The sequence below is a fragment of the Puma concolor genome, chromosome A2, assembly GCF_028749965.1.
Source record: "Puma concolor isolate L17-30 chromosome A2, mPumCon1.1.hap2, whole genome shotgun sequence".
Classification (NCBI taxonomy): Eukaryota; Metazoa; Chordata; class Mammalia; order Carnivora; family Felidae; genus Puma; species Puma concolor.
Genome location: NC_141668.1, coordinates 125,090,084 through 125,162,172, shown reverse-complemented (window position 1 = coordinate 125,162,172; position 72,089 = coordinate 125,090,084). Strand labels below are relative to the sequence as shown.

Here is a 72,089-nt window from a genome sequence, read left to right as displayed (position 1 = left end):
GAGATGAATAGACCAACCACAGAGCATTTTTAAGGCAGTGAAAATACTCTGTAAGATACTATAATGATGTATACATGTCATTATACATTTGTTAAAACCTGTAAAATACACAATATCAAGAGTTCATTTTAATGTAAGCTATGGACTTTAGGTAATTATGAAATGTTAATGTAGGTTCATCAGTTGTAACAAATGTATCACCCTAGTTGGCAATATTGATAAGGGGGGGAGGCTATACATGTGTGGCAGCAGAGGGTATATGGGAAATATGTGTACCTCCCTCTACGTTTTGCTGTGAACCTTAAACCGCTCTAAAAAGAAAAAAAAAAAGCAAACCCTGAAAACAATACTTAAGAGTATAATCTTATCAATACCACTTACTGATGGGAGACAAATATCTTAAACTATCTAAGCTTCCTCACCTTATAGAAAGGGTAGTAATAAAACTCAGTGAATGGAATTGTCTCAAAAACTAAATAAGAAATGGAAAGTGTTCAACACAGTAGCACTATGATTATATCCACCATCATTATCATTTCCACCTTCATCATCACCATTCTCATCCTGATTATTATCTACAGAATCTTTATTCCCCTCCACCACCAAAAAAAACAAAAACAAAAAAACAAAAAACCTACTGGAACTTATAACAGCCTCTCCAATATGGTAGTCCTCGAGTATCAATTTCAAGGGCATCATTCCAACCTGGAGTACAAATATGCATTTTATGTCTATCTTTGAGAAATGTTCACATGTAGGGAAATATGTTAGTGCTGTTCAAAACCATTAAGGCAGTTCCAATAGAAACAGAACAAAATGACAGCTAAATTAATTGTGTTTATATACCTTTCAAAGTCACCGATGCAAAGTTCTTAATACTGGTATTTGTTATAAGTTCACCATTTTATTGATTCTAATCAACTCGAGCTAGACTGATTTTATATTTGTTCTACTACAGATCTCCTTTTCAGCATGAACTAACACTACAGTTTAAGTAGGCTGAAATGGTTTGTTCTAAATAGTATTTTTACATGGAAGGACGAGGTGCTATAAAAATCAGAGGTCTGAAACACCAGACATAACATAAAGGGCAGGGCAGGCTCAAATCCAAATCCAGCAGAGTCCTGGAGGCATCCAAACCCCATCGATTGATGGATGGAGAATACAAGGAGGCCATAGGTACAGAAAGCAACAGAAGCATAAAATTATTGCTAAGAGGATTAAAGAATCACAAGCGCAATTTAAAGATAAAATTAAAGGTAATTAAAGATAGTAATGGAACAATCCCAACATATCATTCAAGTGGGTAACTTTTTAGAAAGTTAACAGAACTTATTCTTCAAATTCCTTCTTGATAACCCGCTTGACCACTTTAAGATTTCAAGATTAATTGGACCCCTATCTTATGTTATACACAAAAATCAACTCAAAAGGATTACAGCTTAAATTTAAGACCTAAACCATAAAACTCTTAGAAGAAAATATAGAAGGTAAGCTCCCTTACATTAGCCTTGGCAATAATTTTTAAAACTTGACATCAAAAGCAAAAGCAAACACAAGCAAAAATAAGCTAATGGGACTGCATCAAACTAAAAAGCTTCTGCACAGTAAAGGAAATCATCAACAAAATGAAAATGCAACCTATGAAATGGGAGAAAATGTTTGCAAATCATATATCTGATAAGGGGTTAATACCCAAAATATAGAAAGAATTCACATAATTTAATAGTAAAAAAGACAAAAACAAAACAAAACAAATCTGGTTTAAAAAAATAGGCAGAGGACTGAACGGACATTTTTCAAAAGAAGACATGAAAATAACCAAGAGGTCCATGAAAAGGTGTTCAACATAACTAATCATCAGGGAAATGCAAATCAAAACTACCTCACACCTATTAGAATGGCAGTCATCAAAAAGAAGAGAGAACAAGTATCGGGAAGGACGTGGAGAAGGGGGAATTCTTGTGTAAGATTGGGAATGTAAACTGGTGCAGCCACTATGGAAAACAGTATGGAGATTTTCCTCCAAGAAACAAAAATAAAAATAGAACTACCATATAATCCAACAATCCCACTTTTGTTTTCTGGGTATGTTTCTAAAGGAAATGAAAACAACCTCTCAAAGAGATATCTGCATTCCCATGTTCATTGAAGCATTATTCATAATAGCAAAGATACAGAAACAAGATGACTGTCAGTGTATGAATGGATAAAGAAAATGTGGTATATATGTGAAATGTAATATTATTGAGCCATGAGAAAGAAGGAAATCCTACCATTTGCAACAAGGATGGACCTTGAGGATATCTTGCTAAGTAAAATAAGCCAGAAAAACAAATACTTCACTGTATCACTTCTATATGGAATTTAAATAAGAAGTTAATGAAAGAAAATAATAATTACTCATCTTTCTGCAAATTGCCAAAAATATATTTTACAACAGCCACAATCAGCAACAACCAAAAGAATGGGATCTTGAAATCAGGCACAGGATAGAATCTTGGGTATCTAGGTGAGCAGAGTATGTAATAAGGTAGTTTCTCAGCAGTGAATACTTGGAAAAGAATTATTGGCAGTGCAAAGTCAAAAGCTTGGTAGGATTCTTGTGATCTTTCTCAATCCATGGACCCTCTATTCCCTCTCCCAGATCTCTTTCCAATCACTGCTTACCCCAAAATTGATCCTAGGGGCCACCACAGCTCGGTGTTAAACAGATTTAGGCTGGACTCCCAATACACCTGTTGTTGAAAGGGCAAGTTATTTAGCCTTTTTCAATTCCAGTACTAACTACAGTTAAAGAGGGATTATAACATCTATCCCAACAAACTATTGCAGAAATAAAGAGACGGTGTTGCAAAGTACTTAACTATAAGCCTATCAATGCCTCAACATTGTCATCTGCAAAATGAGGTTGGATTAAAAGTGACAGGTGACAGATGGCAGCTATATTTGTGGTGAGCATAAGTATAACATACAGAGTGGTTGAATCACTATGTTGTATACCAGAAACTAATGTAACGTCATGTGTCAACTATACTCAAAACAACAACAACAACAACAACAACAACAGAAGAAGGAGGAGGAGGAGGAGAAGGAGGAGTGGAAGGAGGTCATCTCAGAGGTATCTTTCCCCTGATATGAAATTCCATAGCTACATAAGTATCCAAATTAGGAATTTTCCAATTAATTCTTCTTTGAGCTCAATAGCCTAACATTAAATTCCCTTCCTGTGCCCACTAGTTTTCATCACTAATCTTTCAAATGATTGTGAAGAACATGGAAGATGATAGGAATAGAATTTAGTACTGCGAGATGATCAAAAATTTTTGCAACTAAGGCAAACAAGTTATTTTAACTGCTTAAGAACTTGTTTTCTATTCTAAAAATTAGGCTAATAAGTAATACCAAAAGGTGCTAGAGTGTGAAAAGTTTCACTAATGTATCTAGCAGGCACTCAAAGCTATATAGTTATTTTATCTCAATAACTTGACCAAAATACCCTGAAAGAATCAAGAAGATTAAGCTTTAATACTTCTAGATATGCTTAAGGCATTTTGATAAAATAATCCAGCAGTGTTTTAAGAAAATCCCCTCCCCCAAATCTTGTGTATTTTAAAATAAAAATTACAGCAATAGTGAGATAAAAATGCTTGCTCTAACTTTGCCACTAAATTGTGACAAGATAAGACTATCGAACATGTGAAATGTGTCTCAGTTTGAACTATCAAGAATTACAACCACATCTAGAAATGCATTTTAAATTGTTGTAATGAGCACATATTAAGGATGAAACAAAAATTGTTGTTTGCTTTTGAAAGACCCCCAAACTGAATATTTAAGTACTATTTCAAAACCTATTTTCACAAAGTGCATCAAAATGTTCAGAAAGATTATTTGTGAATAACAAAACACCAGTTCAAAGTCAGGAAGAAACTAGAGAATGGCTCACTTTTCAGTTCTCATATTATTAGTTTAATAGATTTATTTAAAAGCCTTTCTGGTCTCCTTCTCTGACTTACTGAAAGCAAATTTTGAAAAGTGAAGAACCTATAGAGGTTTTTGTTTTCCATTAAGTATCATCCATATATCCAACATCAATAAAATATGACAGCCCTGGACCTGAATATGACACCCTTTATATTGTTCCTACACATTGTCTAGCCTATCAGCAGAACAATCAGTAAAGTCAGCAGGAAGGAAGATCAGTGAAAATAGGAATGTGAATTTAACTCAGATAGCTGAGAATACCAAGTTACTTTCACGTATTCTCAGCACTGATTACTTTTAAAAATCCATAAAACTTAAAATAAGTATATGAGTACTAGTGACTAAAGAACAATATATTTCATGAAGATAGTGACCATTTCTGCCCCATTAGACCCCTGGAGATACTCAACTAATATCTACTGAGCACCTACTATACACCCAGACACCTTCTAGATGCTGTGGTCATGGTGGTGAATAAGAAAGAAACACAAGATCACTGCTCTGATGATTTTAAAAGGGAAACAAATGATAAATAAATGGCCAAAATAATTGCACAACATTGTAAATGCTACAAAGCTACAAAAGAGTTTACCAAAGTGATCAGGTGATTAGGGGGAGGGTACTGATTTAGCATCCACAGTCAAGGAAGTTTCAGGAGAGCTTCTCCAACAACCTGAGACCGCAATGACAAGAAGGAGGCTTCCATGGGGATAACTTAAACACAAGAATTTCAGACAGAAGAAGAAGCATTTTAGCAAATACAAGTTTGAGTTTGGTGTATTAGAAGTACAGAAACAGGGTGACTGTATCTGGAGCCCACAAAGCAGAGAGGAGACTGATAGGAAATGAGATCACAGAGTAGGTGAGTCAAGAGAGGAAATTCAAATTCTGTTCTAAGAATAATGTAAAGCTACTGGAATGTTTTAAAGGAAATTTCAGGTGGAAGGGACAGGAGGGAGGCAAAAGTGGGAGTTATCAGGATCTATCATAATAATCTACGCTAGGTATGATGAGTTTTGGATTAGGATTAAAAGTGAAAAATGGAGAGAAGTGGTCAAATTGGAATATATATTTGAAGATAAACCTTAAATGACCAGCTTTTGGACTGGGTATGATTAAGGTTAAGACAGAGAGGGGCTGTGTTTTTGGCTTGAGTCATTTATGTGGATGGCTCTAAAACTACAAGAGGAATAGAGATGGGTGGGAAGAGCTCTGTTTTAAACAATGTTTCTTTTCTGCTATGGATATCAACTAATATTCAGCCTTTATCTATAGCAAGATTAATACAATGGCACACTAAATAGCATATATATTGCTTGCTTCCTGCCCAGTATCACTTTACAGCTCTATCCATGAAGTAATTTTTGTCAAATTATATGTACACTTCTAACTACTTAAAGGTACGCAGATATTTTTCTCTTTCACACCATTTGCCCTCCAAATGGAAATGACATTTAATTTATTGTTATTTTTAGAACCGAACAACCTAAATCAATCCTTGAAATCAAAGCCATAAGAAAGTTTTACCTATTCATGGGGATCTGAAAGATCGCAATGACCTACTAATGATTTTAATGTTTTGTTTCTGTGTGAAGCCTGCAGCACTTAGGGTGACAAATGATTTAATTATGTAAATAATAAGGCTCAATCCCTCAGTATCAGAAATTTCCAAGCCAAACTTTATTACACCAAGGTACTCCCAGGGCAGTATCACATGCTTGTCCATATTAATATTCAGTTGGCTTTTATATTTCAACAATGGCAGTAACAATAATAACAATAACAACAATGGTTAGCAATTTCTTGAATACATGCTACAGACCTGAATCTCTGAACTTAGTACTTTACATATGTGACCTCATTTAATCCTCAAAAGAACCCTAGTCATAGTTTAGAAAACCAAGTCTCAAAAATCTTAAATAACTTCACCTGATCAAACATTAAGTAATAATGGAGCCAAGATTGGAATTCAGACACGCTGTATCTCTTTCATTTATTCATTCATATATGTATGCATTCAACAAATGAATCTTTTTCTAAAGATATGCCACTATAGTAGAAATATGGCTGCCAATTATTTCTCCCTGTACTAATTGAGAAACAAAGCCCATTTCCTCTCCACTTGAATCTGGGCTTGCCCTGTGACTTAATTTGACCAGGGGAATCTGGTGGAAATAACTGAGTCACTTCCAAGGCTCAGGCCTGGCCAAGGAGATCTGCAGATTTCTGCTATCATACTTGTGGAACATTCTTGGAACTATTCTGTAATAGAGAAGCCCAATCACATAAGAGACCACATGGAGAACAAGATATTCCAGTTAATAGCCCCAACAGGTAGGGCAGCATCAAACACGAACTCTGTGTGTAAACCATCTTGACAATCCCAGGTCAGTAGAACATCATGATCATTATAGCTCCCATCAACACCACTGGAGCAAAAGAACCACCCAACAGAGTACACAGTCAACACACAGAATAGTGAGAGATAATAAACAATTGTTGTTTTAAACAACTATGTTTAAGTGTGGTTAGTTATGCAGTGACAATCTAAAGAGCCATAATATTTTTCTTCAAAGGAGAGTATGAATTATAGCAAAATGTAACTCTAAAAAGCAAGAAAATACATTGAAGAGACTGCTTTGCTCTTATGGTTGTGTATATTTTTCTAATACTCATAGCCTATTAAAGTAAGAAAATCAGAAAAGATCATGGCCCATTCCTTCACTTGTTCAATCACTTATTCATTCATTTACTTACTCATACATTTATTCGTATATTCATTCAGCAAGTATTTCCTGTTATATGTGAGCCTCAGGGGATTACTGTGGGTGAATCAAGAAACTAACAAAAGACTTTTAAGGACTTTTTAAGAACTTTTTAATCTAAAGAATGGCTTTGGGCACCTGGGTGTCTCTGTCAGTTAAGCATCCAACTCTTGGTTTTGGCTCAGGTCATGATTTCACAGTTTATGTGATGGAGCCCCTCATTGGGCTCTGTGCTCTCAGTGTAGAGCCTGCTTGGGATTCTCTCTCCCCCTCTCTCTATCCCTTCCCCACTCTCTCTCGATCTCTCTCTCAAAATAAATAAACTTTAAAAAAAGTAAAAGAAGGGCTCAACAAATACTTCTGGCTGATTAATTCTTGCTCATTCCATAGGGAATAAAGTGAAATTTAGGAAAGTGGAAGAAAAAAGTAGGATAAGCCTAGTTTACATTGAAAAATTTTCTGTTCTGGGGCTTCTGGGTGGCTCAATCAGTTAAGTGGCCTACTTTGGCTCAGGTCATGATCTCATGGTTAGTGAGTTCAAATCCTCCACTGGGCTCTGTGCTGACAGCTGAGAGCCTGGAGCCTGCTTTGGATTCTGTGTCTCCCTCTCTCTCTCTACTTCTCCCCTGCACTTGCTGGCTCTCTCTCTCTCTCTCTCTCTCTCTCTCTCTCTCTCTCAAAAGTAAACAAACAAAAAAATCTTAAAATTTTTCTGTTGATAACACAACATAGATAATGCAGCATGCACTGTATTTACATTTTACTACTTTATTCCTACCCATAAGATGTTAACTCCCCCCTTCCCACACACACACACACAAATAGACATTAAAAAAAAGTACACATAAATTACTTTTGCTCTTCTGTTTGGCTCTCCTTAAAAGTACTGACTCATTTCCTAACCTATCTGAGCTTCAATTCTCTCAAATAAAAAAGTGAGATGATTCTAGCCCTATCGATCCCTAGAGATGCTGTGACATGCAAATGATAATAATTAGATAAATTCTTTAAAACTTGACATTTGGGCCAACAGTTAGTTGCATGACCATCTCATTCATTCAGTGAAAAGGTTCCTTTTTTTAAAAGTTATATTTTATGCACAAGTAAGCAAAGGATAAAAGAAAAAAAATAAACTGTAAAATCACTACCTAGACTTAACTAAACAGTGTCTCCTGAAATTTAAATATGTGATTCTAACAAGACTGAGAATCTTGGCCTCAGAACTGGACATGTGATGCAACAGAATCAAAGTATCCCCCTAAGGATATTTAGATTTAGAACCAATGGAGGAAGTGCTTGGATTTTGAATCACTGAGACAAAAGGATGTGAATCAAATAGGCTAGCATCATCTTCCTTGTTACAAGAAAGAAGGTTAGGTCCAAGGAGGGAAGGGCTTCAACTAGAAGGTAAGGGGTATAATCAGGTTGGTGACTGAGGTCGAGTTATCACATGTCTCTTTTGTTCTAACCAGGGTCTTATTTTAAGATTAGAGATGCTTTTATCCTAAGAGATTAATTGTCCAATTTATAAAAGTCTCAGATGACTTCAATATGCCTTTTACGCTCTAATTTTTTTATTCAAACTTGTTTGGTTACAACCAATAGAAATTAAACTTCTACTAATTTGAATAATAAAAGGGAATTCATTGGCTCACAAAACTTTGAAGTTTATTAAAGGCTATCATGGCTTCAGGCATGGCTGGATCCAGCAGCCCAAGTGAGGTTTCAGGACTTGTCTTTCCTTCACTTCTATAGGAAAATATGAGGTCCATAGAGAGAAATAAAAGGGAGAGACAAATCCTGAAAATCTCACTTGTATCCTCTTGCCAACCATATACCAACACAGGCTTTGTCTCACTTTTTCTTTTTAACTTCTATATCACAACATGCTATCCCTCTAGGATGCTACAAAATGAGCTCCAGTCTGGGGAAAGAGCCGAGAAAGGGAGGATAAAATTTAGTTTGCCATCTGTTGGCACAATAACTGATACCTCTAACCCTCAACAGATGCTCAGAAGTCCTGTGCCCAAGAAGCCTTATTCATTACCACTAAAGAAATTAATCTTACACATTAGCTGCACTGAATATGTTAGGGCAATGGAGAAGCAATGCTATTTGGATAATCAACTCAAAAGAAAATTAAATGTACTAATGAAAACTACCACTAGTCATTTTTTGGATGCATATAAAGATAAAGACAGCTTAAAACAACAAACAGACAACTAATCTATTAACCTTCAGATATGGTGCAAAAACATGACCTAAAAGGTACTTAATCATTACTAGTAAAGTAGGCTATAGTCACAAACTGCACCTTAGACCACTGAACATCTGCCTGTTTGTCTTGTGCTGCCCTTCCCTTTCAGTGCCCTAGATACCAAGGAACTTAGCTGCTAAAGGCTGAGGCTGTGATCAAAGTGCTCTAAGCTTTCCTACCAGAACTCCAATCGTGAGGCAGAAGCAGACTGGGAAATAGATTCTCTCTAGAAACTGCGTGGCCCTTCAAAATACTAGGTCTCTAAAATAAATTAGCATGGGGCCAAACTGGACTCAACCCTAGTCTAGGAAAGAGCAAGAGTTTTGTGGTCATTCTGCCTTGTGGCCTTTGCTTACATCCAGAGCCACCCGAAGCTAAAGAAAGTCTCCTTGGTAGACTATGGTGAGCCCTCTTTTATCCTCCTACTGTCAGGGATGAAAGATTTGAAGCCTTGAGTGCAACAGAGCTGCAGGCGCCGACTTTTCCAAAAGATAGAAATCAAAACCCAAAAAAGACCACAAGTTCCCTTTGAAATACAGAAAAACCAGCCTTCTCAGAGTGGCTACTTTCCAGACACACAAACGCTTTAAAGATAAAAACAGATTGTCATATTTGTCAGGGCAAATAAAAAAGCCTAGAGCAGGGCTCTCAAGTCTCTCTTTTTGTGATAAGGAACATCTTTCCAATCCTTTGCGGCCTTAAGGCAAACGAGGACAGTGAGATGATGGGGGAAATTGCTGAAGAGGGCAAGAAAAGTGCCATATGCCATACACTAGCATACAAGGTCCAATACACAGGGGCAGCTAGAACAAAGAAAAGGAGTTTGGGTGTTCTTCCTGGAGTTTCCAAGTTTTTGGTTGCAGATTCTGTCATTCAACCAAATATCTACTGAGCACTTAACTGCATATTAGGCAGTATTCTAGGTCCTGTGGATTCATCAGTGGAAAAAGAGAGAGAGAGAGAAAAGAAAACCTGCTCAAGTAAAAGTTGTGTTGGACTCCGGGGACAAAGACTGAGAATAAATAAAATAAGAAAGTTGTAATACCTTAGAAAGTAATAAGTACTACAAGAAAAATTAAGCCAAGAAAAAGTACTAAAAGAAAATAGAAGTTCTACCAAGTACTCAAAGGAAGAAGTATAGGGAGTGCCAGGAAAGCAAATGGTAGCAGTATAATTTTAAATCAGTGTTCAGGGAAGATACCAGTCAGAAGTAAAGTCTGAAAAAATATTTGAAAAAAGATATTTGGGATGAAGAGTGTTAGAGGCAAAGGACACAGCAAATGCAAAAACTCCAAGAGGGGACCTTGCGAGTCAAGTTCAAAGAACAGCAAGGAGACCAGCATGGTTAGAGAGGAGTGAGTGAGAGAGGCAGAGGTTAGAGCTGTGATCAGAGAAGTAGATTTGAACCAGACTAAGTATAGATTTATAAAATTTCAGCTTTTTCTCTAATATGGGAAGTCTTTGGAGAGTTTTAAGCTGAGGTATGATATGAACTAACTTAGTTACAAAATTGAGGACAGAATAGGATTAGTTAGAAGGTGCTCTGGGAATTACATATGCATTTTCATTTTATCAGTCTACCTTCAAATAATATTAAAACACCTCACAGACAATGAAGATCCTCACAAGAGAATGCTTACATTTCTCCCTCTTATCCGTTCTGCTATTGTCATATTTTATTCCTGCATGTGTTATAAACTCTACATTACTTTAGCTATAAAGAAAATTATTTTTCAAAGAAATATATGTATACATGGGGAAACAAAGCCTTTTATATTTTTCCACATATTTACCATACCCTTAATTCTTTTTTGTAGGTCCAAGCTTCCATTTGGTATCATTTTCCTACATCTGGAAACTTCCTTTATCACTTATTACAGTGCAAATATGCTGGCAGTGAATTCTCTCAGCTTTTGTTTATCTGAAATTTCTTTATTTCACATTTATTTTTGAAAGATATATTTCAATGAACATAGAATTCTAAGTGTTTTTTCCTGCCCAGGATATTAGAGATGCCATTCTATTTTCTTTTGTATTGTGTATTTTCTAATAAAAAAAACAAGTGATTACTCTTATTTTGTTCCTCTGTATGTAATGTGGCCTCTCTGTAGCTGTTCTTAAGACTTCTTTTTAATCAATGGTTTTCAATAATTTCATTATGATGTACTTTAGTGTAGTTTTCTTTGTGTTTATTCTGCTTGTGACTCATTGGACTACTTGGGTCAGGAGACTTAAAAAATTCCTTTAACTTTGGAGATTTTTCAGCCATTTTTAGTATTTTTTTATGTCCCTGTCCCATCCTTTCTTTCTGCAACTCTAATGACATATGTTAGTTGCCTATGGTCCCAGGAGCTTACTGAGCCCCTGTTAATTACATTTAAAACTTTTTTTTTCCTTCTCTGTGCTGCAGTTTGAATAGTTTCTATTGCTATGTCTTCAAGGTCTATGATCTTTTTCTGGGGGAGGGGTGTGAAGCACGTGCCTCAAATACTGTTAATTTTTCATTTCTGATACGGTGTTTCTCCATTTTAGAAGTTCCATTTGCTTCTTTAAAAAAAATTTTTTTAATGTTTATTTATTATTGAGAGACAGAGCATGAGCATGGGAGGGGCAGAGAGAGGGGAGACACAGAATCCGAAGCAGGCACCAGGCTCTGAGCTCCGACGCGGGGCTCGAACTCACAAACTGTGAGATCATGACCTGAACTGAAGTCGGACCTTTAACTGACTGAGCCACCCAGGCACCCCTCCATTTGATTCTTTTTACATTTTCATTTATCCCTTTGTTACATTTACATTTTCATTTAAATCCCTGAGCACATTTACCAGACTTGTTTTAAAATCCTTGTCTCTTGATTCCACTGTTTCTATCATTCCTAGGTCTGATTCTACTGAATGATTCGTCTCCTGGTTATGAGTCACATTTTCCTGCTACTTAGAATGTTTAATAATTTATGATTAGATAATAAACATTCTAAATGTTTTATTAATGAGTGTCTGGATTTTGTTGCCTTTCTTTAAAGAGTGTTGAAGTTTGTTTCGGTAGTCAGTTAACATGACTTGCAAATGGGCTCGATCTTTTCAAGGCTTATTTTTTCTCCTCTGTTAAGGTAGATCAAAACTAGCTTTTATTTTAGAGCTAGTAGAGTCCCACTACTAAGACAAAGCTCTTGTGGCATCTTTAATGATATGACGGGTGTTCCGTGAAGTCTCTCCAATATGACTGATTGGAACTTAAGTAGTTTGCAGGCTTTGTGAAACCCCAATTCAAGGGGGATATTATGCTGATATTTGGAGCTGTTTTTCTGAATAATTCTCTACTCTCTGGCACTCTGTACCATAATTTTCAGTGCCCCTGTCCTCCACAAATTCCAACATTATTCTTTTCAACTCAGAAATACCACTGGGCTTTGCTCTGGTTCCTCATCTCTGGGATATAGTGCGCAAAGTACGTGCACGATAAAAGCTAGAATAATCTTAGGGCTTATCTCTTTCTTTTTCTCAGTGAACACATCCCTACACTGACTGTTGTCCACTGTCCAAAAAGAGCATTATTTTATATTTTGTACAGTTTACTAGTTGTTTTTTTAATCAGATAATAAGAGTGACCTAGAAGGACTTGAAAGGGAATTCCAAGTCTTCATTTTATAGATGAAGCAACAGAGGTGCAGAGAGAGGTTGTGACACAGCCAAGATCACACAGCTACCAATAGCTGCCTTAAGTGCAGAAACTACATTTCCTAATTCTAACTCCAATGCATTTCTACCCCACCATGCTGTCTCCTACAAAATGTTTAATAGAAGGTGGTATACTAGTTTCCTAGAACCATTGTAGCAAATTACCACAAATAGGTGGCTTAAAAATAACAGAAATATATTATCTTAACAATTCTGGAGACCGAAAGTCTAAATCCAAGTGTCAGTAAATTTCTGGAGGCTCTGAGGGAGAATTGCTTCCATAACTCCCTCCTAGCTTGTGGTGACTGCTGCAATCATTGTGTCCCTGGGCTTATAGACAAATCACTCCAATGTCTGCCTTGGTCTTCATACAGCTTTATACCCTGTGGACCTGTGTCTTTTCTTTTTATAAGGACACTTTTCACTGGCTTTAGGGGCCGTCCAGTTGATCTAGGATGATTTAGTCTAGTGATCTTTCATTTAATTATGTGTGCAAAACTCTTTCTCCAAACAGGATCAAATCCACAGGTATTGGGGTCAGGGCTTGGATCTATCCTTTTGTGGAGGGATACATTCAACTCCATATAGGTGGGTAATGGGAAGAACAAATAATACAGCCAAACTCATAATACAGTTTGGAAATGTTTGCCTCATATAAATGCAAATATTAAGTCTGACTCCACCTGGGTCTATTCTGGAGAATTTGAAAGGGTTTCTATGTGGAGCTCTGAACCATGGGGAAAATATATATATTGATAATGTTCCTTTTCATTTAAGCACAATTATGTTACTGGCTCATACCTTCTCACCACTTTCTGTATTATGCATTTAACACTACTGCTAATTTAGCCGAATCACCCAGATGTAATAAGAATAACTGTTTTCATTTCATCTAACCTCTTCTTTCTCTAATAACCATATCAATCATGACTGGAGTCTTGAATCCTGAAAACAATGACATAAAGAAGAAATAAATTGCTGACAAGGCCTTACCTATGACAGAAATATTGTCATCACTGTAATTGTATTCCTCTTTTTGCTGACATGACCCAATGCCACTTTCAGAAAACTTGGGGATAAAAAAGAAAGTCTATCATGTGACATCTAATTGCTATTTTATCTATTATTTTTGATTAACCAATAACCTTTGTTTTTCAGCATGAATTTTTTTTCACTTTTTTCCAACTTTCTCAGTAAGTTCAGATGGTACATTGTGAGACAAAAGCAACAGAGAATTATCTCACACACAAAAATTAGCAATAACACAACAGGACAGGACAATAAAGGCATTATGTTAAAAAAATCATTCTAACATGAATAATTTGCAAGTGTTAATATGTTAAGAAAGATATCTAGAACAGATACCACCCTGGGATCCTTAAGCAATGACCTGAAACTTCATTTGCTACAAACACATCCAATGCATTGCAGTTGGGAATACGTCTTTCAACCCAATTTTTAACGGGGTTAAAAGTCCTATCGGCTACTGAGCAGGGGTCATCTATTTGGTTTGCTTTATGATCTGGACCAATACAAACATTAAGTGAGGTCAAACAAAATGTCCACTTGCATTTCTCAAATTTCTAAAGCTGATTTAAAAGAAACTGGAAAATTGTGTTGAACAAAATGGCGAAATAAAGAGACTCATTTTTAAGGAAAAAGGAAACCTACCAGTATCAATCTCCATTGTGACACAGATTCCCCCCTCTCCCCACAAATAAACTGGAATGTAACAGCACAAACTGCCCAAGGAATCACAAGTTGGCAGGGGACAGGCCAGATTTAGAGGGATATTAATGGACCTAGAATTAGAATTGTGAATTAGAAAAGGGTATTCTAGGTATGGTAATTCTGGGTAAGTAAAGTAAGTTACAGATAATAGCCAAAGTAATTAGAAAATGAACCTAATACCGAGGAAGAGATGAATGACAGAATTTTGGCAACCGGAGAGAATTTAGGGCTCATACTCCTCATTTCATTATTTTTTAAATGTTTATTTATTTATTTTGAGAGAGAGAAAGCAGGAGCAGGGGAGGGGCAGAGAGGTAGAAAGAATCCCAAGCAGGGCCTGTGCTCAGTGAGCAGAGCCTGATGCAGGGCTTGATCCCACAACAGCAAGATCATGACCTGAGTCGAAATCTAGAATGAGACACTTAACCAACTGAGACACCTAGGTGCCCTTCAAACTCATTTTAAAGATGCAAACCATAAAAGACTCTTAACTGAAGAGAACAAAAAGGGTTGCTTGAGGGGAGGTGGGTGCTAGGATGGGTTCAATAGGTGATGGATATCCAGAAGGGCAGTTGTTGTGATGAACACTGAATGCTGTACATAAGTGACGAATTACTTATGGGTCATATTTATTACTAAAATAATGTACTACATTTTATGAGACTTGATAAGACATTACATTAAAATTATGTTTTAGGGGCACCAGGGTGGCTCAGTTGGTTAAGCCTCCAACTTCGGCTCAGGTTATGATTTCACGGTTCATGAGTTTGAGCCCTGTGTCGTGTTCTGTGCTGACAGTTCAGAGCTTGGAGCCTGCTTAGGATTCTGTGTCTCCCTCTCTCTCTGCCCCTCCCCCCTCTCAAAATAAACATTAAAAAAATTAAAATTATGCTTTAATTCTCAAAATAAAGACAAAGATGCAGATACAGTCAAAGAAAGTCAGGCCCAACATGATCAGAACCCATATGCTTTTCAGTCTGGTGCTCTCTCTACTCAATTCCTTATTCTCAAGGCTATGAGGGTATGTTAGAGTTCCACAGTTTATACCTGAGCCCCTTTTCCTTCTCTTTTCTCTTCCATTCATTATTTCATTTTTTTTCCATAGCTTTAAAGATCAGACTAATATCTAAATGTATTTCTCCAGTGCCAACTTCTCTGAACTTCAGACTTAGAGTTAACGGTTCTACTTATTTGTTTTACAGGCACCTCAAACTTAACATGTGCAAATGCAAACTTTCAATTCCCATCCTTCCTGCTACAAATCTATTCCCAAGTTATTTTCCATCTACTAGATGAAACTACCATCTTACCAGTTCCTCCACCCAGAATTGAAGATGTCAGCCTTGAATTAGTGCCTTTCCCCTTATAATATATCCAACTCTCTAAATAAATCTCAAAAATGTCTCCACCCATTTTCACTGCCACCAACATAGTCTAAGGCATCAACCAATAGACTACCTCCTAAATGGTCTCTCTGTTCTGATTTTCCCACTTCTAATTCATTAGCTACACAGCAGCCATGCGATCTTTTAGAACCATTCTATTTTAATAAAATTCAATCCCCTCATTATTGCTTACAAGGTCCACAGCAATAATGCCACCTTCTCCCTTGACCACTCTGCGTTAGCCATACTGGCCTCTTATATTTCTCTCCCTCTCTCTCTGAGAGAAAATCAAGAGCTGAAATTTTGAGTTGAATTCAAGAGTCAGATGCGTAATTGACTGAGCACCCCCTGACCTCTTACATTTCTCAAACACACCATGGTCTTTCTACTTCAGGGCCTTTTCACATTCTGCTCCCTCTGTCAAGAATGCTCTTCTCTGCATTCCAAGATGCTGGTCCCTTTCATATACCTCAGGACTTTTAGTAAATGTCACTTATAAATAGAGGTCTCTGTCCACTCATCTAAACAAGGCCTTAGTTTCCTTTTGCTCCTTTCTATAGCACCACTGTATTCCCTTTATAGCACTTATAATGACTTGTAATAACATTACTATTATTTGGTTATTGGTTATTACCCATCATGTATTTCTCAGCTAAATATCAACAAGAATCAAATCTGTCTTTTCTATTGTTTCACCCTTGTATCACTCACATCTAGCATAAAGTAGGTATTCAATAAGTGTTCTTTGAATTAATGAAAATGAGGGACATTTACAGCAGGTTTCTCTCTACCCAAAAAGGACACAATGGACCATGGACTTTCATTCTATGTCAACATATTCACTAAGATAGAAGGAATGTCACAATTGAGGATTGCTAAAATACTGAAGGTTGTCAACTATTATTCTCTAGACATCTTTCTTAAATAGTGTCCATCCATCAAGGATGAATTAAATTCAGCCCTGCTTGAAGACAGAATGAAATGACTTTACCCAGCCCCTTATGAACTTATGATTCTTTGAAAAATCCATAAGCTCTCATCTTCCCAGCACACTGATAACTAGGTAATTATCCTTTTGATGAAAAAGGAACCCTTTTTATATCTATCCTTACTGAATTATAGACCTCAAAATGGAATTAGAGTTGAATAGACATCAAGCACCACTGCCTACCAGTTCCCAGCAAAGATGAGAGAGAGATCACTTGTAGTGGTATCTGGAGACTCAGGGACAATGCTGTCAGAGTGTCCTTCCTGCCTTCTCCAGTGACTCCTCACTGTGAGCACTAAGTCCACAGTATTAATTACATTCTCTCCTCATTTTGTGAGCCAGTCCCTAACCAAATAGAAGATGCATTAATTGCCCCACCTTGTCTGTTCAAGGGTTTTGAAATTAAGCCATTCGATTGAAGATTTTGTATAGACTAAGTTTGAGATGCAATTTGCGCCATTCCCACCATGTTAACCAAGGTCAGAGGGCTTTGTTCTGACAGCACATCAATTCCCACATTGCAGTGTACCTGTCCCAGAACACTGTCTTGACACCTGTGTAAGACCCTGTCCACAGTCTCCCCCAATTACTAAATGACTGCTGGAATCATACCATTAACTGTCCACCTGATTGTGCCCAGAACCCACAATATTATGCCTGCCCCATGACCTACAGTTTATTGGCACTACTCAATTATCAATACTGGGTCAGATTAAGCCCTCATTAGCTAGCTACCCCACTCCATAGTCAAGGCTATCACTCCAAGATTTTCTTGCCTAACTCCCCATTTTTAGGGCCTCAGACTACAGACATTTACAGTTGAGCTTATACAAACTATCATGGCCACACTTTTACCTGGTCTCTACATATTAATCCTCTGTGATTTCTTTTCATACAACTGTCAGTTTGGAGGCATAATCTTGTAAGCCTTTACCTTCTGGACATCAGCATTGGAAAACTTCATTATTATTAGTTAAGATACAACAGAGTGACAAATGCAGCTTCAAAAAACTACACAACTTCTTTCCCTTTGAAAATTTTTGCACAGCTTTCCATATTTGGTACCCAAGGACATTTCTTTTCTCTCTCTGCTAACTTGGAGTACAGCAAGGTTACATTAGCTAATAAAAGCCCTCTGCTGACAAAAGATGCTTTTGAAAAGTCACTCAAAAAGGGAGCACTGTTGATAGCTTTATTAAAATAAAATGCCACATCTTTGTGAAGTTAAAAGTCTCTGGATTGCGGTTAAAAGTCTGGTCAGCTCAAAATACAGTGGAAAGTCTTTAAAGAACCATGTTTTTATTAAGCTGGCCTCACACACATAGCAGCTAGAATGTAAATCCAGACAATTCCAACCCATCTATCATTTCCTTTCTATGTCATGAATAGAAGAATTAAATGAGAGATAGGTTCTATTCTGAACACCAATTAATAGAAGTTATTGAACTCATGATATCAAAACAACTTCATGCAAGTTAACACAATAGTTAGCTAACGGATTTTGCTGATCACGTGGCAAGAACACTTAAATATGAATGCTGCATAGATTGCAAAGAAATGGTATTCCCACACACTTCTACTGTGAAAGTATATTTGCGCAGCCTTTCTAACAGACATATTGATAGTCTGTATTAAAATGTAAAATGCAGATACTCTTAAACTCAGTGATTCCTCTTCAAGATATCCTAGAGAGACAATTGCTCATTTGCAGAAAGGGACCTTTATAGGGATGCCCACTACAGAACTGTTCATAATTATAAAAATATTGAGACTCAGAAAAGTGCCCATCATCTAGGGAATGGTTCTATTTACATCTATTTGGCCTTGAAAATAATAAGGTAGATTTACATTTACAATGATTGGGAAAGATATCTATACAAGAATACGAAAAATATAATCCTATATGTGTAAAAGAGAAACATATTTAAATCTTCACATATATTAGTAAATGCACAAAATAAATACATATTTATTTAAATGTATATAAAAAGGTTGTGAAGAAAATATTTACAAATTATATATCTGGAAAGGGACTTGTAGCTAGAATATATAAAGAATGCTTACAACTCAATAAAAGGACAAATAATCAATTTAAAAATAGACAAAGGATTTGAATAAACATTTCTCCAAAGAAATACACAAATGGATAATAAGTACATGAAAGATGCTCGAGATTATTAGTCATTATGGAAATGTAACCAAAGCCACGAGATAATGCTTCACATTCACTACAATGGTTACAGTAAAACAGATAAGAGCAAGTGGTGACAAAGATGTAGAGAAGTTGGAATCCTTATTCATTGCTGGTAGGAATGTGAAATGGTGCAGCTACTATGGAAAACAGTTTAGCAATTCCTCATGTAGTTACTACACATGTAGTTACTGTATGACCCAGCGGTTCCACTCCTAAGCCCATGTCCAAGAGAACTGAAAATATATGTCCACACAAAAATTTGTGCAGGAATGTTCATAAAATATTATTCACCACAGTCAGAAAGTGGAAGCAACCCAAATTTCCTTCAACTGCTAGATGGATAAACAAACTATGTTATATCTAAAAATAGAATATTATTTTGCCATAAGAGGAATGAAGTACTGATACATGCTGTGAAATGAATGAACCTTGAAAACATTATTCTAAATGACAGAAGTCAGACATACAAAGCTTATTTTATGATTCCATTTACACGAATTATCCAGAATAGACAAACCCACAGAGACAGAAAGCATATTAGTAGTTATTAAGAGCTCAGGGGAGCAAAAAATGGGGAGTGACTGCTAATGACAAAAATGTTTTAAAATTAGATAGTGGTGATGGTTCCATAACTCTCTGAAAATGCTGAGAACCACTGAATTGTACATTTTAAAGGAGTGAATTTTATGGTATGTGGATACCTCAATAAAGCTGTTATTTTAAATAATTTTTGAAAAATCTTGAAGGATATCCACCAAGCTAATAACAGTGGTTACCTTGGCAAAGGGATTAACATATATTTTTAAGAGTAAGAATTGGGCCCTGTATTTCTTATTACTATATAGTTTAAAATACATTGAAAAAAAGGAAGAAAAAGTCATAAGAATCACTCAGAATGGTGCTGTATAAGAGAAATGAATAGTAGTGTGTTTCACCCTTCTTGATTTACAACCTAAGAGCAGATATTCATTGCAGAAAATAACCTCTGTTTTTGAACACTTTTCTAGGCCCTGGGTATATAAAAATGCATAAACCATGATCCTTTTCTTCCATGAATTTAAGCTGCATATAAGAGTTGACATAGGTACACACAGCCAATTTTTAAATAGTCTGATAAATGGTACAGTAATAGTATGTACATCTAGCTATGGAAGCACAGAGGCAGGGACCCAGGGGAAAGGAGTTGAACTTTAAAAAATATGCAGAAGTTAGCCAAGCAGAGAAGAGGTAAAGGCAGACAGCCAGCAAAAACAGCGTGGGCAAAAGCCTGTAGAGGTGCTGGGGCATGGAGTTTTTAGAGAAGAGTGAACATCAGCAGTTAAGCCTGTAACCAATGGTTTATGGAGGACATTCTTACAGATGGAAGGGTAGGCTGGAATCAGATGGAAAAAGTCTTTAAACAATGCCTTGAGAAGGAATTAGGACATTATTGTGCAGGCAAGGGAAAGGAGCAAAGGAAAGGAGGAGACCAGATAGAAAGACATGTGACAGGGAGCTAAGAAAATTCCTGATTTATGGGGCGCCTGAGTGGCTCAGTTGGTTAAGCATCCACCTCTTGATTTCAGCTAAGGTCATGATCTCACATTTCGTGGGTTTGAACCCTGAACTGGGCTCTGTGCTGACATCGCAGAGCCTGCTTGGGATTCTCTCTCTCCCTCTCTCTCTCTCTTCTCTCTCTCTCTGCCCCTCTCCTGCTTGTGCATGCCCTCTCTCTCCCCCCTCTCTCAAATAAATAAGCATTTAAAAAATTTTTAGAAAAATTTCTGATTTAACCAAGGCAGGAAAGAGCTTGTGGACTAGAGCTGGGGCAGGGGCAGTGAAGAGTGAGGTCAGATTCAAGAAATATTTCAGAAATAGAATAAGCCAGACTCTGGGACTGACTGGTGTGGGAGGGAGAAAGGGGGTGGCAGTGACTTTCAGAAGCCATTAGTTGTCAGAGCACATATACAGAGATTCCACTCAGACTTGCTTGCCCCTCAAGAAATAAAGGGGAGATGAAAAAATGGGTTTCATATACAATAAAAGAAAATATGCCTTGTACTTTGCATACTTCTGGATAGATAGATCCTCCTGAGCTCCAGCTGTTGTGACATCATGTACTAGGGCAGAGAGTATTTAACTTGTAGCATATACATACTTAGTTATATGCTATGTACTATGTCAAGTACTTTATGTGCATAATTTCATTGAGTCCTCAGGACACCCCATTGTAGAGAAAGAAAATGGAGGCTTATTGATATTAGAAAAAAAAAAAAAAAAGGTTCAAACCCAGGCAGTCTGACTTCAGAGGCCAATGTTCTTAACGACTGTACTATCTTCTGACAAAGATGCCTCCAAGAGGTTGAATTAAGCAGCTTTACTTATTCACTTCCAACAAAGGAAGGTCAGATTATAAACTTACCCTCCTTTCCCTCTCACCAGATCAAAAGCACATCCAGAGCATCCATTATGTCCTCCTGGTGAGATCAAAATGACTCTTCGATCCTGGCAGTGACTTCCAGGATGTTTGCAGTGGCCACGTGAAGCAGACACATCTATCAAAAAGCAGGACAGCTATGTGGTCTGCTAGGGAATCCAGGCAACACTAAAGTGCCTTCCAAAAAAAACACCAGTTCTTAATATGTGGAGATTCAGAGACTCGCTATAGTAAACATAGGTTGTTTTTTACTACTTAGCTTATACTTGCCACTTTTGTGTTAACATCATCCCAACTTTTCTCTTGGGAACCATACATGATCTCAACTCAGTCTGTATGGTTGGGGTGGATGTACTTCATCTCTAACTTCAAGGGTGAGCATATGACTCAGAGCTGACCCATCATGACATCTTATCTCCTTTGCCCCAGGACTTGGCTCAGAGTTGGGCATGTGATGCAGTTCAGTCCAATGATAGGCCCAGGATACTTTTCCAAATTGACCAGTAAGAAAAAAATCTTCTGTTTCTTATGTTTGGACCTATAAGGAAGAACACTTGAAACTTCCAGGCACATGAATATGGCCAGACTCTGTTTGAGCTGGTTAGCCAAAAAAGAGGGATTAAGAGTTGCAAGATAGAAACAGGGAAACTTTGAGTACCTAAATCAAACCATTCCTGAAACTTAACCTGAACTTTTCTTTTGGTTACACAAGCCAATACATTCCCCTTGCTATTAGCACTATTTTGAATTTTTGACATCTGTAAGCAAATAAACAACAACAAAAAATCACAAGAAAGAAAAACCTAAAACACCTGCCTCAATAAAACTACAATGTGCTGAGTAGGCAGTTAGCTAGCTTTCCTGCAAAGGAAACATTCAGAGGGGGCTGCTACTTCCAAGGCTTTTTCTGCCAAAATCTATCTAGAAAAAGCAGCTAATGTAAGAGCTGTCACATCCAGAGGTGCTCAGATTGGCCTTGTAAATACTACATTATACAGAGCAACTGTGGGGCATAAGCAACAGAAGAGAAGGTTAAGTAATCTCTGTGTGCAGACTATGGACCTGCTGTCAGCCCAACTTTCTCACATTCTGGTAAAAACAATTTCTTCTATCCTGACATCTTGCATGAGGGTGTTCTCTCTCAGAATGTCCTCCATATTCAAGCCCAGCTGTTCTAGCCATTTTGAAGACATTTCTAGATTAATCTACTCCAAGGAATCTTCCCTGGTTATTGTACCCTTTACTGGCATCTCCTGTGAGCTCCTATAATGCTTAGACCTAGTACTTCCCACATGGGATCCAGGCAAACAAGGCAAATTTTTCTATCTAGCTTGGGAGAATATTCCTCAAGTGTGATTTCCATATGTGCTGTAGGCCCACCAGGAGGGCAGTAGAAGAGGAATTGGGGGCTTTTGTCAAGTCTACAAGAGGTATAGATTTTAATATTGCAAGGAGAAATTGATAGGGTCTTTAATATTATACAATTTTGCAATTCTGAAAAGGGCTTCCTGGAGAAAGACAAGTGCTCACCATAAGCCAAGGGTGTGAGCACTAAGGCTTTAATACAAGGGGCTCTGGGGGCCTTCTTTATTCCTTCCAAGGGTTGTGAACTGATGCAGAACTACAAGTGCAATGCTGTAAGATGCGGTCCAGAAGTGATGCTGAAAGTAAGGCTAAATGTGCAGGTGTTGAGAGCTCAGAAAGCCAGACTTCAACAGACATCAAAGTGTCTCTGAGAAATACTCTGATAAGCGAGTCCCCTGGGAACACTCCCGACCAGTAACACTCCTGACAAGAGACACCAAGGAGAGTGGCTTCTGACATTATGGCCACAAACACAGCAAAATCCTTTGTGTGGAACTCCTTTGCAAAGAGCAGCTAGACTCTGGCTAGAGAGTCTGGCTGGGGAACATTTCCCAGCAGCAGCTCAGCCTCTCGGCCCTTCCAACATGAGAGGCTGGATGGCATTGTATTCAGATAATAGGCCATGGACTGACAGACTTGGGCTGTTATGATAGCTGTGTCCCTGACTATTGTGTGACCTTGGGGGGAAATCTCTAATCACTCTAAGCCTGATTTTTTATCATTCATAAAATATGGATAATACTATCACCTCACAAAGGTCTGGAGCAGATAAAATGCAATACAGCACACGAAGTGCTTAACTCTGCCTGGAACAAGGTAAACTGCTAAGTAAGTGTTAGGCATCATCATCATTATTGTCATTATCCAGAAGACCGTGGTGATTAGAAACTGTTGGTGTCTCAAGATGCCATTCACTGAGAAGACAGGATAATAAATTCTTCTGCAGAAACCCAGAGCAGTTTGAGGTCCAGACTTAGCTTAGAGCTCCAGTTAATCATGGAGACCCTATGTTGTAGAAACCTCAGATTCCTAATGAAAGATGTAGCTTATAAAGGAAGATTATACAGATATTATCTTGAATTGCTTGTTAATTTTTCCATATGCTTTAATTTTGTTATCCTAGTTAGATTATAAACTTCTACAAAACATGACCATAACTTTCAACTCTTATTCTATCAAAGGGTCTAAATCAAGGTCAAAGGCCCTCGTTCACTGGCTGTCGGCAACAATGGCCCAGAATGGATGGCTGTAGTCATTCCCAAGTGACAGAAAATATTGCAGGTTATCAGCAATGTGTGAGAAGAGGAGATTCAAAGGTTAAACAGAGAATATGGCATCATAATAGTTCTATAAAAATATTACATAGCAGGAGTCTCAAAAATATTCATATCTTTTGAAATAATAATTCTATTTCTAGGAAATAGAATTTCCTACCAAAATAATCTAGCAAGTAGAAGAATGTGATGTGGAAAGCCATTCTTCTTGATAGAATATATAAGCAGAGAAATTTTAAAACAATCTATGTAACAATAGAAATATGTTATGTAAACTATGGATCTTCTTTCACGTAAAGTGCCTATTAAAAATAATGCTTAAGGGCTACCAGGGTGGCTCAGTTGGTTAAGCATCCCAGTTCAGCTCAGGTCATGATCTCATGGTTTGTGGGTTCAAGCTCCACATTGAGCTCTGTGCTGACAGCTCAGAGCCTGGACCCTGCTTGGATTCTTCCTGGCCACGAAGCCCAGCAGAAGTGAAGGAGCCCAGACCTTTTACACCTACAGGACATTGGAATACCAAAAAAAAAAAACACTTCTAAATTCTCCTCTGGGGCAAGGAAAGACCAAGGTCTGTAACTTACATATTCTCTTCTGAGAGGGAGAAGAAAACAAAACAAAACAAAACAAAACAAAACAAAACTACCTCTCATTAAAGACACCATCAGTGGGGAGTACTGTCACCAAGATGATGACATAGGTAGTTCCTGACTTCACTTCCTTTCACAAGAAAAACTACCAACTCTTCAAGAACAAGGCACCACTGAGAGAATCCTAGAACATAGAGGTGAGGTTCAAGCACTGCCAACCCTGCACCAGGGAGCCCCAGACAAACTGCATTAGAAGTATAAGAGAAGCAGCTACACCCTGACCCAACTGCCTCTCCCCCAGCCCAGCCCATCATCAGGCTGAGAGGTCTTTCTTGAGCTTCAGTGCCTTTAGTGGGAAGAGAAGACCTAGGGGGGACAACCAGTGACCCTAGCATTGTGGGTCACTTTGTGGAAGCCACTAACGCTGATCTCACCCCATGGGAACTTCAGGGGAATCTGCAGGGCACAACCACTGGAAATCTGAATGTGATGGAGCCAGGGGAGCAGCTTGCTACAACTAGCACATGGATCTTGACAAACCTATCTGTACAGTTCATATCTGTAGTGTCCATGTACTACTCCCAACTAGTAGCTTTTCTCATATGCAAAACCAAGTTGTTGGTACCATCTGACCTGAAAACATAAAACAGTGCAGGTCTGATTGATTCAGATCCTCAAACAGGAGTTTTGCCAGCCTGAGAGCTTGGTTTGCCCATGTCCAGGCAAGAAGCTAAATGACAGCCACACCCCCTCTAGAGAAATTAGGGGGGGGGGGTGGAATTATGCACAAAACAAGATCAACAAAGCAATAGAGAGGAACAAACAAACAGACATCCCACAGGGGAAAAATACAATAAGTAAACTAAAGAATTCAATAGAGAATTTTAAAAACAGACTTGACCATATAGAAGAAGAAACAGAGACCTGGAAAATAGAATATTAGAAAGTATCCAGTCAAAAGACAAAAGCAAAATGAATAAAAAATGAGTGAAGAAAGCCTACAAGACGTATGGGACACAATGAAAAGAAACAATATTTACATTATGAGAAATACAAAAGGAGAAGAAAAAGAGCAAGAAGAAGAAAGTATATTTAAAGCAATAATTGCTGAAAACTTCCCAAACCTGAGAAGAGAAATGGACATCCCAACCAATGAGGCCCAAAAGATTCCAAATAGGTTGAAACTGGATAGGGCTAAACCAAGATACAGTCCGATTATTACAAGTCAAAGAGAAAGAATTTTGAAAGTAACAGAAGGAAAGAAAAAAGTACATATAAGGGAAGCCTAATAAGACTTATCAGCAGCTTTCTCAACAAAAACATTTCAGGCCAAGAGAGACTACAATTGCATATTCAAAATGTTGAAAGAAAAAAATGGTCAGGAAAAAATTCTATACCCAACAAAACTGTCCTTCAAAAATAAAGGCGGGATCAAGACTTTATTGAATAAACAAAAACTGAGGGAGTTCATTACCATCAGACCCCTTACAAGAAATGCTAAAAGGAGTTCCTGAGTGAAAATAAAAGGATGCTTACTAACATCACAAAAACATAAACAGGTAATAAAAAACTAAGGGTAGTGGTAAATATATTGTGAAAGTTATATTCTGTAACATGGTGATAGTGATGTATATCTCATTTATAAACATAGTTTAAAAGTTATAACAATGAAAATAGTAAAAATAACCATAACTATAATAATCTGCTAGTAGTTTTACAATATAAAAATATGTACATTATAACAATAATAACCTAAACTGTAATGGGGAGAAGTAAAAGTATAAAGTTCGGACATCTATTAAAGTTGTTATCAACTTAAAATAGGAGATTATAATTTTAAGATTTTTATATAAGCCTCATGGTAACCACAAGGGAAAAACCTGTAGCAACTACACAACGAACATAATAAAAGAATCAAAGCATAGTGATACCCAAAAGACATCAAAATACACACAAAAAAGACAGCAAGATAAGAAACAAGAAACAGGAGGGTTTTCATTGTCCCTCAAACACAGCTGTACTGAGGTCAGATCAGTTGGAACACCCAGGAAATCAGTCTGCAAAGTGACAAAGGATCTCCATAGTTGGAAAGAGACAACGTGGCAGGTGCGAGGTACATGGAAGTGAATTGGGTGAGAGAAAATCTGTGGTGCCGTGGAGGGGGAAGGAACCCCTTCTACGGAAAGACAAAAGGGAGAGAAAGAGAGAGGAGTTGAGTAAGTGTGGCATCGGGTTTGCACAAGAGGAAAACCTCTCTAGACCACAAACTGGGGAGTGAGAAGTACTTAGTACTGCAGGGTTTTTTGGCAAACAGCTTTTGGAGCTAAACTCTGACGTTTTGGAAGCTTGTGACTTTCTCCAGAGCAGAACTATGGTGCATGTTCCTGGGGAGAAGGAGGGAGCTGGCTTGGGAGTGCATAGTGTGGTGTAGGGATCTCCAGCATGCACTGGGAGAGAATAGTCCCTTTCCTGGAGTACTCTAGGAAGAGGACATATTGCCTCTACAAGGACAAAAGACCCTGTAGGCATCAACAAGAGGTCTTTTCTCAGCAGGAGACAGAGGCGCACCCAGAGGGAATACAACCTTGTTGCTTCTTTCCACACACTGCAGGTGTAGGACTGCCTTTCTGGGACAAAGGACTTCAAACAAAGCATGCAGACGCTCTACTCCAAAGGAGGGGGTGGGTCTGTGCAGTACTGTGTCCTTTAAGACTTCGAGTTTTTTTTTTAATTTTTTTTTCTTTTAATGTTTATTTATTTTTGAGACAGAGAGAGAGGGAGACACAGAATCTGAAACAGGCTCCAGGCTCTGAGCTGTCAGCACAGAGCCTGACGCAGGGCTCGAACTCACAGACTGTGAGATCATGACCTAAGCCGAAGTCAGAAGCTTAACCGACTGAGCCACTCAGGTGCCCCTAAGACTTCGAGTTTTGAATCCCAGCCTCATGCCAAAGATAAATGCAGGAAAGCTGTGGCACAAGGTGAACTGACTGCCCTTGCTATTCTGAGGGCTGCTTGAATGGTGGGCGGCGGGGAGGGGGGCTAAGATTCCTGGTAGGAGACAATAGATTGGGGGTGGTGGCACTTCCTGCCCAAAACCAACATGGTGGGATTTCAGAGAGCAGCACAGCAGCCCCCAATGGAGGCAGGATTCAATTACACCACCGCCCCCCCCCCATTCCCTACTCCCATTCCTGGCAACTGCTTATTTACTGGGGCAAGACTGACTCTGAGCCAACACAGCAGGCTTCTCCTCCAGAAGACCAGCATGGCCAATACCCCCCATGCAACAAGTGTACTGAAAATCTAGTACTTCAAAATGACACCTGCAGTTCTGATGGAAAGAAGACCAGGCTTACTTTTTTTTCTCTCTCTCTTTTCTTTCTTTTCTTTTTTTCTTCATTTTTTCTTTTGGAATCAGGCATATAGTTTCTTGTTTGTTTGTTTCATTTCCTTTTCTCTTTTTTTTTTTGGAATCAGGCTTCAATTATTCTTTTCTCTCTCTCTCTCTCTCTCTCTCTCTCTCTTTCTCTCTCTTTCCCCTTTCTTTTTCTTTGGAATCAGCCTTGTAGTTTTTTTTTGATTCTCTGGGGTTTTTTTCATTCCTTTTCCTTTTCTCTTTTTTTGGGATCAGGCTTTTTTTCCTTTTTTTTTCCCCAGGTTTATTCTAACAAACAAAACAAAGCACACATAGTTAAAGGTCCAAACACTTCCCTCTGCAGAGGGCTAACCACTAGGGAAGAGCAGGCAAACAAAACAGCACAGTGCACACAACGTACACCAGAAACACTTCCTGGTGTGCCAGACCCTGGACAATGTATAGCATTACTCTCAGGTGCAGGAAACATAGTAAGCTTTTAAAACACACAAAAGACAGAAACTTAGTATGACAAGACAGAGGAATTCTTCCCAAAATAAAGGTCAAGAAGAAATCATAACCAGGAACTAGTTCAAAACAGATATAAGCTATATATCCAAACAAGAATTTAGAACAACAGTCATAAGACTACTAGCTGGCTTGAAAAAAACATAGAGAAATACTTGCTGCAAAGATAGAAACCTAAAAACTAGTTGGGCTGAAAAAAATGCTTAAACTGAGATGTAAAACTGACTAGACACAGTCACAATGAGTATAAAGAAGCAGAAGAGAAAGTAGGTGATATAGAAGATAAAATCATGGAAAATAATAAAGCTGAAAAGAAGAGGGAAAGAAAACTATTAGATCACAGGGGAGACCTAAGGAACTTAATAATTCCATAAGATGAAACAATATCCATATCATAAGAGTCCCAGAAGAAGAAGAGCAGGAAAATAGGGCAGAGGTTTATTTCAACAAATCATAGCTGAGAACTTCCCTACTCTGGGGAAGGAAATGGGCATTAAAGTTCAAGAGCCACAGAGAACTCCGTCAAAATAAAAAATAAAATTAAATTAAATTTAAAAAAAAAACAACAGGTCAACACCACAACATATCATAGTGAAACTGGAAAAATACAAAGAGAGAATTCTGAAAACAATCAGGGATGAAAGGTCCTTAACTTACATGGTAGACACATAAGGTTAGCAGCAGACTTGTCCACTGAAACTTGGCAGGCCAGAAAGGAGTGACAGGAAATATTCAATGTGGTGAATGGGAAAACTAAGCAGCCAAGAATTCTTTATCCACCAAGGCTGTCATTCAGAATACAAGGAGAGATAAAGAGTGTCCCAGAAAAACAAAAACTAAAGGAATTCATGACCACTAAACCAGCCCTGCAAGAAATTTTAAGGGGGACTCCCTGAGTGGAGGAAAAAAAAAAAAAGACCAAAGCAACAAGACAACAAAGGACCAGAGAACATTACCACAACAACATAAACCTAGAAATCAATAGTAAAAGGAAAACTGAAAAATTCACAAACACTTGGAAATAAAATAAATTTATCCTAAACAACCAGTGGATCAGAAAAGAAATTAAGAGTGAAATAAATCCGACAGAGAAAGACAGATACTATATGTTTTCACTCATATGTAGATCCTGAGAAACTTAACAGAAGACCATGGGGGAGGGGAAGGGGAAAAAAAAGTTACAGAGAGGGAGAAGGCAAACCATAAGAGACTCTTAAATACTGAGAACAAACTGAGGGTTGATGGAGGGGTAGGGGGAGAGGGGAAAGCGGGTGATGGGCATTGAGGAGGGCACCTGTTGGGATGAGCACTAGGTATTATTGTATGGAAACCAATTTGACAATAAATTATAGTTATAAATAAATAAATAAATAAATAAATAAATAAATAAATAAATAAATGTAAAGGGCAAAAAAGAAAAAAGAAAAAGAAAAGAAAGAAAAATCTACAACCCAGGTGTATTTAGAAGTAGGTCTTAAACTCTTGAATCTCATGTATTAAACTATTCCCATATCATTAAGTGCTCAAATTTTTGCCATAATTGGAAAAGGGAGTCACTCTTCCAGTTGCCAGTCTCAAACAAACAAATGTGAAGTGTGTGAACACAGGTGCACTAAAGTTTTTTGTTTATTGTAAACTTTGGTTCATTCTCTTATTTTGTAAGATACCAAAATTCCCGTTTCTAATCTAATTGCACGGGGATAGTTTGATTCTTCTGGAAGCAAGAGAGAGACTGTGTATAGCATTTCAAAAATAAAACAACTTCAACAACAACAAAAAAAAAATTAAGAGAAAATAAATGGTTTCTTGAGACAAATGAAAATAGAAATACAACAAACCAGAACTTATAGAATACAGCAAAAGTAGTTCTAAGAGGGAACTTCATAGCAATAAACACCTATATTAAGAAACAGGAAAGATCCCCCATAAATAACTCAACTCTCTACTGTAGGGAACTAGAAAAAGATGAACAAACTGAGCTTAAAGTTGGGAGAAGAAAAGAAATAATAAGGATTAGAGCAAAAATAAACTGAAGAGAGAATACAAAAACAAGAGAAAAGATTAACCACAGTAAGAATTTGTTGTTTGAAAAGATAAACAAAATTGACAAGATTTCGGCTAGACTAACCAAAGAAAAAAGAGAGTGGCACCAAATTAATATGGTACCCATATGTATTCTGAACCCACAGAAATACAAAGGATCATAAGAGGCTACTATGAACTACAGGCCAACAAACTGGACATCCTAGAAGAAATGGAAAAGTTCTTAGAAACATACAGCTTAACAGGACCAAACCAGGAAAAAAATTAAAAAGCTGAAGAGACCATTTGCCAGTAAGGAAATTGAATGAGTAATAAAGAATCTCCCAATGATGAAAATCCCAAGACCAGATGGCTTCACTGGTGAATTTTACAAAACACTTAAAGAAGAATTAAAAACAATGATTCTCAAACTCTTCCAAATAATCAAGGAAGAGGGGACACTCTTAAACTTATTTTAAGAGGTCAGCATTATTGTAATGTCAAAACCTGAAAAGGATGTTGCTAGAAAAGAAAACTACAAGCCCATATCCCTTATGAACACTGATGTAAAAATTCTAAATAAATACTAGCAAACTAATTCAACATCACATTAAAAGAATCACTCACCATGAGCAAGTGGGATTTATCTCTGGGATGCAAAAATGGTTGAAATATGCAAATCAATCAATGTGATACATCACATTAATAAAATAAAGGATTGTATGATAATTTCAATACATACAGAAAAAGTATTTGACAAAAGTCAATGTCCATTTATGATAAAAACTGAACTATTTGGCATAGAAGGAACATATCTCAACATAATAAAAGTCATATATGACAATCCTTCAGCTAACATCATACTCAAGGGTGAAAGTTTGAAAGCTTCTCCTTTAAGATCAGAAACAAAACAAGGGTGCCCAATATCACCACTTCTATTCAAAATATAGTATTGCAAGTCCTAGACAGATCAACCAGAATAGAAAAAGAAACAAAAAATATCAAAATTGGAAAGGAAGAAGTAAAACTGTTTCTATTTGCAGATAAGGTAATATTATATATCAAAAATTCTAAACAACCAATATTAGATCCAATCAATAAATTCAATACAGTTGTAGGATACAAAATTAATGTATAAAAATTTCTTTACAGTAACAATGAATTTTCTGGAAAAAATAAAGAAATCAATCCTATTTACAATAGCATCAATCTTTGGCTATTCAAGGTTCCATATATTCAAGTCTAATTTTGTGGTTCCATATAAATTTTAGGAATGTTTTTCTACTTCTGTAAAAATCTCATTCGAATCTTGATAGGGGATACATTAATTCTACAGGTAACTTTTTGTATTATACATATTTTAACAATATTACTTCTTCTAATCCATGAACATGGGATATCTTTCTATTTATTTGTGTCTTCTTTGATCTTTTTCACCAATATCTTGTTTTCAGAGTAGAGGTCTTTCACCTCTTGGTTACATTTATTCTTAAGTATTTTATTATTTATAGGCAGTCTCTTCACAAATGATGCTGGGTTAATTGTATATTCACATGTAAAAGAATGAAAGTGGACCCCTATCATACCCCATTCACAAAAATTAGTCATAATGGATTAAAGACTTAAATATAGGGTGTGAAACCACAAAACTTGCAAAAGAAAACAAAGGAGTAAAGTTCCTTGATGCGAGCCTCAGAAATGACTTTTTTTTTTATTTTTTTTTTAAGGTTTATTTATTTTTGAGACAGAGAGAGACAGAGCATGAACGGGGGAGGGGCAGAGAGAGAGGGAGACACAGAATCGGAAGCAGGCTCCAGGCTCTGAGCCATCAGTCCAGAGCCCGACGCGGGGCTCGAACTCACGGACCGTGAGATCGTGACCTGAGCTGAAATCGGACGCTTAACCGACTGAGCCACCCAGGCGCCCCCAGAAATGACTTTTTGGATGTGACATTTAAAACATAAGAAACAAAAGAGAAAAGAAACAAGTGGGAGTACATAAAACTACAGACTTATGTACAGCAAAAGAGACCATCAACAAAGTGAAAAGACAAACTACAGAATGGAAAAAATATATTTGTAATCTATATATCTGATAAAGGATTAATATCAAAAATGTATAAAGAACTCATAGAACTCAACAGCAAAAAACAACCCAATTAAAAAATGGGCACATGATTCGAATAGACATTTCTCCAAAGAATATATACAAAAGGCCAACAGGTATGTGAAAAGATGCTCAACATCAGTAGTCATTAGGGAAATACAAATTAAAACCACAATGAGAGATATCACCTCATGCCTGTTAGAATGCCCACCAACAAAAAGACAAGAGGTAACAAAAGCTGGCATGAAAGTGGAGAAAAGGGAACCCTTCCACACTGTTCATGGAATTGTAAATTGGTACAGCCACTATAGAAAACAGAATGGAGGATCTCCAAAAAATTAAGTATAAAGAACTACCATATGGCCCAGCAATTCCACTTCTAAGAAAATATCCACTGGGGTGGGGGCGGGGGGGAAATACTAACAAAAAGATATCTGCACTACCACGTTTAAAACACCATTATTTAGGGGCGCCTGGGTGGCTCAGTCGGTTAAGCATCCGACTTCACTCAGGTCATGATCTCACAGTTCGTGAGTTCGAGCCCCGCGTCAGGCTCTGGGCTGACAGCTCAGAGCCTGGAGCCTGCTTCACATTCCATGTCTCCCTCTCTCTCTGCCCCTTCCCTGCTCATGCTGTGTCTCTCTCTGTCTCAAAAATAAACATTAAAAAAAATTTTAAAACACCATTATTTAAAATAGCCAACACATGGAAATTACCTAAATGGGTGAATGGATAAAGGAGTTGGCGTGTATGTGTGTGTGTGTGTTTATGTGTGCATGTGCACATGTACAGGGATATTATTTGCCATAAAAATAAGGAACTGGAGTGCCTGGGTGGCTCAGTCGATTAAGCGTCTGACTTCACCTGAGGTCATGACCTCACAGTTCATGGGTTCAAGCCCAGCATGGGGCTCTATGCTGACAGCTCAGAGCCTGGAGCCTGCTTCAGATTGTGTGTGTCTCTCTTTCTGCCCCTCCCCCACTTGCACTCAATCTCCCCTCACCTCTCAAAAATAAATAAACATTAAAAAAATGAGAAACTGCTACAACCTGCAACAGCTTGGGTGAACCTTGAAGGCATCACACTAAGTGCAATAAGTCAGACAGAGAAAGATAAAAGCTGCATATTCTCACTTGTATGTGGAATCTAAAAACAAAAAAACAAAAACAACAAAAAACTCATAGAAAAAGATATCAGATTAGTGGTTACCAGAGGCAGGATTGGGGACTGGGAGGAAAAATTGGAGGAAGGTGGTCAAAAGAAACAAATTTCCAGGGATAAGATAAATAAGTGCCAGGGATGTTAACTATAGCTAATGCTGCTATATGATATACAGAAAAGTTGCTAAGAGAGTAAATCCTAAGAGTTCTCATCATAAGGAAAAACTTTTCATCCTTTCTTTTTTGTTTTCATTATATAGTATCTATATGAGATGATGGATGTTAGCTGAACCTACTGCAATAATCATTTCACAATAAATGTAAATCAAACCATACTGCTGTATGAGCTAAACTTGTACAGTGATGTGTGTCAATTATTTCCCAGTAAAACTGGAGGGGGATGTGAAACACATCATTAACTTCTCTCTTTTTTTTTAATGTTTATTTATTTTTGAGAAAGAGAGGGAGCGGGACAGAGGGAGGGAGGGAGTGAAGGAGGGAGGGAGGGAGGGGCAGGGAGAGAGGGAAACAAAGAATCCAAAGCAGGTTCCAGGCTCTGAGCTTTCAGCACAAAGCCTGATGCAGGGCTCAAACTCATACACCTTGAGACTATGACTTGAGCTGAAGTCAGATTCTTAACCGAGCCACCCAGGTGCCCCACCATTAATTTCTCAGTCAGGTTAACCTGCCATATACCTTTCAGGGCAGTGAAGACAAAACCTGTCTCCTCAGCCCTATCCTGTCTCCTCAGTATCTCTGTAGGCTGCTATCCTCACTGCAAATCACCTTCTCCAAAGAGGTGAAGAAACCTAAATGCCTTGAAGCCACAGGTCCCATTCTCACCTTCTCATCACCATTGTCTCTTTCAAATACCCATGACCCCTGACAATCAGGAAACTATATTATTAGTGTATGTGTTCATTACTGTAAGGTTCTATTCATAACACCACTTAATAATGATAATATACTTTAAGAAAGAATGGATTTATAATCTTCCCAGATATCAGAACAGCTAGATAAGATTATTGATATATTTATTTGGAAAGCAATATTTTAAATATTCACTTTATTTCAATACCTCATTGGTGAATTGTATATCTTACAAAACCATCTCTCTCTACCTGATACACTTGTTCAGCCATGTTTTCCAAATAATAAAAAACAAGATGAAAAACAACTTAAATTATTTCCTTTTTCCTTCAGTGTTTCAAAGGACTTGGGTTGTGAATACTAATAAGATGATTTTTTTCCAGTTTCCTAGATTCTGGTCATCTGCCTGCTCATTAATTAATTAGGAATTCAACTCAACAAAAAACTTCTTGGAGATAGAAAGTTAATGCATCAGCACAGAGAAAACAACATCAAATTACTTTTGCTGATCATAGTCTGAGAAATGTCTAAAGACAGCAAGATATTCTAAGGATGCTCCCACTTCCCTTATGACCCTCTGACTATTCAGAGAACAAACTCAGGATTTCAGCACCCTTCACTAAGACATAATCATTAAAAAAAAAAAAACAAAAAAACAAAAAAACTTCATGTATTATTGATGAGGACAGCTAAGCAGGTAAAAATAATCTATCACTTCAAAGAAATTGTGAGTAAATATAAAATCAATTCATCAGATATGTTTTAAAATCACAGCTGTTAGACTTAGAAAGAATCTCAGAAGATCATTTCACTCCATCTACTGGCTTTATAATAACAAAGTATTATTCTTTCCACATGAGCATAGAGGCAGCCCAGAAGGTTAGGGGAAGGTCTCTTGGCACACAGCTGATTAGGACCAAGAAACAACATGAAGTTAGATTTCAATTTCCAGTGTCCTCATATAGGCCTCTTCCCACTGTGCCCAGCTACTTTTCTTCTAAAAATTATTCTGTTTGGAGCATTAGTGGTCATTCCTGTATTCATTCTATGTTTTTTAAGCATATACTGTTTGCCAGGAAGTATGCTAGACAATGAAAAGAAAAAAGAAAAAAATATATAGTATCAGCACTGTGTGTGTGTGTGTGTGTGTGTGTGTGTGTGTGTGTGTGTGTGTGTGTTTATACAGCTCACAATCCAGCAAGGAGAAAGTTACCATAAACAATGAACCGTATACTAATTTCATAGTGATAGCAAAGTGCTCTGAGAACATATGAATTCTGCCAAGAAGATCGGAAGCTTTCAGCCCCAAAAGATGAGGAGGAGGTATTTCAGGCAGAGGAAATCATGAGAACAAAGGCATGGATGTGAATGGCATGCTTGAGAAGTAGCAAGCATAAAGCAAGAGAGACATTCCACATCAAAAACAAAAGAGCCTTTGCTTTCACACAAACCTAATATGATAAAGCATCCTCACAGCTGTACACAGTTAAGTCATCTCTGCATCACACAGGCCCTCTAAAGGGCATAACTAGGTTTTCCTTACCTTTATTCCATGCTCTCTGTCAGGAAAACCCCTCCCCTCTTCCTCTGGGCCAACTCCCCAGTGTCCTTCCTAATAGATCTCTGATATTACCACTTTTTCATCCTCCCAGGAAGAGTTCATTATCCCTTCCTTTGTGCCCATTTTTTATATCTCTTTCTAGAGAGTATTCTAATTATTTGTTTACTTACATGTCTATCTCCCAAACAATTCTGTGAAGGTTTCAAAGACAGTCTACCTTTAGATCATTGTATGTTTGGTAAACCTACAAATGAATGAATGACCTTTTAGATGGAAAGCTAGGTGCTAAGGATGATAGATAATATGTGTAGTACGAGCTCTCAAGAAAAATAGATGCATACATAACTTATAAGTGGAAGAACAATTTTCAGAATTGAAACCCCCAGGGAAACATTTCCACTCAAATGAAGTCCATAACTGTGATTCAAAGATTTTCATATACAACTGTTTTGGTATTGATTTAAAACTCCACCTACATAGATTCATAAACTCAGATAATTTTCTTGTTACATTCTTAGAGCTCATAAAGATTGGCCTGAAAAAGTAGGTCTTTAGGTATAATTTAGTCATATTAAACAGAAGTGTAAGGGGAAGAAAATGACTGGTCTTTCTTTCATCACTGGCATGTAATTCATTATAAAGGTGTTAAACTCATCGGTAAGTGTGAAAATGAGAAGAAATGAGTCTACTGACAAAAAAAAACTGCAATGAAACAGTAAACTAAAATTAATGCTTCACAAATCTTCAGCTTCTCAGCCTCATTGTCTCAATTTGTTATTCTCATGAATTATCAAAGTGAAGCACAGACACTGCTCCTAAAAATAAAGATTTTATTAAACTTCATTATGCACCAAAATGCCTGAAGACATTGCCTCTCCTTTGACCTCATGAGCTTTTCAAGCTACTCAATCCCAGGGTTAAAGAAATATCTCATTAGCAGTACCTGATGTCAGCAGATGTGTTATTAAACTGCCTGTCACTCAAGCCCTCAGTACTGAAAAATACCTAGGTCATCCAATCCTTTACACTACCTCCATCTCTTTGCAATATAATAGCAGAACTGTAGTGCCTGGAATTGTTATAATAATAATTCTAGAAACTTAGTCATTTCTGGGATGTCTTCGAGGTGATGGGAAAGAAGCTACCACCTGCCAGCAGATTGCTACACATCAGTAAGAGATGACTGATAGATGATAGACAATACTAGTTTGCTCCGACTGTCCTAACAAAACACTACAGACTAGATGGCTTAAACAACAGAAATTTAATTTTTCACAGTTTTGGAGGCTGGAAGTTCAAGATCAAGTTGTCAACGGGGTTGATGTCTAATGAGGCCTCTTATTCTGGCTTTCTGGTGGCCATCTTATCACTAAGTTTCCACATAACCTGTCCTCTGTTTGTGCTCATTCCTGGTGTCTCTTCCCCTTATAAGGACATCAGTCCCTTATGATTTCATTTACCCTTAAGAGTCTCCTTAGATAAGCTATTTCCAAACACAGTCACTTTGAAGGTTAGTGCTTCAACAAATGAATTGAGGGATGGGAACACAATTCAGCCTGTAATAGATATGCAGGCATATAGATAGGTAGGTATGTGATAGATAGATAGATAGATAGATAGATAGATAGATAGATAGATAATGGGAGGGGGGAACCTTTAACTTGCTAGGTAGGTAGACTCCAATCAGATATAAATCTGCAAGAAGTAAGCCATTGTCTATGAGGTTAAAAGTGAAAATTGTTAGAAAAGTCCACACTGCTCCAAAGTGTACATGCATGCGTGCGTACACACACACACACACACACACACACACAGAAGTACTGTGCCTAAAGTTTCACATTAATCATTCAACAAATATTTATTTAGTAAGAACTTTTAGTAACTTTGAGTAATACCTAGCTCTGAGCTAGGTATTATGGACTATGTTAACTGAATTCTGGACTGAAGATGCTTATACTCTAATAAAGATGAAAGAATCTATGCGTTAAGAACGTTGTTCTGAGCCTTTATTGATAAAAGGATCACTGCTGGGAGTGTTAAAATACATATTCCATAACCAAATCTTCTTGATCTAAATAGCCTGAAGAGGGCCTTGGACATCAATATATATATATGTATATATACAATATGTTTTTTAAAAATCTCTTCAAGTGATTCTTATACATCACTAATACAGAAAACAAATTCAGTCTACTGAGATAAACATTGGTCTTTCCTTCTAAATAGCAACATCTCTGGAAGATCGTACTACTTCAGTGTGGATGAACTCAATAGACAGCTAATAATAAATGATACATGACAATATTAGACTACTGAGCAAGAAAAGGCATAATGATTTAAGATAGATATATATAAAACTTGATTGCAAACATGAAATCCCTTCATAAATGTAAGAGATTATTATGCAGCAGGTCACTATTTTATCAAGTAACCATTCCATTTGAAGTGCTTCCAAATACTGAGCCAATACTTGTCTTTTTGTAACTTTCTTCCAATGTTTCTAGTTCTAAACTTTTCAACTCCCTGCCTTTTCTAGAAATTTTCAGGATAAGACTCCACAATGCCTTAGGTCTGTGACCATAGCCCTATGGGGGTCCCTGAGTAAAAAAGAACCAAGGCTAATAAAGATCACTAGGCTTAGCTGCACAAACAGTTAAGAGTCTGAAATTAGTCCTGCTGTCATTACCCCGGGCTTCACTGGGTTGTGAGCCCAGGGTAGCTTTGTGTCTGTTAAGCAGCAGACTTCCCCTCAATCTTATTCCACCACACCCATCTGATCCATTCAAGTGGACCTCTGTCTGGGTTTCCTGTCCTCCACTAGAGCTTTCACTAGAACCTTAGCCTTCTTGGTTGGGGGACTGACACTTTGCCCAGCCATTGCCACCTATACCTTCTAGGGCTGGCTTCCATCCCCTGTATATCTATCTAGTCTGTGGCTGGGCTACTTTCACTCTTGGCATGCCAAAGCTGCTGTATGGACTCTTAGACTAATGCTTCTCAATTGAAAAGGCTCTACCTCCAATGGAGTGTTTGGAAATTGCTGACAGTATATTTGGTTGTCACAATAGAAGCTGCCTCCTTCCACAACACCACTCTGCTTTGACTGTGCTTTGACTCCTAAAGTGCAGGAGTCAGTGAAAATAGACATCCTATAATGCAATGGACAGCCCCACACAAGCACCGGCTGTACTATGTCTTTCTAGACATTCATGTAAGTGGAATAACCTTTTTGACATTATCTGAGCCTGGATGCTAACTTTGTTTTACATATATTCTCAAAGTACTTTTGACACAAGTTCTAATACCTAACAAATTGTCCAGAATAGTCTCCAGCCTATCAATCAAGAGGAGTCTGTGCCATCTAGCTAGGACCTGTACCAAGAATTGTTCATTATTGTGAAAATCACGTCACCAATAATGCAATGACATTCTTTGTACTTGAGTCACAAGTATGATACTCCTGTATGAGTATACATTTGTGATTTCCATTCTCTGTGTGAGTATAAGCATGTGACTGCTTCATCATGTCTTTTGTATCAGCCAGGCCCATGTACTTACAAATTGAAATACACATTAATTTATTATTTTTAATTACTCTACACTTGCTAATCCATTATATTAAAATTAGGGCATTGTAACGATTTATTTTCTGTGTGAAATTACATATAAAGATGGATTTTATTATCTATAAGTCATATTATCTTTGGGAATAAAAAAGTACATTACCAAATATCTGTTAGCAAGAGGAGATATTAGGTCTGACAGGTTTGAGATATCAATATTAGCCTTTATTCAATGAACATTTACAATGATTCTTGTGGATCTTTGACATACTCTTTCAGGGTTCAGCTACACTAGTCCCTGCAGTCTCACTCCTGTAAAGGCACTGTCCATACCAGGGATATCTCAGTATGCCTTGCAGCCAAGACTACCGATTTACAGATACCATCCTAAAATTCAAGAAGAAATTGTAGAAATTATGTCATTCATTTTAACTAAAAGCTAGATTCATATTAATAATGATAGCATATGAGAGATTAATACCTATTTTTAACCTATATTTAAATGCTTTTACATGTATTGATTTTATTTGATATTCATAACACCCTGTGAGATCGTAGGGATGACAGTGGATTTCTGTCGCTGCTTAACAATGGAGAAACCTGAGGCTCTTCACAGCAGACTGGCTCAAAGTCACAGGTCTACCAAGAAAGAGCCGAAATTCAAACCTGCACTTTCAGAAGACAAAAGCTGTACTCTTTTTGTTTATGTAATGCTGCCTCTCAAGTAACAAGAGGAGAAAAAAAAATAATAGAAAGACTAAAATAAAAATAATCAATATGAGGGGCGCCTGGGTGGCGCAGTCGGTTAAGCGTCCGACTTCAGCCAGGTCACGATCTCGCGGTCGTGAGTTCGAGCCCCGCGTCAGGCTCTGGGCTGATGGCTCAGAGCCTGGAGCCTGTTTCCGATTCTGTGTCTCCCTCTCTCTCTGCCCCTCCCCCGTTCATGCTCTGTCTCTCTCTGTCCCAAAAATAAATAAACGTTGAAAAAAAAATTAAAAAAAAACAATCAATATAAAATGCTGCAACATGCAAATATTCTAACAGTGATTTCTGAAAGCCTAAAGAGGAAATTCAACACCATAATCTAGAAGATTTAATTAAGGTGGCTCTTTTGACATGTGAATATACTCTTCAAATGCAACTGGCCATAGGTCATATCTTTGGACCTGATGTGTACAGTGCCCATGTACATGCATAAATGGCTCCCAAAAAAGACACTTGAAAATAACTGTGCTGCTCTCTACTGTTGACAAAGGGGTAGGCACACAAAGAGCAAACATTTGCTACTTGTGTCTCTGAGGTGATAATAAAAATGGACAGCTACAAAGTACTACTAACATCATTTCACTTTTATCCATGATTGGTTCAATAGCAACTTTTTCATTGAAATAAATATTTGACTAAACCTATTTGTTTAATGAGACCAAACAATTCCTTTGGCTTAGAACAGACCCTACAGGGGTGCCTGGGTTGCTCAGTCAGTTAAGCACCCAACTCTTGATTTTGGCTCAGTCATGATCTCATGGTTTGTGAGATTAAGCTCTACATCAGGCTCTGCACTGACAGCGCGGAGCCTGCTTGGATTCTCTCTCTCCCTCTCTCTCTGCCCCTCCCCTGTTTGCATGCACACTCTCTCTCAAAATTAAATAAATAAATAAATAAATAAATAAATAAACGTTAAAAATAAATAAAACAGACAATACAATTACAGTTTCTAATTGTTTTTATTTGAATTCTGTGCTCAAGTCTAGCTGAAAAGAAATGAACTAGCTGAAAAGACATGCAGTACCTGTAGCTAGTTTGCAAATTCTTATGTCAGGGTTAAATGAGTCCTGAAGGTCACAAAAAAGCAAATGAATGTCTTACAGATGACAATTCATCCATAGGAAGCAGCTGCCTAGAGAAATGTGTTAAGGTGTCTGAGGTTCTGTCAAGGCTCAGTGAGAAAGAGTGCTATAATTGTTTAGTAATGTCTTCCATGGAAGGTAAAATGAGATGGTTGTACACAGACAACACACCTGTGATCCTGCACTAATTTGATCCACTCATTTTACAGATGAAGAAATTGAAGTCCAATAAGATTAAATTCAAATTCAAATTCAATCAAAGATCTCCTCACTGCTTGAAGTTAGGCTAGGTCAAGAATTCAAGCATCTCATATTGTGGAACATTCTTCTTGCAATTAGATATGTTTCTAAGTTAAACCTCCAAGAACAGTGCTCAAAAAATTCCAGCCCAAATTTCAGAAGGTAAAAAGTGATGTTCATTTTCAATATAGCTTAAGATAGTTGTTTACTGGCATCAATGTGCATGTTTTCTTCTTTACATAGATCAAGAGCCTTTGTGAAAGGTATGGGCACAGACAAAGCCCTTTCATCTTACAATTGATCTTTTTGATGATTTGTTCATAAGGAAATAGAATTTCCCATTGTAGAGTCATTTCCATGGTTACCTATTGATTTCCTATAGGAAACATCCTGTTTACACGGCCATCATGTCTTTATTGTGGAGGGTAAATCACCTTCTGAGTTTTCACTTTATCTGCAACCTGAGCCATGTAAAAATGAGCTCTGCAAAATTACCAGAACAAGATAAATAAATGATTCATGTGAATTGGTTTTGCATGAATAAGTGATTAATCCTTTCTTTCAACCTTGTTAGGAGAAAATGCAGAATTAATGTCATTCTATGCAAATAGAAGCCCACTTTCCTGAATTCTGACCTAATTACAGGTATTTGTGAGGCAAAGTATATGTGGAATTTCTTGCAGTTTTTTTTTTAAATAAGACTGCTACTGAAAATCAGAAATTCAACTTCTCATTATAAGTCTTAACTGCAGATACACATAGATGATATTGAGATTTACTCTCAAGGTTCTTTCAAAATGTCCCATTTGTAGCATGCCAAAGATAAATGACCTTAATGGTTCAAAATAGGCCTTACTATTGCTTACCAAATAGTTGAGCCCAGAGGTCATGTCACAACCGTACCGGCCTGAACTGACTATACTCTTAGAAGCAAAACACCCAGGATACCAGTGTCTTGGTGTAGTGAAAAATGAGTGAACCATTCATTAAATCAGTAGAACACTCAAGAACCCAAAACAACATCAACAAAATGAAATTCCCTTAACTATGAGGCAGAAAATTATAATTCCACTCTCTAGAAATGTGCCTCAGCTCTGTGCTAGAGGCTTAGGTCTCTGCCTCCAATAGCATTTTACCTGTAGGTGGGTACTTTGAACATAAACTAAGACTAACCAAATAATTCTGCACAAGTCACAAAATAAGAATACTTGAAGGAAGAGGTCACTTTGGACTGGAAGATGGTCAAAAAAGACTTCTTGTGTAAGAAGTGGAAGTATATTTTGAGAACTGGCCCTGAAGAAGCAGTAAGATTTGGATAGATACAAGTGGAAAATTACAGCAGCTAATATTTAGTGAGCACTTACTATAAGCCAGGTACACCACCAAATCCTTTACACTCCCTGTCTTACTTCATCTTCACAACTACCCAGGGAGGTGAGAAAGCTATTAACATCTCCTTTTATATGTGAGAAAGCTGAAGTTAAACATCTAGTTTTACAGGGCTAGTGGCAATGATTTCAATGCAGACTGACTCCTGAGTCTACAGTTGTAACTATACCATTCCAGGCAGAGGGAAATAAGGAACACCATGGCAGGATGCAAATCATAGAGAAAGAGGGTGGCAGAGGGTAAATCAGTCAATCAAGACATGAGTCCTATAGGGAGAGGGAGGGACGGCTAGGAAAACAGCATGGCGATGGATTATAGAGATCTCTGAACACCATTCTTGGTAGAATAAGATATGTGAGAATGGAACTCCAACTGAAAAGGTGCCAATTAATTCAGGTGGCACTGACCTGTGAGGCAGAATAGGTCTTAATCACCAGAACACTAAATGCTCATTATCCAACCTTGTAATGCGCAGCCTAGAAAGTTATCCTTGAAGAACCAAGATTTGATCATGCTGTTAAGGGGAAGAGAAAAAAGAAAAAGAATGAAAGAAACAATGCTTTGATCTCTCCCAGACAACAACTCTGTATTTCAGATGCATGTTTTCATTTCTTCCAGGTCCCTAGTGGAGATAAAATGAACAAAAGGAAAGAACAGATGGGACTAAAAGCAAAAGTTAGCCGATGAAAGAAAAAAAGCAAGGCTGGGGGAAGAGTGTATAGAAGGACACAGAATTAGAGCAAAGGGTTTTGAAATGTAAGGTTATCTCCCCTGCTGAGTTAAATACAAAACAACTCTATTGACTACTTTGCAAAGTAAAGTGGCTTTAGCAAGTCCTGTTGGAGACTGGTGCCTGGGAATAATCATATAGAGCGTTCAGCAGAGAGGTCACCTGATGGAAACAGGTCAGCTATAAGGGCCTGGGGCACATGCATCAGTGCTTCCTTGTGAAAACAAGGTTAGAGACTACTCCAACATCTTAAACTGGTACAAGTGGAAATTAAAACCAGAGAAGGTCAAATGAAATGACATTGTATTGGGAATCAGGAGAGTGGTTCCTACTTTTCCTGAGAGGATAAATGCATTTCCCAAGGTGACAAGATAAGTGGTAGAGTGCCCAGATCACATGTCCTGACTCAGGAGAGCATGCTTTCTTCTATACCCATGAACTGTAGAACGAACCAGACCTTTATTCAAATTCTAGCTGTGCCACTTCTTAGATATGTGACCTTAGGTAAGTTATTTTCCCCCCTGCTGCCAAGATTTAAAAAAAAAATGCAAGTTCTTTGCTCTCAAATAAGTAAAGTAAATCTAACACAAATAGAAAAGGTTGAAAAGGAGGAGCCAGTGCTATTACTTGACTTTCTGCCCAGCATCAGACTCATTGTCATAATTATAAGTGGGTAAAGTGTACTGATTTCTTCAGCAAGCGACAATCTCCTTCTCCTTCTCCATAGCTGCCAGACTGACTCTCAGAGTTGGTCTGATTGTCTTGGGAAAATGGCAGGAAATCAGGAAAGTGTACCTTCAACACCAGATAGTATGTATTGATTACTCAGAGCTGTCTACTGTACTTACAGCTTTATATACATGATCTCCTTCAATCCCTCAATAATCCTATGGATTACGATCTCAGTTGTACAAATGAGAAAAGTGAGTTTCAGAAAGATTAAGTGACTTGCCCAAGTCCTACTGGAATTAGCATGTGGCTCTAAGCTACTAGCAATCTAACAAGTTCTTATGTGAACCACAACAAAGCTGCCGACTTCCCAGTATATTTACCGTGACCAAACTCAGGACTGTCTAGTACAAACAAGGAGGTCCTGCTAGTCCAAACATACTTCTTAAATCCCAGGCATGATTGCTATTCCCCCACGGAGCAGAATTTTTAATGCCAATTCAATAACTCTGTTGCATTTCAACAATTTCCAAGGCACTGAAGTGGCAAATAAGTCCCTTCCCCTTCCCTTTCCCTTTCCCCTTCCCCTTCCCCTTGCCCTTTCCTTTCCTTTCCTTTCCTGCCCTGTCCTCAAGGCAGTTGTAGTTTAGTATGAAGCTGACAAGGAAAGAAATAACAGCAGGTTAGGTTGTCTTATTCTAAGACATACTTGAGCAGTATAGATGTACAAAGGATAGAGACAGGAAAGGAACAGGCAGTGAGACACTGAGGGGAGACTAGGAAGGAAAGGAAAGGAAAGGAAAGGAAAGGAAAGGAAAGGAAAGGAAAGGAAAGGAAAGGAAAGGAAAGGAAAGGAAAGGAAAGGAAAGGAAAGGAAAGGAAAGGGAAGGGAAGGGAAGGGAAGGGAAGGGAAGGGAAGGGAAGGGAAGGGAAGGGGGAGGGGAAGCAGAAGGGGAAGGGAAAAGGAAACAGGTCTTTGTGCACTTACTAGCATACTCCGTGCTAGGTTAGGTATGCCTTATCTTTTAATTCTCCCAACACCCTGTTGTAGGTAACATTACTCCTATTATATCCCTGCTCCAAATCCTGCAGTGGCTTTTCAACACACTCAGAATGACCTGGTCCTTTGTCTGTAGCACACGGACTCCTTTACCATGCCTTGAACACAATAAGTTCCTGTTAACCTTACAGCTATTCTTGCCACTCAAAATACTCCCACCCTACTCCCAGATAGCCACATGGTCTGCTTCTCTCCTTCTCTTCATTCTGTTATCTACTCAAAATTCACTTCCACAGAGAGGCTTTCCCTGACTCCCTAATAACCTACCTCCCACATTTACTCTCTGTCTTCTTACTCTGTTTTATTTTTTTAAGGCATTACCATTACCTAACCTTCTCTGTAACTATTTGTTTACTGTCTGTCTCCCAACCCCTCCAATAGAACTTGAGTTCCATGAGGGCAATAATGCATCCCCAAAGCCTAAGGAGTGTCTGGAACATAGTAAGTGCTTAAGAAAAATGTCATAAATGAGCTAATCAATCTGTCTTTGTGATAGAAAGAAAAAAAAAAAAACTGAGGCTCTGAGAGTTAAGTTCTTTAACCAGTTCACATAGATGGACCGACTGACATCACGGGGTTGTTATGAGGCTCACTTCTGCCTCATGCCTTTGGCCTTCAAATCATCTCTGTTGCCTGATCTTCACATAGCTGGCTCCTTTCCTTCAGAAAGGTCTTCTGAGGTCCCTCTATAAAATTGTCCCCCACTCCCAGTCACCTTCTATCATGTTACCTTATTTTACATTGTTCATAACACTTACCTCTCTCTGACATTATCTTGTTGGTTTCCTTTTTATTGTCTTCCTTAGTAGAATGTAAGTACCATGAACTCTGAGATCATATCTTTCTTTTTGCTGGTCCACTCAGAACACTGCAAATGCAGATTAGGCAGTGAAGAACAAACCAATACAGGCATACCTCCTTTTACTGTGCTTTGCAGATACTGCATTTTTTACAGATTAAAGCTTATGGTAATCTTACATCAATCAAGTAAGTCTATCAGCACCATTTTTCAACATTTGCTTTACATCATGTCTCTGTGTCATATTTTGGTTATTCCTCCAATATTTCAAATTTTTCTTCATTACTATATTTGTTATATTGACCTATGATCAGTGATCTTTAATGTAACTATTGGAGCTTGAAGATGTGACTGAATTGTTGCAATCTCATGATAAAACTTTAACGGATGAGGAGTTGCTGCTTATGGATGTGCAAAGAAAGTGGTTTACTGAAAAGGAAGCTAGTCCTGATGAAGATGATGTGAAGAATGAGGAAATGACAACAAAGGATTTAGAATATTACGTAAACATCGTTAATAAAGCAGCAGCAGGGTTTGAGAGGGTTGACTCCCAATTTTGAAAGAACTTCTGCAGCATTTACCTACAGAGCATTGCACGCTACAGAGAAATCGTTTGTGAAAGGAAGAGTCAATCAGTGTGGCAAGCTTCATTTGTTGTCTTATTTTAAGAAACTGCCACAGCCACCCCAGCCTTCAGCAACCACCACTCTGTCCATCAGCAGCCATCAATATCAAGGCAAGACCCTCCACCAGCAAAAAGATTAGGACTTGCTAAAAGCTCAGGTGATAGTTAGCATTTTTAGCAATCAAGAATTTTAAAATTAAAGTATGTACAATGTTGTTTTACACATAAGGCTATGCACACTTAATAGACTACAGTATAGTATAAACATAATTTTTATATGCACTGGGAAACCAAAATATTCATTTGACCTGCTTTACTACAATATTTTTTGGGATGGTTTGAAACCAAATGCATAATATCTCTGAGGTATGCCTGTAAACGAAAGAGAGTGTGCATGGAGATCTCTTGGCACTATTCACGGTCCATGAGAAGTGCTTAGTAGCTACTAATTATTTATTTTGTAATAGTAGAGTTGATGAAATTAGTAATAAGGTTTTAACAGGCAAAGATCACAGGAAAAGAAATTCAAAACAAAAGGGATAGTATAAACAGAGGTGGCTTATCTATTAGATTGTATTACCAAGGTAGTGTTGCCCCATAAATCTGTGGCCTGGGTTAAAATAGTAGAAACTGTCCTCAGTGTAACCACAGGGATTCTAGGAGATTCTTTCACTTCTTATGGATCAAAAACACTGTGTTTCAAACAAGAGCATGGCTTAGGATACCTTCCTGCACCATTCTACATAATTACAAGATGTATAATATTTTAACTTCAGGAATAGTACCTAATGTGCAATGTAATTTTCCAACTCTAAAGAGTTGGCAAAGGTAGTTATTTTCACTTGTGGCAAACAGTTTGGTGAAATTATGAGTGACTATCCAGGATTGGCAAGAAGCAAAACACCAATCAACTTTCCAACTCTAAAGAGCTGACAAAGGTAGTTATTTTCACTTGTGGCAAAGTTTGGCGAAATTATGAGCGACTATCCAGGACTGGCAAGAAGCAAAACACCAATCAAAGCCAATAAAACTGGAAATCCACAAGACATGTGGTCTGAAACATGTATAGTTTCTTTTAATTAAAAATATTTTTTTTTAAGAAAGAGAGCATTCAGCAGGGGAGAAGGGCAGAGGGAGAGAAGAAGAGAAGCTCAAGCAGGCTCCATACTTAGTGTGGAACCCAACATAGGGCTTGATCCCACAACCCTGGGATCATGACCTGAGCTGAAATCAAGAGTTGGAGGGTCAACTGACTGAGCTACCCACATGCTCCTGAAACATATAATTTTTAATTAATAATTTAAACAAGAATTGATTCTTCCAGAAGAAAGAATTGAAAGAAGTGATAAAAATTCAAGTCCTAATATGGAGAAAAATTAATTAAGTATTCATATGATTTCAAGATTCTCTCACAACCAATAGAGAGTGGAGGGTAACTTCATCATCCTAGAGTAAATCTTTATTTTAAGATTTTGGCAATAACTGCTATTGCCAAAAAAAAACAAAAAACAAAAACAAAAACCCTGATTCACACTATACCCAACTCCCACAGCCTCCACCATTCCTGGGAAAGAAAGAAAGAAAGAAAGAAAGAAAGAAAGAAAGAAAGAAAGAAAGAAAGAAAGAAAGAAAGAAAGAAAGAAAGAAAGAAAGAAAGAAAGAAAGAAAGAAAGAAAGAAAGAAAGAAAGAAAGAAAGAAAGAAAGAAAGAAAGAAAGAAAGAAAGAAAGAAAGAAAGAAAGAAAGAAAGAAAGAAAGAAAGAAAGAAAGAAAGAAAGAAAGAAAGAAAGAGAGAGGAAGGAAGGAAGGAAGGAAGGAAGGGAGGAAGAAGAGCTGAAGGATGCTGCAAAGAACAGTGAACTGGGAATAAAAATATATGTACTCAAACTTTGACTCTGTAGTATATATGACTGGAGGGATGAACAAGAGTGTCAATGTGTTGAATCTCTGCTCAAGTATCAATTCCCCAACTGCCAGCCTCTCTCTTCTCTGTATTTATACCATTTCCCTTGAGACAGAAGGGTTAACATGCCAAGACTTATCTTGGGAAGGCAGGCCTCCCGGAAAGAAGTTAGCTTTCTACAAAGCTTCACACAAACTCAGCAATGACCTATTGCTTAAAGCAATTAATCCTGGTCAATGGCGGCAAGTCCTGGGCCCCAGTTCCCCAGTCATGCCAGATTCTCCAACCTGAATGTTTATGTAAAAAAATCCTGCCATTAGTTTGCTAGATAATACAGCTGCAATCACAAGTCTTACACTTCAGCCACTAATCACTTCAGGGGAGAGGCTTGTACCCCCAACCATAAATGCTGAGTTAGCAGCATGAAGGTAGAGCCCACTCTTAATGGTGTTGTACCCTGGCTGGCCACGTACAACAGCAAGGAAGAGCTGATGCTTCCCTAATAATTCATCCTAAAAGCCCCAAATCTCAAGAATGGAAATCTCTTTGCCAGAATCTGATTTCTAGCCATGCCAGATTGCTTTGTGCTGCCATAGAATCTTATGAACAGAGAAAAAAAAACTACACATCTGCTACTAGATGACATTGTAAGTTTTCCCCCAGGGCTGATATGTGTACATTCTGGCTATTTGCCCTGGTTGTCACAATATTACTACTGATAATACTTATCAAGGGAGGAATAATATCTCTTGATAACCATTTAGTAGCTTGCTTAAATAGAAAAGGATGGTTAAAGTATATATATAGACTAGATATAGATATAGATATAGATATAGATATAGACACATATATACATACATATATAATACATATATACGTATGTGTGTATAAATATATTTACATATATATTTATATAAATAAGTATATTTATATAAATACATATATTTTTAAAGTTTATTTATTTATTTTGAGCACAAGAAGGGGATGGGCAGAGAGGGAGAGAGAGAATCCCAAGCAGGCTCTGAACTGCCAGCACAGAGCCCAATGCAGGGCTAAATCTCCCAAACCATGAGATCATGACCTGAGCTGAAATCAAGAGTCTAACACTTACACGAGTGAGCCTCTCAGGCACCCCAAAATGTATTTTTTTACATATAGACTTATATATGGTTTACTCTATGACTTCTCATATCATATGAGTCTCTGCAGTAAATATGTAAAAATAAATAAATAAAATTATATATTTTATTTTTGAAATATATTGAAATAAATTATATATTTAGTTTTGAAACATGTTTTACCATGTATTATATAAAATATAAGAATATAGTATACATATTTTCAATATGTCATATATTTGTTATACTTACACATTTTAAATATATATTAAGAAATATAAATATAGATTAATAATATAATTAATATATAATATATTAATATATAATGTAATTAATATATTATATTAAAATAATTAAGTATATATTATATAATATATAAATATATTAAATATTATAATAAATATATTTCTATAAAACAAACATTATATATGCTATACATAAATAAATATATGTGTGTTTTATACATATTTATATAAATATATTTATGTGTTTTTAAAATATATATTTATAAATGATATTTCTATTTCTAGGCATTTTGGGGTTCAATGGTAAAGGACTTAGCCATATCTTTACATAAGCCAGCAAGGGTATCCTCAAAGCTACAAAGCTTTTAGGTAACCTAGTTGGAGGCTAACAGAGGTAGGATGCCTGGGATACTGAGCAGGGCTGTGTGAGAATGTCTTGTAGTCATGGCAGCAACCACTGGGACTGGGCTGCCACTGACTCTCATAGAACCTTTGCAAAAGAGTCCATGGATGTGTAGTTTCCCCTACCTTTCTTTTTTTTTTTTTTTTATTATTTATATATGAAATTTATTGTCAAATTGGTTTCCATACAACACCCAGTGCTCATCCCAAAAGGTGCCCTCCTCAATACCCATCACCCGCCCTCTCCTCCCTCCCACACCCCATCAACCCTTAGTTTGTTCTCAGTTCTCAACAGTCTCTTATGCTTTGGCTCTCTCCCACTCTAACCTCTTTTTTTTTTTTTTCTTCCCCTCCCCCATGGGTTCCTGTTAAGTTTCTCAGGATCCACATAAGAGTGAAACCATATGGTATCTGTCTTTCTCTGTATGGCTTATTTCACTTAGCATCACACTCTCCAGTTCCATCCACGTTGCTACAAAAGGCCATATTTCATTTTTTCTCATTGCCACGTAGTATTCCATTGTGTATATAAACCACAATTTCTTTATCCATTCATCAGTTGATGGACATTTAGGCTCTTTCCATAATTTGGCTATTGTTGAGAGTGCTGCTATGAACATTGGGGTACAAGTGCCCCTATGCATCAGTACTCCTGTGTCCCTTGGATAAATTCCTAGCAGTGCTATTGCTGGGTCATAGGGTAGGTCTATTTTTAATTTTCTGAGGAACCTCCACACTGCTTTCCAGAGCGGCTGCACCAATTTGCATTCCCACCAACAGTGCAAGATCCCCTACCTTTCTGAGCTGTCTGCTTATTCCAGTTTTTTAAATGATCCAGACCACCCCTTCCATACCTGCACACATGCATACTTCTGCAGTGGATTATGTCAAATATTAGCTTTGGTGTCAAAGGCTCACTGTCAGAAGAATCTGGAGTAATGCCTGTCCTAGCACATAAACACCAATTCTGCCTCAGTTTCCTAATTAACACCACATTATCCTTTTCTGCCTGTAAACCTGCCCTTAATTCCAGTCCAGCCCAAGATATTGTTGGACGTGGCTTGCGATACATTCCTACATATTCCTCTCTATTCTGGATATACTAGTTACTAGGAGAGCTCAAATTCTGCACCCAGTGTACTTCCCATGAAGATCTAGATTTTATTTTCATCTGTTAGGAGTTCTTATGGCTTGAATTATGTTTCCTCCAAAAAGAAGTCCTAACTCCTGGTACCTCAGAATGTGACCTTATTTGAAAACAGAGTCTTTACAGAGGTAACTGAGTTAAAATGAGAGCATTAGGTGGGTCCTAATCCAATCTAACTGGAGACCTTATTAAAAGAGGAAATTTGGACAGAGAGGCAGACATGCATAGGAGGAAGGTGATGTGAAGAGACTCAGGGAGAAAATGGTCATTGACAAGCCAAGAAGAGAGGCCTTGGACAGGGATCCTTACCTCACATCCTTCAGAAGGATTCAACTTTGAACATACCTTGCTCTTGGACTCTAGTCTCCAGAACTGAAACAATATATTTTTGTTAAGTATCAATATGTGGTACTTTGTTACAACAATGCCAGCAAATGAATACAAGAGGGGTCCAGAGTTTCCAAACTAAAAATGCGCGTACCTGAACATCAAATCATTGTGGTCATCCAGAGGACACATTGCACTGCTCTGGAGGGCAGCATTCCCATGGTCATATCATGATTCATACCCAAACTGGGCAGTTTATACTCTGCACAGCCTCACATAGTGTCCCTGACCAAGTCAACTGGTGGATAGAATTGAATAGTGGACAGAATACCTCAATGATGGTCAGGAAGCACTTACTACGTATATTTAAAAACCAGCTTTACATTTAGCTAACTTACAGGCAAATTAAACATTATAAGAGAATGATATTAGGAAGGGGCACCTGAGTGGCTCAGTTGGTTAAATGCTTGACTCTTGGTTTCAGATCAGGTCATGATCTCATGGTCTACGAATTCGAGCCCCACATCAATCTCCACACTGATAGTGACCCTGAGATTCTATCTCTCCCTCTCTCTGTCCCTCCCTTACTCGCATGTGTGCTTTCTCTCTCTCTCTCTCTCAAAATAAATAAATAAGCTTAAAAAAATATTACATAGGCACTACTTGGTTTTCACAGTGCTTTTAAAACTAGAAAAATTAAGCCTTTCCACACTACCCAGAGAGGAGTCCATATGGCATTGTTTTGCATTCCAATTGTAACTTAAAGGGAAACTTTCACAGTGTCTGGAACCCTTGATGTCCTACTAGTGAAGGAGGAGGATGTCCTCAAATTCTTTGCAGCAGGAATCCACTTAGGTGATACCAACATTGGCTTCCCAATGGACCAGTACATCTACAAAAGGAAATGTGATGGCATGTACATCATAAATCTCAAGAGAACCTGGGAGAACCTTCTGCTGGCAGCTCCTGCCATTGTTGCCATTGAAAACCCGCTGATGTCAGCGTCATATCACCCAGGAATAGTGGTCAGTGAGCTGTGCTGAAGTAAGCTGCTGCCACTGGAGCCATTCCTATTTCTTGCTGTTTCACTCCTGGAACTTTCACTAATCAGATCCAGGCAGCCTACTAGGAGCCAAGACTTCTGGTGGTTATTGATCTAGGACTGACCACCAGCTTCTCACAGAGGCTTCTTATGTTAACCTGCCTCCATTTGTATGTGTAACAAAGACTGTCCTCTGTGCTATGTGGACACCGTCATCTCTGCAATAGTAAGTGAGCCCACTCAGTGGGTCTGATGTGGTGGATACTGACCTAGGAAGTTCTGCACATGCATTGCACCATTTTCCGTGAACACCATAGGAAGCCATACCTGATCTCAACTTCTACAAAGATTTGAAGAAACGAAAAAGAAATTGAAAAGAAACTGCTGAGAAGATGGTGACAAAGGAGAAATTTCAGGGTGAATGGACGGTTTGAGTTCCCGAGTTCACTGCTATTCAACATGAAGTCACAGACTGCTCTGAAGGCATGGTTCTCTCTGTGCCTATTCAGCAGTTCTGCACTGAAGACTGGAGTGCTCAGCCTGCCACTGAAGACTGATTTGCAGCTCCCACTACCCAGGCCACTAAATGGATGGGAGCAGACACTGAGTGTTCTCTTAAACTACTTTTCCAAACACTCAGACAAGACAGAAATAAGGTTGATGCAAAATAAGCAGCTTATAAAAGTTGTAAAAAAAAAAAAAAAAAAAAAAAGAAAGAAAGAAAGAAAAAGAAAAGAAAAGAAAAGAAAGAAAAAAGAAAAGTAGATAACTTAAGGTTAATAGTATATTGGGATGTCTTTTAGCACAAAATTACAAAACCAGAGAATATATTTGTGGAGTTAACCTAGCAGGACACTCACCTGAGTATGAGCTGGAAAAAATGTTTTCATTATCTTTGTAAAGATGGGCTTCCCACATACTTCCCATTGGTCATTGATCCAACAGGATCAGTTCTTGAGGTAAGAAAATGGGTGCAAGGTAAGTAGAAGTGGGTGACTTTAGGTGTTGCACTTGAATATTCAGGCAGCTGGGATATAGCACTGTTTTCTGATAATGAGATTTAGAAGGCTTAAAGATTTAAGCTATCCCCAGAGTGGAATGGGTTTCCTCTTTTAGCCTTTCTGGCACAGGGATATTCAGCTAAAAATTGTATTGGTCTGCCTATCCATCTCCATAGTAATACTTATTCATTATTAGGAATATCCTGGATATTGAAATACAAAGACCAGTCATAGTCACATCAATCTGTTCTCCAAGTGTTTACATTGTAGTAGAAGATATAAGATAGATATATATAAAATTTCAATACAGAATAGAAAATTATTAGTGTCACAAAAATACAGTTAAAGTGTCACAGAAGTTCAAGAAGGAGGATATTGTGGAAGTGATGGTATTTAAGTGACATAAATTACATTAACAGGTAGAGAAAATGGCATAAGCCAAGACAGAGTAGAAGTTGAGAAATGACTAGAGTACGGGCATGTTTAGAGGAACTAGGAAATATGGTTGAAAGGTCAACCCTGTGTCAACTATAGAGGATTTTAATTACTAGACTAGGAATGTAAGTTTTATTCTGAAGACCAACAGAAGCCACTCAAAGATGACATTACAGAGATGTTGTGAGAGAAATTCCAGAGGAAAGATGTCACCCTATCATATGACTTCTGATGGCTGTCTTCCTTCTAAGATCCCCTCAGTCTCTGGATTCATGTTTAAGAAGAAATAATCCTTCAACAAAGACATGGACCACATTGGTTGAGTTAGGGCTTGGGGTATGGGGAAGCTACTAAATATTTCTGAAAATACTGGCTATATCACAGGTGAGGATAGAGGGAGCAAAGTTCAAGCAACTAAAGGGAATAGCAAACCAAAGCCATGGGGGCTCTTCCCTTCCTGGCAATCCCTCTAGGCAAGAAGCCAGTTCAGAGATGTCATCAGCTTGTCTTTTTCACAAATGACAATTTCTCAGCAGGAAAGTGATATTTTTCCTCTTTGCCTCATTCCCTGACACATAATTGGTAATCTCTTCCAATACTTGATGGTCTAATAAAAAAAAAAAACTGATGGGAAAATAACTGTGGACTGGAAGGAAGAACCTAAACTCTAGGCATCTTTAGCCTGATTCAAATCATTAACAGTGAACTTTAGCCAAGTGAAGCAAATACTTACAGAGCAACTAGAAAGGACCTACAGGATCCAATGAACTGGAATTTGCTACACTGAGCCAACCCTGCAAAAGTGTGATTACAAAACCACAAAGCTTGACCAAGGAAATGTTCATGTGTTCCAGGGCCTTGTATCTAAAATTACACTAGGTCTGAAATCCCCATCCTTTCCTACTATAAGAATTGACTAACTGTATTGCCTTACATACATAATTTTGTATCTAAATATTATGATCAACTCGAAGTGTGGTTTCTAGAAATTTATTATGAAGAAACACCAATATGCAAAGATGCATGAAGAAGGATGTTCCCTGCAGCATTGCCTAATTTTTTGAAAGTCTGTATTCATTTATCCATTTAAATAATCTCTACACCCAACGTGGGGCTTAAACTCATAACCCTGAGATCAAGAGTCATATGCTTTTCCAACTAAGCCAGGCAGGCACCTCCAGCATTGTCTAAACAAGCAAAAGACTGGAAACAATATAAATATCCAATAGGAGATGATTGCTTAAGTGAAATACAGTAATACAACGAACAACCAGTCACCAAATAAAAAGAATAAATTAAATGCACATACTGCCTTTGACTTGCAATTTTTCAAATTTATATTAAGAGGGAAAAACAATAAACGTTCAATACAAACCATACTTCAAATTCTGAAACTTCTGAATTTTGATCCTTTCCCTGACTAAGTATATGCAGCATGACGCACTTGCATGATACTGGACAGAAGCAGCAAGCTGCAGCTCCCAGTCAGCCACACAATCATGAAGGTAAACAACCAAAACACAACCACTCTGTTTTGCACTTTTAGTACAACATTCAATAAATTATACAAGATATTCAGTACTTTATTACAAAATAAGTTTTGTGTTAGACGATAGTTTTGATGATGTGTGTTAGATGTGTTAGATGATAGTTTTGCCCAGCTATAGGCTAATGTAACTGTTCTGAGCACAATTAAGGTATGGTGTTCAGTAGATTAAGTGTATTAACTACACTCTCAAATTATGATATTTTCAATGTCTGACGGCTTCAACAGGATGTAACTCCATCATAAGTGGAGGAAGTGTACTAATAAGAAAATATGTCTATATATTGTTGTCCACGTGTCCCCTAAATATTGTCATGAAAAAGGACTAGGATGCAAATGGTATAATACAATCTAATTTCTAAATACATATATAAAAATTATATATATATGCCTATCATCTCCATGTAGAGAGATAGAATCTGTGATATATAGACATATATGAAAAAAATGTGTGTGTGTAAAACCTAAAAATTGTGAACCAAGTTAATAGTGTCTCTGAGGGATTTAGATTGTGGAGAATCCTTCATTTTTGAGTTTGTGCACTTCTGAATGGACTGAAATTTCTTACAATAATCAAATACTATTTTTATAATCATATAAAGGATATTTATATCTGAAAAGATAGTAAACGCACCAGTCCTTCATTAACTTTTCAAATTTCATTATCATTACATCAGAGATAATTTTAAGATCTTTTTAAGCATGGTGAAAATTACAGCATGGCACTAAATAAGCCATGTGGCATAGTGGAAAGAATACTGGAAATAAAGTCCAAAGCCTTCAGTTGAGCCTGAGCTCTCCATTTTCCCTTTCAAGCCTTATCTTTCCTCATGTATAAAATAAGTTGGTATATTTACTGACTCTCAAGGTCCTAACCAATACTAACATTTCATTATTCTAACTGGAAATAAATATACCAAGATTCAGTTCTCCCTTATTAGAAATGGCCTACAATGAGCCTCACAAAACTATAATCAATGTAAAGAGAAGTGGAACTAGTCCCTCTACACACTTGGAAGGGCTGGAATGGAATAAATTTCTATCCTAAATCCCCAAATCACAAGCATATTCTACTTCTTTTAGCAAAGAATGTGAGGGAAGGTGACCAAGTTGTTTTTATAGACTTGCAGTCAGAATGTTTGCCAATAATTCTATAATAATTGCCTAAGACTCACTCACTCATTCACTCACCATTTTTTAGACATGAAATTGAGACCAAACAGGTAAAGGTACCTGCACAAAATCTTACAGCTAATGAGTAGAAGATTCAGGACTATGAACATTTAAATCATATCTAGACTGAGTATAATACTCTTCAGACTTTACAGCTTCAGAATAAGCATAAATTGTCATAAGTACCAAATAATGCTTCAAATTTCCCCATAGTCTTTACCTGATGAGTCTCTTTGTAATACCTCTCCCAGTCCAACTTACTTCTCTGAAACTGTAACACATTACAAGGGAAAGACTCTTGAAGATGATTTCCATCTCCTTTTTCCGGCACACTGATAATTACCTATCATCTGCTTTGGGGATGCAATTACACTCAAGGTGTGATCTAAGTTATCCTAACCACTTGCAAGAAACCAAAGAAACAACTACTGTAAGATGGAAGGTAAATTAAAAAGGGTCAACTTAGAAGCATAGAGAAGCTGTGTTTAATAATAAAAAAAAAAATCACAAAACAAGGAAACAGAAGACCTAAGTTTAAATCCTATTTCTGCTATTCAGTTTCTTTAGGACCCTGGTGAAGCTATTTAAGAATTCTGTGGCACAAGAACAGACACTCAGATCAATGGAACAGAATAGAGAACCCAGAAATGGACCCACAAACTTATGGCCAACTAATCTTTGACAAAGCATGAAAGAATATCCAATGGGATAAAGACAGTCTCTTCAGCAAGTGGTGCTGGGAAAACTGGAGAGCAACATGCAGAAGAATGAACCTGGACCACTTTCTTACACCATATACAAAAACAAACTCAAAATGGATGAAAGACCTCAACGTAAGACAGGAAGCCATCAAAATCTTTGAGAAGAAAGCAGGCAAAAACCTCTTTGATCTTGGCCGCAGCAACTTCTTATTCAACACATCTCCAGAGGCAAGGGAAACAAAAGCAAACATGAACTACTGAGAACTCATCAAAATAAAAAGCGAAGGAAACAATCAGCAAAACTAAAAGGCAACCCACAGAATGGGAGAAGATATTTGCAAACGACATATCAGATAAAGGGTTAGTATCCAAAATCTACAAAGAACTTATCAAACTCAACACTCAAAAAACAAATAATCCAGTGAAGAAATGGGCAAAAGACATGAATAGACACTTCTGCAAAGAAGACATCCAGATGGCCAACTGACACATGAAAAAATGCTCAACATCACTCATCATCAGGGAAATACAGATCAAAACCAAATGAGATACCACCTTACACCTGTCAGAATGGCTAACATTAACAACTCAGGCAACAACAGATGTTGGTGAGGATGTGGAGAAAGAGGATCTCTTTTGCATCGTTGGTGGGAATGCAAGCTGGTGAAGCCACTCTGGAAAACAGTATGGCGATTCCTCAGAAAACTAAAAATAGAACTATCCTACAATCCAGAAATTGCACTACTAGGTATTTATCCAAGGGATACAAGGATGCTGTTTTGAAGGGGCACATGCACCCCAATGTTTATAGCAGCACTATCAACAATAGCCAAAGTATGGAAAGAGCCCAAATGTCCATCAATGGCTGAATGGATAAAGAAGATGTGGTATATGTATACAATGGAGTATTACTTGGCAATCAAAAAGAATGAAATCTTGTTATTTGCAACTATGTGGATGGAACTGGAGGGTATTATGCTAAGTGAAATTAGTCAGTCAGAGAAAGACAAATATATGACTTCACTCACATGAGGACTTTAAGAGACAAAACAGATGAACATAAGGGAAGGGAAACAAAAATAATATAAAAACAGGGAGGTGACAAAACATAAGAGACTCTTAAATATGGAGAACAAACTGAGGGTTACTGGAGGGATTTTGGGAGGGGGATGGGCTAAATGGGTAAGGGGCACTAAGGAATCTACTGAAATCATTGTTGCACTATATGCTAATTTGGACGTAAATTTTTTAAAAAAATTAAAAGAAAAGAAAAAAAAGAATTCTTTGTCTCAGTTTCCACATGTATAATTGAGGAAGCATTCATTAATTCATTTGTTGAACAAATATTTGGTTGCTAACATGTAAAAGGCATGGTACTAGATGCAGAAGATACAATATTGGGAGGAAAAAAGATAAAATGTTGGGTCAAGCCAGATCCAGTTAGTACTTGTTCTCGTGGAATGAGTAGTCTAGAAGGAGAGTTAAACATTAAATAATCATACAAATTAATGAGAATTAGAATACTAAAAATGATCTTTTTAGAATATATAAGTACCTGAACTGTTCTTGAGCAAGTGATGCCTCAACTTGGATATGATAGATGAATAGTTACTAAACTGGTGAAAGGAGAAAGGAGCAAAGAGGAAGCACCATGTTCAAAGACCCTGTGAAAACAAAATAGTGTTGGTTTGAAAAATGCAGACTAATTGTGAGATGATACAAAACAGGGCATAGAATGTTGCTTTAACAATTAAAGTACCAGATACACTAGGTGTTAATAGGAAGAGAAAAGCATACAAATCAATTGAAACAACTCTCCTCCTAATTGAAAGGCACTGTTAAAATACTAGCTAATAGGAGCGTCTGGGTGTCTCAAGTCATGATCCTGCAGTTTTGAGTTCAAGCCCCACAGAGGGCTCTGTGCACAGCTCAGAGCCTGGAGCCTGCTTCAGATTCCGTGTCTCCCTCTCTCTCTGTTCCTCTCCTGCTCACACTCTGTCTCTGTCTCTCACAAAAATAAATAAAGATTAAAAGAAATTTTTTTAAATACTAGCTGATAGATTTCAAGATACACTACAAAGCTATAGTAATCAAAACAGTATGGTACTGGAACAAAAATCGACTCATAGATGAATGGACCAGAATAGATAGCCCAGAAATAAACCCACAATATATGGTCAATTTTTTTTTTTTTTTGGTCAATTAATCATTGACAAAGGAGGCAAGAATATGCAATGGGAAAAAGTTTCTTCAACAAATGGTGTTGGGAAAAGTGGAAAGCTATATGCAAAAGAACAAAATTGGACCATTTTCTTGCACCATAAACAAAAATAAACTCAAAATGGATTAAAGACCTAAATATGAGACCTGAAACCATAAAAATCCCAGAAGAGAACACAGGCAGTAATTTCTTTAACATCAGCCATAGCAACATTTTTCTAGATATGTTTCCTGAAGCAAAGGAAACAAAAGCAAAAATAAAATATAGGGACTTCATCAAAATAAAAGGTTTCTGCACAGCAAAGGAAATAATCAGCAAGACGAAAACTTACTGAATGGGAGAAGATATTTGCAAATGGCATATCCAATAAAGAGTTAGTATCCAAAATATATAAAGAACTTATACAACTCAACACACACACACACACACACACACACACACACACACACACACAAAACCCAAATAATCCAATTAAAATGGGCAGAAAACATGAAAAGGCATTTCTCTAAAGACATACAGATAACCAGGTCCTCTGGGTGGCTTGGTTGGTTAAGCATCCCACTCTTGGTTTCGGCTCAGGTCATGACCTCACGATTCGTGAATTTGAGCCCAACATCAAGCTCTATGCTGACAATGCAGAGACTGCCTGGGATTTTCTCTCTTACCCTCTCTCTGCCCCTCCCATGTATGCTCTTTGTCTCTGTCTCTCAAAATAAATAAGCAAGCTTTAAAAAAAAAACATACAGATGACCAACAGACACATGAAAAGCTATTCAACGTCACTCGTCATCAGGGAAATGCAAATCAAAACCACAATAAGATATCACCTCATACCTGTCAGAATGGCTAAAATCAAAAACACAAGAAATATGCGTTGATGAGGATGCAGAAAAAAAGGAACCCTCATGCACTATTAGTGGGAATGCAGGCTGGTGTAGCCACTGTAGAAAACATTATGGAGGTTCTTCAAAAAATTAAATATTGAATTACCATATGATCTAGTAATTGTACTATGGGGCATTTACCCAAAGAATATGAACACACTAATTTGAGAAGATACATGTACCCCTATGTTTATTGCAATATTATTTATATAGCCAAATTATGGAAGCAACCCAAGTATCTATCAACAGATGAATGGAGAAAGATGTTGTGTGTATATGTGTACACACACACAGTGGCATATTAGTCATAAAGAAGAACGAAATCTTGCCATTTGCAACAACATGGATAGATCTATAGGGTATAATACTAAGTGGAATAAGTCCATCAGAGAAAGAAAATACCATATAATTTTACTCGTAGGTGGAATTTAAGAAATAAGACAAATGAACAAAGAAAAAAGAGAAACAAAACACACTCTTAACTATAGAGAACAAACTGGATGCTTACCAGAAGGGAGACGGGCAAGGGAATTGGTGAAATAGATGAAGAGGATTAAGTGCTATCGTAATAAGCACTGATTAACATATAGAATTGTTGAATCACTGTATTGTACTCATTGTATGCTAAATGTATTGGAATTAAAATTAAAAATTTAAATAATAAGCAGGGCCTGGGTGGCTCAGTTGGTTGAGGGTCCAACTCTTGATTTCGGCTCAGGTCATAATCTCAGGGTTCATGAGTTTGCACTGACAGTGCAGAGCCTGCTTGTGATTCTCTCTCCCTCTCTCTGCCCCTCCCTGACTCATGCTCTCTCTCTCTCAAAATAAATAAATAAAAGCTTTAAAAGATAAAATAAAATATAAATTAACTAATAAAATCAAATGTAATACTAGCTGATCTTGTTCAGTGACTAGGAAACTCTGTTAATGAAGGTAGGAAGAGAATGTAACAAATAAAACAGCACTACAGTGGCTTTCTTCAAGGTGAAGATCTTCCAGCAGCAAGAGCAAAAGATACAGATTCACCATGTTTAAAAGAAGAGTCTGCCTTTATGAAAACAAATGACAGGATTTGTCAGAGCCACCAGTGGCTGCTGACCCAGTCTGATACAGTGCAGGTGAAATGCCACAACCAGTCATCCAGGTTGTGACCAAATGTAGCTGCTTGGAAACAATTCAAAATGCAGACACATGACTTCCCGAACTCCTGGGTCAAGGTCCAACCACAGAAATTATAAACTGTCTTTGTCACAAACAAAATTTCTTACACAATGGATATTTTATTTTTTACTTAAATGAAATGCTTTAAAAAGTCTCAAAAAAGTTGGTGGGTTTTTTTCTTCCTGAAGAACACTACTGAAAAATTTACTAATAGACTTATAAATGAAGGTGATAGAATGTCAGCTTTGATAAAAATATTAATTAAAAGAAAACTGACTGTTGACATTTCTGCAAGTGCAAGTTAGTTGATCAAACATAAATCCAAAGGAAGAGAAAAAGTCCACGTGATATTTTACATGCCAGAAAGTGGGTTAAAAGTTTCTGAATAAGCTAAGATACATGAAGTTGCAGACCTATGGACTTTTATGCTTAGAGAAAATCTAAAATAGAACCATCTAAATTTAAGCGGCAAGAAATTTGTAGAAACAACATATTAGGTAGTAATCAGCATGACTTAATATAGAACAGACCAATGTACACTGTCTTCTTTGACAAAGTGGCAGATTGCACAGATAAAGGGAATAAGGATATGTAATCAACTGTAACTCTTAAAGTGGTACCATGAAATACATAGTACCATATAAGAACAATTCTAGATTTTATAGTAATGAGGTGGCTAGAAGGTTATCCCCCAAAATAATTAACTTTATACCAGAATAAATTACAGTATTTAAAGACAGAAATATACAAAATAAAATAATTTTAAAACTAATTAAATATTTATTAAAGCTTTAAAAAAGAAGTTAGAAGCAATTTGAAAAAACAGAAAGAAAAAAAAGGAAAATAACTTATTACATTACCTTCAAATGAACTTACTACTGAATATCAAAAACATAACCAAAATAAAGACAAATAACTGAATGGGGAAAAATATTAGCAAATAATGTAACTGACATCAGATCACCATTTTTAGTATACAGCAAGGTCACTAATGTACCAGCAGGAAAGTGGGTAAAGAATGATAAAGACAATGGAATTAAGGCCTGGTTTCTAATGAGGTCTTGTTTGAGTCACAGCTTTGATCCCTATGTATATTTGTCACCTAGTGTCACAAAACAAATTACCTCAAAACTTAGTAGCCTAAAACACCAAACATTTTTTATCTTCCTTTCCATGAATTAGGAATTTAAAAGCAGCTTAGTTGTCTGGGCAACAGCCATCTGAAGACTTGACTGGGGTTGAAGGATCCATTTCCAAGATAACTTACACACATGGATATTGGAAAGCAGCTTCAGTCTCACCACATTAATCTCTCCATAGGCTGCCTGAGTATTCTCAGGCAAGGCAGCTGATTTCTCCCAGAGTGAATGATCCAAGAAAGAACAAGAAGGAAGCCATATATTTTATGACCTAGCCTCAGACATCACACTGTCATTTCTACAACATCCTACTGGTTACATGGGTCAACTTTACCCAACATAGGAAAGGACTAAATTGGGGATTGAATGTCATCAGACCATTGATTAATAATAGAAAATGTAAATCTTTCTTTCATTTACTAAATATATATTGAGCATATACTATCTAGAGCACTAAGTGCCACTCTGATAAGAACCAGTTCAAAACAGTGAAACTCACATTCAAAAAAAAAAAACCCTAGTATTAGTAGTTTATTCAAAATTGAGCAAACGTGAGAAATGCAGTTTCCAAATTCTGTGGGCCACTGCACCAATGGGGATGCTGACAACTCTACTCAATGGCTACAGGGCTGTCCATGAATATCAAGATACCTCTGCCCAACACCAGACTTGTCACAAGCAAATTTGTCAACACAAACTTCCAAACAGAAACCAATACCTTTTTAGCTAAGACCAACATAAGAATTATCAACCAATGTTTAAGAGGTGAAGATTTGAAGCTTGTAGAAATTCTCTACATTGTTTCAGATCCAACTCATAACCCTTTTGGGGGGTTTAAAACTTTATCCTATGTACCAAAAATGACATTTTTTGTTCACCAACCCTAGAGTGGACATTTTACTTTGTCTACTGGCCAATCAACAAGTATCTATGGAGTATCTGTTAGGTGTCAGGCATTATACTGGTTCTGGGGAAACATACATTGTCTTCATGAGAGAAACAAGTATCTATGGAGTATCTGTTAGGTGTCAGGCACTATACTGGTTCTGGGGAAACATGCATTGTCTTCATGAGAGAAATAGGCATTGAGCAAACCAACAAATAAGCTACATTATACAATTTGTTAGGCTCTAGGAATGAGGACTTTAATTGTTCCCAGTGCACCAAATCTGGATTGTTCTTCTTAGGATCTTGTAATGTCTGATCATACTCAGGGAGATCAACAAATTCAGAACACTACAGCAGATGTACAAACATTTCTCATTCTGGGAAGAGCATTCTCAGTTAAAGAACGCTTTGCTTAAAATTCTTTTTGCCCCTTAAATATTCCAAGAGATCTTGCTTTCTAAGATTCCAGATCTGCTAATGTTGTAATCAAAAATGGTTGGGTGACTCAGTCAGTTAAGTGACTGACTCTTTTTTTTTAATTTTTTAATGTTTATTTTTGAGAAAGAGAGAGACAGAGCATGAGTAGGGAAGGGGCAGAGAGAGAGGGAGACACAGAATCTGAAGCAGGCTCCAGGTTCTGAGCTGTCAGCATGGAGCCCGACATGGAACTCGAACTCACAAGCCCTGAGATCACAACCTGAGCCAAAGTCAGAAGTTCAACCAACTGAGCCATTCAGGCACCCTAAGTGACTAACTCTTGATTTCAGCTCAGGTCATGATCTCATGACTCATGAGTCTGAGCCCTGCCTCAGACTCTGTGCTGACAGTGCAGAGTCTGGCTGGGATTCTCTATCTCTCGCCCTCTCTGTCTTTGCCCCTCCCCTACTCTCTCTCAAATCAATCAATAAATAAAATAAACAAACTTTAAAAATTATTACTATTATATAGTATTAACAGTTCAGGATATAAGTTTTTGTTAATAGTATCTTATTAAAATATAAGATGATGGCTTATTATGTTGTATTATTCTGTACTAATAACAGCTTATTAAGCATTATGAAAATGCTTGGGAAGACCTGGACCTACCAGAAGATAGTTTGGCTGAATCAGGGAGCAAAGGGGAGAGTCCTTCAAAATGAGGGGTGCCTAGGTGGCTCAGTCTGCTATGCATCTGACTTGATTTTGGTCTCATGGTTCATAAAATCAAGTTCCATGTGCTGCTCTGCACTGACTGCACGGAGACTGTTTGGGATTCTGTCTCTCTGTTCCTCCCCCATGCTTTCCTCTCTCACACACATTCTCTCTCTCTCTCTCTCTCTCTCTCTCTCTCTCAAAATAAATAATAAATAAACTTTTTTTTTTTTTTAATGAGGTAATAGAGCTAAGAGGAAGGGGCCAAACTGAACAGGGGTCAAACTTAAGGCCTCTGATCTGGAATTTGGATTTTATGCTCATATAGGGAAACCAGTGAAAGATTCTCAACAGATAAGTGCCAAGGTCAGATTTAAATTTGAAGTTCATGTCATAGCACATTAGACCCATGTCTTTGTGTGATAGCAGCTAAGAAGTGAGGAAGGCAGTCAGGACCAAGGAACCAGGCAGCCTGATTTAGCTCATATAGGGAGAGATCAGACCCTTGGCCTTATCTTCATTAGAACAGTGCCATTTATACTTGGGCATGAAATAAATGCAGCTATTGCTACTGATGTTTAGTCTGTCCTCATTTACTAAAAGTGAAAGGTCTTCTCTTCATGACTCATCCACAAATCCTGCTGATCTTCCTAATTAAAAAGTTTTCAAACAAGTTGATACATTAGTTATTATGAGCCCAGTCACACCAGGCATAAATCCTTTCCTGCCACCCATATGCATGCCAGTACTTCACTGCTGCATCTTTCATCGTTGTAAGGGAGATTCTTCAATATAATTTTCATGACACCATCTGCCCTATTCTTTATCAACTTCTTTTTTTGGTGGGGTGACTTCTCAGTGATTATGAAAATCATATCTGCCATATTTAAAAAATGAAGGCTTAACAGAGACTCAAGAGAAAAAAGAGTCATAAAACTTACCAACTGCAAGTGCTATGGACCACAGATTTAGGAATGCACTGTGGGTTAGTCTTTTTTACACCAAAATCAATAATGCTGCTAAAAATGGAGTAAACTGCATTTGTGGTCATCTTAGTTTTCAGCAAACTGACTGACTCATTCTTGCTTCCCTTTTGAGCACTGCACCTTTTCATTGGTATAATTGGCTACACATTGTGAACTCTTAAAGGGGGAAAGGGCAATTCTGAAAATTAGGCTGTCTCTCCACTCACCTTAAAACTATTTATCTAAGGCTCTGATGCTCAATCTCCTCTGCAATAACTACTCTAATCCAAACACATAGCTTAATCACATTATGTGACATTATATGTGGCCTCTGACACAAAGCCATTAGCAAACAGACATGTATCTTATTTTTTTCCCTTTCCCACCCCACCCCCAAAAAAGCCCATATGGATTTGGGTGCAAGGAATTTATTGTGGAGATACTCCCAGAAAGCAGCAGTTAGGGAATGGAGAGAGTGAGACAAAGAAGTATGAAAAAACAGGGGTAGTTGTTGTTAAACTGATGTTCAGTGGACAACTGATGTTCAGTGAAGCTGGGGATCAATTCTTGAGAGACCATGTAGAATGTACCTAAGAATGTTCTCTGAAGAACAAGGGCAGAGGCATTTATTCTACTTTTCATTGGATGAGGTTTGCTCCTGGGGGCATTAACTCCCCCACAATTCTGTGCTGCCCAAAACAAGAGAGTTTCAGAGGATTCAGAAAAAGCCTTGAGGCAGAATAGAGAGAAGTGGAAGGTTCTTAAGCTGACATCATGCATGGGAAATGTCCAACACAGCTACACCAGAATTTAGTGGCAGGTCAAGGGAATGTGGTACAGGACAAAAAAAAAGTGTCTGCTACAGCACAGAAGTGATGTCACCAGTGATAACAATGAGGTATGAATAATCATTTCTCTTTTTTCTTAGTGTTACAGAGAGACTGACCATCTGGCTGAGTCTAATAAGTGTCTACTGAATATGAAATGAGCACATACTGAGCACTAGCTAAATAGTATGGGGCAATACGTATGTTGAAGACAAGGTGCCCAACTCTCAAGGAGTTCACAGTCTGGTAGGGATTATCAATAACCACAAACAAACTAATATGTAACTGCTGGTTGTGACTATAAAGGCAAAAAAAAAAAAAGTGAAAGTATAATGAAGTGGTTAAGAGATTCCACTCTGGAGTCATACAGAGCTAGGTTTATATCTAAGCCAGGATCTGCTCTGTGACTATGGATGAAGTGCTTACTCTCTGTGTGGCATAATGTCTTGAGAGAGAGAGAGAGAGAGAGAGAGAGAGAGAGAGAGAAAGAAAGAAAAGAAGGAAGAGAATGAGAAAATGAAAGAAGGAAAAGGAGAGAGAGAAAGAAAGAAAAGAAGGAAGAGAAAGAGAAAATGAAAGAAGGAAAAGGAGAGAGAAAGAAAAGGAAGAGAAAGAGAAAAAGAAAGAAGGAAAAGGAGAAAGAAAGAAAGAAAGAAAGAAAGAAAGAAAGAAAGAAAGAAAGAAAGAAAGAAAGAAGGAAAGAGAAAAAAGAAAGGAAAGGAAGGAGAAAAGGAAGAAAGGAAGAAATAATGGCATCTGCTTAATGAGATAAATGTGAGAATTTAACGTATGTAAATTACTAAACACTGACTGACATAAGTATTTGGTAAATTTTCATTATTTTTGTGAAAGGTAAGTAGAAATTTAATAGTAGAATATGATGTAGGGAAAAGAAGGATCTCATCTCCATGTCACACACTTTTCTTTCTTTTTTAAAATTTTTTATTTATTTTTGAGAGAGCATAAGCGGTGGCAGCGGGGGGGGGGGGGCAGTGGGAGGACAGAGGATCTGAAGCAGGCTCTGTGCTGATAGCAGTGAGCCCAATGTGGGGCTCAAACCCACCAACCTGAGCCAAAGTCACTCAACCAACTGAGTCACCCAGGCACTCCTCTCTTTCTTAGAGATTTTCTGTAGGTTCTGCTCTAGAGCCATTTTACCTCTTCCAGAAGCTATATTATCTAAGGAACTACTTTTATTAAAAAAAGAAGGCAGGCACTTAAAGGTGCAGATATATGGTACAAAATGCATGGCCACTGCAGCAATAACCAACTAATTTCAAACCCATACATCTTGCCACTGCATGACTTGGGTAAATTTCTGAAGTACTCTGCCATTTGACTTTCTTACCTACAAAATACAGACAATATTATTTGCTCATAAGGCCAGGGAGAAGAGTAGGTGAGAGTATCTCTAAAGGGTTCCCAGTGCATTTTAGACCCTCAAAAGTGCTGATTATCACTATTCGCTATTCATTCAATGGACAGTTATAAGGCACAGTACTAGGTTTTGGGCCACAAAAAGAAAAAAAGCATGAATAAAATATGGCCTCAACAGACAGACAAAAGTCCTACAGGTGAACATTGTTAATACTACTTAAACAAATTTAGCCTTTTAAAGGTACGCAAATTAGTAAGTTACCCTAATATCAAAAGCTATTATCCTAATATTAAGGAGAGGGAGGGAAAGAAAGAAGGAAGGAAAGAATGGAGGGAGGGAAGGAATTAAGCTAGTTAGCTCTAAAGTTTCCTGGAAATATAAGATAATGGAGCCATCTAAATTCATATCCTTTCTATGAGCAATCAGAACAAGCCTGCAACATGAACCAAACTCAGAAAAGTTTTCTCTACAGGACTAGGAATATATAAAGCCAATCTTACTCACCCTGGTCTTGAAACATATAATAATGCTGCTGTTCCCCAATCTTTTAATACAGGTGAAAGCAGGATTAAAAGTCCATCAATGACAACCAGAAAGGGAAATGATGTCATAAGCTTGGGTAGAGAAGAAAAAAAGAACAGGGTGATCATGGGGATTGCTCTACCAGCTGAGGTACACATAAGGCCTCACCTCTTCCCTAAGTCAATGCCTTGCAGAATAGATGTTCTCCAAAGTGGAAGACCTAAGACAACATCCCAATATTATTACACCTCAAGAATGGGTTTCAGGATGAGGATGGTCTTCACAGGTCTGTACCCCTCTTCGGCTCAGTAACATTCCTTCCTGACATTTGCAGAACACTTCATAGTTCACAAGCCACTTTAATGTCATTATCTCACTTAATTCTCAAAAAAACTCTGTGTGATTTGAGGCTTTTTCCCCCATTTCATAGATGAACAAGCTGATGCACAGAAAGTTTAAGCAACCTGTTTGAGGTCTTATACCAAGATGCAGAAGATCTCCGATGGAAACCCAAGTCTTCTGGTCCCATTTCCAAGTCATTTCTCACATTTGCATGCAGCCTCTGAGGTCAGGTAAAGTGGAATCAATGGAACTGGGAGGCAGTGACAACAGGAAGCAGTTTGTCTTCAGAGACCTTAAGGGATCTCCCTCAAATCAGAATTCGTAACTAAAGAACTGGTGACTCCAAATCTGTGCCATTGCTCCAGGCAGTCAAATGTGAAATCCTTTATGAACATGGAGTCTACTCCATGAAGAGCACCATTAGATTCATGACAGTAAAATTCATTTGAAACTAACTGGTGACTAATGAAGTTACTAAGCTTTATGAGCCTTGTGCGAACACTAATACAGAGGTACAGTGTCAACAATAAAACTGTAACTGCTGACAAAACTAGCTTTCTGTGGAGAAAAGGCAGGCCTTTTTCCTAAGTCTAGAGGCAAAAACAGCATTAGACAATTTCAAGAGTGACAAAGCAAAATCACTTTTTCTTGCATGGTGTTAAATGGTGAATAGAAAGAACAGCTTTACCCTTAGAAATAACTGAGTATTTGATAATGGGACAAGGGAAAAATGTATAATTCTCTAGCTAATTGCAAGCACTTACAAGAATGGTGTGTGTATATAATGAAATATCTTCAAAGGATGGCCAGAGACCAGAAGAAAATACAGAGCCCCTTTATACCCAAGCTTGCACATGCAGTTGTCTGCTACCACAGCGGGGTGCCAGAGAAAATGTGATTATAAGTAGAAAAGGACTAACCCCTCTAGTGGACCTATCAAAAGGTGTTATCCTCCTATGTGCTTCCTAAAAAGATGAACAGATAAATCCATTGAGTGGTTAGGAAAAGCTACTGCAAAACAATTATTTTGGTTATTGCTTGGCTGGTATTGAATTGTTCTTCTTAATTGTACTGCCTAAAAGAAACAAGTGTGTGTAGAGGTCTGTCCTAGACAGTGTCAGCAAGCCAGGACATCCCCACTGAGAAGGACCTTATCTTCACACTGACTCTAGAGCCTCACAGTCCAACATAGTCTCCACAAGTCACACATAGCCATTGGACCCAAAAATGTGGGGGGCGCCTGCATGGCTCAGTCAGTTAAACGTCCGACTTTGGCTCAGGTCATGATCTCGCGGTCTGTGAGTTCGAGCCCTGCGTCGGGCTCTGGGCTGACAGCTCAGAGCCTGGAGCCTGTTTCGGATTCTGTGTCTCCCTCTCTCTCTGACCCTCCCCCATTCATGCTCTGTCTCTGTCTCAAAAATAAATAAATGTTTAAAAAAAAATGTGGTTGGTTCAATTGACACATGCAGTATATGTAAACTACACCCCCGATTTTGAAGACTTAGCAGGAAAATAATGTAATATATCTTATTAACAATTTCTATATTAATTACATTTAAAGCAATAATATTTTGGATACAGTGGATTAATTAAAATAGATTATTGGATGTATTTTAAAAATTAATTTCACCTGTTTATATTTTAATTTTTTTCTTCCAAGTTTTTATTTAAAATTCAGGTTAGCTAACATATAATGTAGTATTGATTTAAGGAGAACTGAGTGATTCATCACTTACATGTAACACCCAGTCCTCACCACAAAAAGTGCCCTCCTTAATACCCATCACCACTTACCCATCCTCCTGCCCACTTCCCCTCTGTAAACCTTCAGTTTCTTCTCTGTATTTATAAGTTTCTTATGTCATTGAGGAGGGCACCTGTTGGCATGAGCACTGGGTATTGTATGGAAACCAATTTGACAATAAATTTCATATTAAAAAAATTTTTTTAAAGGCTCTTATGGTTTGCCTCCCTCTCTGTTTTTATCTTATTTTTTCTTCCCTTCCCCTATGTTCATCTCTTTTGTTTCTTAAATTCCACATATGAGTGAAGTCATATGGTATTTGTCTTTCTCTGACTTATTTTGTTTAGCAAATACACTCTAGTTCCATCCATATTGTTGCAAATAGCAAGATTTCATTCTTTTTGATTGTTGAATAATATCCCATCATATATATAAACCACATCTTCTTTATCCATTCATCAGTTAGTGGACATTGGTCTCTTTTCATAATTTGGCTATTGTTGATAGCACTACTATAAACATTGGGGTGCATGTGCCCCTTCGAAGCAGCATTTTTGTATCCTTTGGATAAATACCTACTAGTTCAATTGCGGGGTCATAATGCATTTCGATTTTAATTTTTTGAGGAAACTCCATACTGTTTTCCAGAGTGGCTGCACCAGTTTTCATTCCAATCAACAGTGTAAGAATGT

General features: G+C 37.6%; 1 pseudogene; it reads left to right on the top strand.

The window, feature by feature from the left end:
* The first annotated feature begins 43,122 nt into the window (after positions 1 to 43,122).
* LOC112857794 (small ribosomal subunit protein uS2 pseudogene) lies at positions 43,123 to 54,010 on the top strand (annotated as a pseudogene).
* Positions 54,011 to 72,089: the final 18,079 nt, after the last annotated feature.